Source organism: Anser anser, assembly GCF_964211835.1.
Source record: "Anser anser genome assembly, chromosome: 16".
In the NCBI taxonomy this organism is placed as follows: domain Eukaryota; kingdom Metazoa; phylum Chordata; class Aves; order Anseriformes; family Anatidae; genus Anser; species Anser anser.
Genome location: NC_139737.1, coordinates 5,060,860 through 5,115,429, shown reverse-complemented (window position 1 = coordinate 5,115,429; position 54,570 = coordinate 5,060,860). Strand labels below are relative to the sequence as shown.

At 38.5% G+C, this 54,570-nt stretch overlaps 1 protein-coding gene across 5 annotated transcripts; it reads left to right on the top strand.

Moving 5' to 3' along the window:
* The first annotated feature begins 22,142 nt into the window (after positions 1 to 22,142).
* EDN3 (endothelin 3) lies at positions 22,143 to 54,078 on the top strand. Of its 5 annotated transcripts, none has more exons than XM_083801809.1 (5): positions 22,143 to 22,562; positions 22,894 to 23,134; positions 35,796 to 35,960; positions 36,875 to 36,979; positions 37,851 to 38,044. In XM_083801809.1, exons 1-4 carry the CDS (start codon positions 22,511 to 22,513, stop codon positions 36,945 to 36,947), a joined length of 531 nt encoding a protein of 176 aa, XP_083657935.1. In that variant the 5' UTR covers positions 22,143 to 22,510; the 3' UTR covers positions 36,948 to 36,979; positions 37,851 to 38,044. The 5 variants fall into 5 exon arrangements, with proteins under 5 accessions (XP_083657935.1, XP_083657933.1, XP_083657934.1 ...); XM_083801807.1 differs by lacking the exon at positions 37,851 to 38,044 and adding an exon at positions 43,298 to 54,078 and having other exon boundaries at positions 22,145 to 22,562; positions 36,875 to 36,990; XM_083801808.1 differs by having other exon boundaries at positions 22,145 to 22,562; positions 36,875 to 36,990.
* Positions 54,079 to 54,570: the final 492 nt, after the last annotated feature.

Sequence of the window (54,570 nt, the reverse complement as noted above, 5' to 3'; positions counted from 1 at the left end):
TTTTGTATGCTGCCTGTTTTATTTACACAAGCAAATTTGTTCCCATTCACGAGTGTTTACATTTTAATCATTATCATCTAGTTAAGTAGCTCTGCTAAACCACTGTAGTTTTTTTTTTTTAATTATTATTATTATTTTAGCAAATCTTTTGATCTTTTGATACTGTCTCTCACAGTATCCTTCCGGACAAAATGTCATACAGCTAGACGAGTACATAATACAATGAGTGAACAATTGGCTGATGGGTTGAGCTCAAAGGGTTATAGTAAATGGGGTTGCATCAGGCTGGAGAGCAGCCCTACAGAAAGCGATCTGGGGATTCAGGTCGACACCAAGTTGAATATGAGTCAGCAGTGTGCCCTGGCAGCCAAAAGAACCAACAGTGCCACAGGATAAAAAGGACATAAAACTATTAGAGAGTATCTACAGGAGAGCTACAAAGATGGTGAAGGCTCTAGTGGGCATGACATATGACAAGTGGCTGAGGTCCCTCGGTTTGTTCAGCCCAGAGCAGAGCAGGCCGAGGGGAGGCCTCATGGCAGCCTGCAGCTCCCTCACGAGGGGAGCGGAGGGGCAGGCGCTGAGCTCTGCTCCCTGGGGACAGCGACAGGACCCGAGGGAACGGCATGGAGCTGGGACAGGGGAGGGTCAGGCTGGGTGTTAGGAAACGGTTCTTCATCAAGAGCATGGTCAGGTGCTGGAACAGGCTCCCCAGGGCAGTGGTCATGGCACCGAGGCTGCCGGAATTCAAGAAGCATTTGGACAAGGCTCTCAGACATATGGTTTGATTTTTAGGTAGTCCTGTGTGGAGCCAGGGGTTGGACTCGATGATCTTTGTGGGTCCCTTCCAACTCAGGATATTCCATGATTCTATGACTAATTTTACCTTAAGGATTCATGTGGAATTAAGGCTGCACATTAAGTCTCCTGGCCTGTATTTTTCATTTACCATCAACATTCCACAAAAGTCATGTGAATGAAAAGGTCAATATTATTTTTTAGACTACAAAATACTGAGAGATTTTAATAGCACATTTAAAGTGTTTTGGTGGAACTGGATAAACATCACGTAGAAGCACATAATGTAAAAGCTGTGTCTTCCGCAGTTTGGTTATAAGCCATTCTCTTAAGTTTAAGCAGTACTCACATAAAAAAAAGTGCTCTTCTTTTTCACAGTAAAAGTCAATGCACCTATTGACTACTCATGAGAACCGCCTAAGTATGTTCTGTATTTATGCAATCCTTGAGTTTAGAACTACAAGAGACAGTTAAACAAGGGATGAACTCGCTTGAACATTTGCAGATGCTTTGTAAACTGATCAAAAAGGATTCTAGTGCCATGGGTCCACATACTATTTTGTCTTTAAAGAGACACTATATAAGTCCATTATCAGTCCCTAAAGAAAAAAAAAAGGTAAAAAAAAAAGAAAAAAAAAGAAACACAAGGTCATTCTAATAGTAAATCCATAATCCAATTTCTTTAAGCTTCACAGGTTTTGTATATATGCATTTGTAGCATATTTTTGTTTCATTGACTGATAAGGCAAGCAATGCTAAATACAATGTGAGATTTATTATTATGAGTATGTACTTAATCCAGCAATGATTGGAAGTGTTTCAGAGTCTGAGCAAGTTCAGATATGTTAAACTGTGATTCTTTTCAAAGATTATTATGCCATTAACAAAATGAACAATTGGATGAGAGCCGTGGGAGCTGTGTTTCATAACCTACTGTGGTCTTGTTTTCCAGATATCTTAAATGCTACTTAGGTTCAGTAGTACTGGTGACGAGTTTAACCACTCTAGACAAATGTAGAAAGCTATGTCTTTATGGAGTCAGGCTTCACTGTATCTTTCTGAATTACACTTAACCCCTGCAAACTAAAACCTCTTACTTATTACAGAGGTATTCGCAGTGCAAAATTAACGTCACAACAATACCCCTCCCCAGTCTTTTCACACGGGTAGACCAATAGCCAGTGTTTATCTCCAGAAACCTTTCTATGATTTATCATTCCTTATTGTACTTATCATATTCAAATTTTTCTTGAAATCATCCCTCTCATTTAATTGTACATTCCAAAACAAAACATGTTGTTTCATATACAGAGCTGGGAGCATGACAGGGTCATTCAGATGAACTGCACACTCTCCTCTGTAAAAAGGAGCCACTACAGAAACTTCCCCCTCTCCATCAAAACGGTTAAAGCAAAAAGAACAAAATCTATTTCTTTAGTGTGCTTTGGCAGCAACCTAGGTTAGCAACCAAATGGGGGAAAGGGAGCCAGGGTTTTTCCTACCTGTGTTAGGAAACTACAGTCTGAGAAGAGGAATACTTTACTGGGAAGCTAAGCAAGAGCTATAATAGCTTGTATCTCAAAACCTGTATGTACAAATGCAATTGCAAGATTGGCACGACTAATAATTTAGGTAGTGATGTGCACATACATGTTCTTGTGTGTTGGCTGGAAGGAAGAGCAGGGAAAATTACAACTCTTAAAAAGTTATTTGACCATTAACTTCACAATGCCTCTTAATGTTACCATTGCTTACAGAGAAAAAATTGCATTTAGATCCTCAAATGGAAGGCAATACAAGCATACAAAACACATTATCATAGCCTCTGCACACCACAAGTGGTTTTTATAACTTATGAAGAATTTTTGCATAACTTTGTTGATTTTAGTTATGGGTTATATGAGCTGTAAATGAAGCAAATATTAAAAACTGAAATGATACAAAGGTCTTAGACCTCAAATCACTAGTTATCCAGAAGCAAGAAAGTAAATACAGCTAAGTAAAGCATAAAAAGCTGCCTCATCCTGTGCAATATTATAGAGCTTAAGAGATTATAAAAAGGATTTGCAAACTTTGATTTAAAAATATGAAAAAAAGTAAAACGCTCATTATTCTTATGTTTGATATGAAAAAGCTTTTTTTTAAATTATTTTTTTATTTTTTTTATTTGTACCAGATGTTGATATGCAGATGTGAACTGTTGGACAATAGTCAGAGAAGAGGAATTAGGGAAATATCTGTAATTAATAACATGCCTGCGGAAACATGTTCCGTACTTCAAAAAGAATTCAGGTGCTATTAGATCTGGGAGAACCTCCTTACCCTGAAGATGTTGACAAATTTGAAGAGATTCCAAGCAAGAAAAAAAAGACCGCAGAAATAGATTACTTATTCAGAAAGATTAAATGAACCAATCTTCTTCTCTCAGTTACACCAGTGCTGTCTAGTTAAATTAAATGACAGTGTACCAACATAATCAGGAGAAAAGCTTGATTAAAATATATTAAATTTTTAAGAAAAGATTAGAGGAAGAACTCCCTCTAGGAAAGAAAGGAATTGATAAAATATTTTAAGGAAACAATAGGTTATGTAATAAGATTTAAATAAATAAATTAATTGAAAAAAAAAAGAAATAAAGCCATAGAATGTTCCACTGCAGTTACATCTACTAAATACCTCCTCTGGGGTGTTTAAAGTGAGGCTAGAACAGAGCCACTCACTGTACAAAACAATTATACACAGGAGGTCGCTAGAGAATGCGACCAAGCAGAAATCTACTACTGATTTCCTGTCATTCATAAGATCAGACACAATGTCTACATCAACTCCTTCTCCACCTTAATTCACATAGCAGTGACTAATGCATTACAAAAACTTATCCAAGATGGGTCATTTTACTAAAATGCAATTGCACTGCATTGCCTTTACGCACTAAGAATTCTGTCAGATTTTCCATTTTGTATTCATCAAGAGCACAATGTGTAAAAAAAAATTCCTCAAAAAAAGAACAAAAATCACCAATTTTGGTTTAACTACAATGCCACAGAAGGGGAAAAAAAATAAAAAGTGGGGCCAGAAGGAGAGCAATCTTACAAGTTAGCCTTGTTTCCCGGATAAAAGAGTCAAGAGTAAGTTAGACTTGAAAATACATACATTTGCTGGCATCTTGCTTTTGGAAGCAGCAACTATTCCTGGCAACATTTTAATTTAGCAGCTACGAGGGAAAGAGATTCAGAGCATGTACATTTATGCCCCTCAAACCATCAAAATTCTGCTACTAGGAATCCAGATGGAAATACAGAATGCAGAATGCTGTTTGGAAACATTCACGTTACTCTTGTGTTCAGGGTTAGCAATGGGAGATTTAGTCCAACTGTAAAAAGTACCCTGGCAGCGATCAGTTAAACCTATTTTCATGAGTAGACAAGTGGATTGAATTGCTTTTATTTGCTTAGACATTATTTCACAGAATCATTCAGGTTGGGAGGGGCATGAGGATGTTAACTAGTTCAACCTTCTGCTCAGATCAGGGCAAACACAATCCAGCTTGAAAATCTCTAAGAATGAAGATTCAAGAGTTAATCTGTGCAATTTGTTCCAATGCATAATTATCCTCAGAATGATTTTTTTTTTCTTTATATATGGCTGGAGTCTCCTGTTTCATCTTATGGCTTGCTTCCCAACACACAGCTCAGTAAACAGCCTGGTTCCATCTAACTGGTAACTCTCTCACAGCTATAGGCAGGCTGCGATTCAATCCCAAAGCTCTAGATCATCTTGGTGGCTCTGCACCGAATTTGCTCAAGTTTATCAACTTTCTTGTACTTGAAGGCCTAAAACTAGACACGGTAATCAGGACGTGGTCTAATAAGATGAGTAAAGGGGAATAATCACTTCCCTCAATCTACTGAATACATTCTTGTTGATACAGCCCATGATACTGCTGGCTGATGCTTTGCTCACCAGAACTCCTGATCCTGTCCAGAGGAGCTGCTACCCAGCCAGCCAACAATGGCATGCAGTTAGTGCATCCCAGGACTTTGCATTTGTCATCGCAGGATTTCATGGAGCTCTAGTCGGTCCATTCCTCCACGGTAAATCACTCTGAACAACAACACTACTTCAAGTGTACTGACTGCTCCCTCCAATTTGGTGTCATGCTAACATAGTGAAGCTGTGTTCTATTTCCTCCTCCAGGTCATCAGTAAAAATAATAAATAGGATATTAAACAGATATGTCCAAGAATAAACTCCTAGGAACTCCTCTGGTAATCGGACTCCAGGTAGAGTAGAGTATCAGCTATTAACCAGTACCCTAAGAGCCCAACAATCCTGCCATTTTTTCCATCCATCTAGTATTTAACTGTCTGCACTGAGACCCTGAGTTGGACACAAGGATGCTGGGGGAGACCATATCATTTAAGTGGAGCAGAGAAAATGGGTGGCAATTTACCTTGATGCTACACATAAGCATCGGTATTGCATAAGGAGGAATTCCAGAAGCACTGTGTTCATTGCACTTTTAATTCATCATTACTGAGCTCAGCTGAAACAATGTTAGACCAATACCAAACATTTAAAAAAATATAGTCTTGGCCTACATGCAAAGCACACATCCTGTGCCAAGCTACTTGAGCCATTCAGATGACTGCTACCCACCCCTATAGTTCTGTATAACGTTTCTGGTTTCAGAAATCAACAGAAATTTTAATCCAAAAAAGTAACAAAACAAGCTTGGTTCTTAGGATAGTAGAGAATCCGTCTAAAATTAAATGGGGTTTAATTTGCCTCAAAAACTCTAAATATCACGAATTTAAGAACAATGAGATACGAAACATGTAGAAGTCAGTACTCAAAATAGCATTTCTGATGGAAAGTTTCCAGATTGGACTGTAGCAACAGTAACTATGTTGCAGTAAAGCCAAGTCTAAAAAAGCCACAAAAAGATATACAAAGAAAGACAGCCATTTCTTCACGCTTCCTCAGATGCATATTTCCACCACCCTTGATCCCATGCTGCGTGACAATAAGAAAAAGAGTGCTTGAGTCGAGAGAAAACTATTTAGTTGACTATCCTCAAGCTCTTTACATAGCTTGTATATCTCCAAATATCTTTGCCCCCTGAAAAGTTAAATTCATTCTACATTCTTCTGGGAAGACTCAGGGCTAGCACTCCAACAGGCAGTTAACTTGGATGTTGAATTCCCTCTTTTTAAGTGTGTTGGATAATGTTGAAAAAAGAATATGTTTAAGCTGCCCATGAATGGATCTCTCCATTATTTCCTATAATCTACAGAAATGATAACACAGTAGCAGGCTACATTACTCCTTTCAAACAGCTTCTGAAGAGAAGGCCAAGAAAGTTAGTTAAGTGCAAGTTAAATAACTAGTGCTTATGTCTTTTGCTTATTTTTTTTTTCAGTTATAAGAAATGAATCTCTTTAATATATGTACACAGGGGGCAGAACATTTTTATAGCTTCCCCTTCTTTTCTCTCACTATATATATTTTAGTACTCTAAATCTGATTAGAGATTTTGTATTTTAATAAAGTAGTTTCATTGGAGACAGCCAACATATCTATTATTGCTAAAAACAGATATTAATTTAGTAAATTTTTCTTAACTAGTCTTTTCCCAGCAACTATTGCATCTTCTGGGAGAAGTTTTCAGGAACATGTTGATTTCTCATTGCCACATCTTTGCACTTTGTTCCACTGTTCCCTTTGCTCCAAAACCTCCATTTACATCTTGGGTGGACACATCTACATACTTCTGGGTTCAGGAAGAACTAAGTTGGGTCTGTCCAAACTCTTTTAACTAGGAACTCCTTTACATGGAGACACGGGAGATCAGAACAGACATACGAAGTTGGCTTTAAGCAAACCAGTTCAGAGTCTAGTCGTGCTTATGTGGAGCTTCACCCACATAAGCTGTGCTGAGAAGTCTTGGAACTTCCACTCAATTTTAAAAAAGGAGCTTCAAAGCATTTAATGGATAGCTGTGTCACCATAATACCTCCAACATATCGTTGAAGACTGATTTCAAAGCAACATCTCAGGTTTGAGTATGTTTCCAGTCTACTCACAAAATACCTCATTCAGCCAGTCCCACTGGCCAAGTCAACATGACTTAGATAACTGAAGAAAATGCAGAAAAGGGACCCAGTCAAAAAACAGTTTTAATGAAATTGTTGGTTCTTTGTTTCCAAATTTCTATGGGCGAGGAGGGAAAAGGCTGGGCCACGGGTCATTGTGGAAAAAATACTAGAGGAAGGATACCGATAGCTATCTGCCGGAGGACAAGACTGTTATTCAAGCAACCAAAAAGAGGAAGCATCATTCTGGAATACAGGAATTCAGGACAGGAAATGAAGCACAAGAATGTGCAACAGCGATGGCATGCTGCAGGGAGGCTGGATGTAACTGCAGAGCAAAGTTCAGATACAAAAACTTCTCGATCAGCTGTGGATATAGTCTGGGGAGGTAATCCTGAAGAGGTACATTTTTAGGGCAGAGAGATCAAGGAGACCTCTAGTGCTTTTCATTGCTATGGAAGCAGAAAGATGGTGGAAGCATAGGGGATTACCTGATGAGCAGGTGCTGAAACCACCAGAGATAACAGCCAGAAAAATGAGCACGGGAGCAGGATCAGCAGCAAGTAAAGGAAAGCCATGAACACGAATTGGGAATAATGTTGCCCAGACACCAGGGAAAGTATTGGTTCATGAATCCTGTATCTTGGTGGCAGCACAGAGGAGTATCAGGAGGAGATTCAGAGTACAATGACACTTTCAGACCAACAAGATAAGACCTTTGTCTCCCAGAGAACGGAGGGACATTTACTAGTAGCCCTTTGCAGGCAGTGCCTATGAGGAGCCAGTCACCTTACCGAAGCAAAACAGATTCACAAATACTTTCCCTTCTTACAGCAACTGAGAAATCAGAATTATGCAATGCAGGGAAAATTAACATCATTTGGAAGAAAAGACTTCATAGAATAGCTCAGCTTTAAACAGACCAGAGTCTGCATTCAACTTTGAGCAAAAATATAGAAATCAGTAAGTAAACTGCTCCAAGAACACCTAAGCCTGCACCTTTTTTTTTTGTGTCTGTGTGTTTGTAAGAACATTTGCTATTCCACAAAAAAGCAGAAATATAAAGAATTCTTAAAAGCAATTAAATCCTGACAGTCCTTTGTTGTGATTTAAATTCTTCCACTAAACTAATCAAGCCATAACATTACTTCAGAAAACTTTTTACTTTATTAATAATAGTCTATAGGATTGTATGTCCCTGGCAAATGTAAATGTTGTAGTAAATGAAAATAAGATTTGCTCAAAGCCACAGATCAGATCGTGTTTCACTTTGTAAAGTTTATACGTTCTGGTATGTTTTCAGTGAAAGTACATCTGAACACAGAGTGCAGAGAAGAGATTGCTTTGAAAACCATGATTTAATGAAAACTGCTGTTTTCAAGTTTTCTAATAAGAAATATTTATATTTTGCCAACATTGTGAATTTAGCATAATATTTTCCTCTAAGCACTGTCTGAAGTGGGTATAGGATGCAAATAAACTTATATGGGAAGATTTTCAGACAAGAATAAGCACTTTCCTGTGTATCCAATAAAATAGATTGCATCTCTTTGGGATTGCACAGAAGTCCATCCTCTCTGAAAAGATTTAAATATGCCAGTAAGGTGTAAGTAGCTTCACTTTACCAATGTTACTTACGCTTCCCCAGCTTACAGTAAACCTAAGCACATTTACAGTTAAGAATTTGATTTAATCTGTGTAATTTCTATTGCATTGTACAAATAGAATGCTTTTCTACTTTTCCTTCCCCTAAACTGGGATGAAACAGAACTCTGGCAACAGCACATTTCAAAAGAAAACAAAAATGTCATTGTTTGTGAATATTACTAGCCAATTTTGTTCAACAGTGGAACAAAAATACTTGGTAGACATTGCAGCTAAATCATTTTATAACCAGCTCAGTGAAATTGATAAGAAATCAATTCCTTGTGCTAGCTGCATAATTTCATTCATCATTGATCGATTCATCTTTCAAGTAATACCAAAAGCCCTCAGGATCTCCCCAGATGTAGAAAAAATGAAGCCCATGCTATTTTGTTTTGAAAATACTCTCAATTGATAGCTCAGTTCAACAACTTATGGATTTCTGTTCATACTAATTTTTAGGCTGCCATAGCAAAACAGGTTCTTCTACTCACTGAACAAAATTATCTGCTAGCAGTAAGGAACACCTAACTTGCACATCAGGTTGCAGACTAGTTTTAAAATATACTATAAATGTTTATTTACTGTATAACCTTTTGTTTTAGATAATGTACAGAATGGTTATAGCCAATAGTGTCTGCAGGCTTTTATCTGTTCAATGAACGTTCCTCCTTCCACCTTACATTAGATGTTCCCTCCATGAATAGTTAACAACAGCTCATAAGTTTCATCTTTAACTCGGACATGCAGGACTTAACATCTTATATGCATTTTATTACATGGGAAGAATAAGATCCCTTATGAAAAGTAGATATAACTTAATCCTTAATTCCAGAGCAATACTTAACATGATAAGGAAGAATGCTCTTTCAACTGGGGGTAAAGGTTTTGGGTTTCTTTAAAACAAACAAACAAACAAACAAAAACAAACAAACAAACAAAAAACACACACACACAAAAAAACCAACACACACACAACAGCGTGACGTGACAATAATACTGTCCCACAATTCTCACAAACCATGTTTCCAGTTTTCCGTTGATGGAGAACAGCCATCCCCAGTGTTAAAAAAGCAGTTTCCCCATTAGGTGCCCTAACAAAGTTTCAAACTATTCAAACACAGAGGCATAAATCAAGAAAACAACACTGGTGCAAGATGTTACATGTAAGTTATACTAAGACTTTAAAGAAAACCATCTGGGCATAAAATGTAAATACAGTCAGCGTACAAAAATGAAGAGCAAAATAAAATCAACCACACATTTTAAATGCCCCAAATACAGAGATTTACTCTGTAAGACCACTGAATTTTAACTTCAAACATCCATCTCAAATAAAAGAACATGCAAAATATCACTGAAACAGAATAGAGAGGTTCAAATAAAATACATTTATTTTCAACTTCTTGTTTTATTTAAGATAGAGTTCTTTAAGACTGGGAACAATCAGTATGTCTTCAATGGTGGATATGAAGCAAAGCTGGAGCTTACTAGAGGGACTTGCCATTACATCTTTTATTTTTCATTTGTACTTACAGACAAAATGCAAACACTGAAGCAATGTTCGTACAAAAGATAAGGAAAATTTGCCTCAAATGGATTATAACCTAAATAGGCCTGAAGAACACCACTTGCCCAGCTTGCAAGATACTGCCAGAGAGATTTCCTAAACCACAATAAAACAGTTAAACCAGAATTAAACTTAACAGGTTTGGTTCAGATTCCTGTATTGCTGTATGTTCAGTTTCCAAATAGTAAAGTAACCTGGACATGCTTTATAGACCCAAGAGATTATGAGTAGTCCTGAGAAGCAGAAATAAGGAGAAAAAAACACGTGGACACATGCACACTTGTGAGAAAGGAGACTGAAGAAAGGTTAGAAAATAACCCTCAAAAGGCACTATATCTGTAAAGCTACTATGTATCAGAGGTGTCTTAAAGGCAAACCAAAAAACAGGGTCTCTTTAAAGCCAAAACCTAGATCTTAAGGGCATAAAATACCAGAACTCTGGACTTTTCTTGCTGACAGTTCAGATCACTTGTATAAGCAACATACTTGAGATTTGATTACATAGCTAGATTTTTTGTTTATTTATTTACTTTTAAACAGGATGCTCACTTGGGTTTAACTTAGTTTGGGGAAAGGGAAGTAAGGGAGATTTTGAAAACAAACAAATTACTTACAAATAGACAAGTCAAAAAAAAAAAAAAGGAAAATCCAAAAAGCATCATGCCAAAGTGCCCTCTGTAGTGGCTGGTACCTTTGGATACCCAGCACCTTCCTCTTCTGAGCTAGTGTAGGAGCGGGTAGCAACCAGCAGGCTGTCATCCTTGACAGAGCCCAGCTCGCAGAAGATGAGACTCAGTTTGTCACTGATTTCTGAGGTATTTATCGGGACAGGGAATCCTGGCTTCAGTTCCCGGTTCAAGAAGGGAGTACGTGATCCCAATTATAAACCATACTGCGAGCAGCAAATGATGGCTTAACAGCATTTAAAGCTGAAGTTTAAAATACTCGTGCAGTTTGTATAAAACAGATGTGAATTTTCAAACTAAACAACAGTTTTATTAAGAGAAAAGAAGCTGAAGTAAGAGAGGAAAGCACTGTGTCCTCCTCTGCATCTGAGGATCTGAAAAGTGAATGATGGTCCTCTGACAGCGAATGTAATGTGTTTCAGTTTTCCCGCTGAGCTATTTTCATGCTCTTTTTCCAAACAACTTTTCCCTATCCTGCTTTTCATATTTCAAGGAAATTTAAGCCACATGTGACTTTTTTTGATAGGTCTAATCTGTTTATTTAAAAATGTGTGTCCCCAAATATGATTTTTTTTAATTACAGTCTTCTGTGTTGAAGTTATTGTGCAAGATACTGTATTTACTTTGACCTTTTGCATAGAATCTGCATCCTTTCTTTATTTCTTTATTTCTTTATTTATTTCTTTCTTTATTTCTACATAGGAGCCCTAATGTATGTATAGCAGGGCCTGAAATCACCAATATATCTTTTTTTTCTTGCCTCCTTGCCTAGGCCATCTAATCTGGCATAACCTGGGCCATATCCTGGAAAGACTGTATTTTCTGGAGAGATCAGTCTCTGGATTTAACTGCTCTTGGCTTCATCATGCTTTGTTTATTACTAGAGCCTGCTCATATTGAATGTGTTCTGTATAAAAAGAGTTCCTATGAATTATTTATTCTACCTGATGTCAGGCAAAAGGGCTTAACAGTATTTTCCTTTTTTAGTCAATCTTTTCTAAATTGTCTGACCTATTGGGTCTTCAGTTTCCCAACTGTGTAAACCTATTGTCTCGACCAGGAATAATTGGAATGTTCCTGGAGGTAGGAATTGATTCTTCTTACACATGTGCAGTACATCTAGCAATCAAAACCTTCCTCTGTTTTGGCCCTTCAAGATGATGCTACAAACCAAACATTAAAATAAATAAATAAATAAATAAAAAGATAGATTCATTTTGTTTTCCAGGAAGGCCTCTGTAGACGAATGCTCTTCCAGTCTGATCTTCAACACTGAGAAATGTATACTGAAAAATGTATGCTGATCATTAAGTGAGAAGTCATGGCAAATTTCAGGAAGGCAAGAACAAGAAAGTAAGTATTGCATAAAAGAAAAGTGTTCACCAAAAACTGGCAACTAAATCTGAGCCTTAATAGAAAGCCACAGACTTAGAGCAGAATTTTCTTTCTGTGTTACAAATAAAATGTAAGTCTTAATTAAAGCTTAACAGGTTTCTGCTAAAGCACTGATGTGAATACATGCAGAAAGTACACTGGAGATTTACGCTGGATGATGTGGCATTGCCCTGAGTTGTGCTGGATTTGAATGAAGTGTTTTTTCAGGAATAATTTGAACTGTGACCCAAGCTTTTCCATGGATGACAGTTTCAATTGGTTGAGATATTCTGAAATTACTGGAACCATTTGTTGACAAAAAAAAAAAAAAAGTAAAAAAAAATATATCCAGAATATCAAGAAAACAACTTTTAATTTCTGGAAAAACACACATGAGAAGTAACAATGGCACAGTGCCATGGTACCAGAACTCTGTAGAGTAAGAGTGGAAAAAATACATTTGATTAACACAAAATGCAACTCCCCCTCCTCCACCCTCCACCAAAACCCATGAAAAATGGCTTCTGATGATTTTAATAAATAATCATGGGGGATTTATGGGAAACATATTGAGTTTAAACAATGCTATGCCCTTTATCCCACTGCAAACTGCAATATCTGGACATTTTGCATAGCTGCTGTGCCTGTATATGCTCATGGTTTGCTAACAGGAACCGCAAACATAATACCTCTGACAACTGTAAATCTGTTACATTATTTGTGCTGCTGCTTCATAACTTCTCCCTGATCTTGCTTTCTCTACTTATTTTGCTGGCCGTAAAACTCAGTAGATTAATCATGTTATTAATACTTCACTTTTTCTGCCAGATCTTCTTGGGTGGCCAGTTTCCAGCAGCACAACTAACTTTACTTGCACAGCTGTCCTTATACTTCATGCCAACCCTTTTTAGCATTTTCATTATATTCTGCAAATTTTAAGGTCCCAGTGATTTTTTAGAACCTCAGATATAAACTATTGGAATCAAACACATTAAAGCAATAATAATGATTTATTAGTAACTCGTGTATATTTTCATCAACTAACTAAAGGCACATAAAGGTATCCGACTGAAACTCTACCTGATCAGATACTTATTAAACTAGTTATTCAGTGAAAAACTGACAGTCATTACTCATTTCATATTTTATGTTACTTAACTGGAGTCTAAAATAACCTTCAACATCCCTTCTGCAGCTAACTCATATTAAGACAGTGACTTTCTGCCCATCACTATCATAAGGGTGGACATATAAAATCCTTGCCCCTAAATTCTGATTCATCACAAAATGAAGACGAGTACTTTGTCCCCCTCAGCTACACAACGTTACAACAGATAGTCAAAACCAGTCCAGATATAACTAGTATAGACATTAGGTAAATCTTTCCTTGCAAAATTGCAAATATCAAAAGCAGAAAGTCTGACTCCTAATCCTGTATTCCAAATCTGAGAAAATATTAATCAGTAAAAGAGAAAAAATGTCAATGCAACAATAGATTATTTGACAGCTAGGGACAATCAATTTCACAATGGCCCTTTGAATGCGTGAAGCATTGTTATTCAAAACTCAAAGACATGGAAACAATTGCACTTCAGAGTGAGAAAGTATTATCACAGCTCTTTTGTTCTTGCAGTTCAAATGTGTGTACACACGTGTAACCCCTGCTAACAGCTGTGACGCATTCTGCCTCATTAGTTCAGCAAGGTACATCCAGACTTCAGAGAACAGCTTGAAGCATCATTGCTTCTTTGGAAGTGAAAGTCAATAAAAATACTGACAAAAGAATGCAGCCAGACTGTTAAAAGAGTTGTACAAATTCCAGTCCTTCTTCATTCCCTCCCTCACCAAGTCCTTCAATCAACAAAATAACTTTTTGAATTTGCCTTTTGTTCTTGTTTACCCCGATGCTATTTTCAATGCTTATCACACTGTGTTGTCTGAGAAATATGAAAAGTACCACTACTCAGAAATAATCTCAGATTGCCTCCCCTCATGTCCTTAACAACAACACAACCACGGCCTGACAAAGTTTGCAGCTGAAGAATTTTTGCTAGGGAAATAGCGTAATACCTAGGAAGCTCAAATGGCAATCTACTAATCTAAACAGCCTGGTGCCTGGTTAGCTATTTGCTTTACAGAAGCACTTAGAGGCAAAAGCAGAAACACAATCATAGCTATGTTGGCTGTTAGAGGAATATACTTGACCCTTAGGAACAGATTACCATCTCATTTTCTTTCTCTATCCTGTTTTTTTACTCCTTTTCTCTACTTCCACCATTAATTCCCCTATTGTATTTTTTTTTACTTTTTTTTTTATTTATTTCTTCTCCTTTTGCTGTTTTATATAGAACAGATACTTCTGTGAAAAATCAGTTAATCGACTTTCTTTTTTTCCCTTCCTTTTCCTGTTGTTTTTCCCCATTCTCTCCCCTATTTTCCCACTAAACACCACTATCTTCACTATCCTATTTCAGTTAATGTCCCAGTATTTTTCCCTAGGAACTAGAGAAGAACATTCTTTTAGCACCCATCCCTTTCTTACCATCTGATTTACTAGCACTTACTTTACCAACCCTGACAAGGTAGGGTGAAATGCAGCTGTGGAAAATGTGAAAAAGGGAAGAGCTGCATCAGTTGCATCCAAAACTTATGTGCAGGTTGTATGGTGCACTTACTCCTCTTCTACTTTTCTTCCTATCTTGATGTTTCACCCACCAAGAAGACAATTTATGTACTTAAATGTACAAAACGTATGGAATTTCTTCTACGTCTGAAGTATTGCCTTGCTATTATTCCTAGGCACATGCTATTAAACCAAATGTGAGGTCAAGACCTTTGAGAATAAGCACAATCATGTCAATGAGAACAGCTAAATAGATTGAGAATTCCCTTGTTACATTAGACTTACATTCATCTTGTAACCCTAGGTGTTTATTCCGCAGACTTCAGGTTCTTCTGGAAAGAGCTGTTCCTTTTGAACCTTCAGGAAGGATGCTGCCATTTGTTCTTCCAACAAATCAAACCAAACACAACACAGCCACAGAGGGAATTGCATAACTATGACTACCTTAGATATCTATGCCACATCTTTTACCAACAGCATCTCAAGCTTACAGAATTCTGACAGAAGCTTACAGCTTCTGAATTGTGTAATGACCTTGCAATTTGGACCTGCATGGCACTCTCTTTGCTGTAAGATATTCTAGGCCTACAAAACACACCTAAATTGACTCTCTATGATGCACAGAAGTACCTGTGCACCATATATACACTGTAGAAAGGGTTAGAGCGTAGCACTTACAGCACTTACATTTTGGCCATTCACGAGCTTCCTTAACCTCATTTAGTTAAAGCTGCACCAGCCCTAGGCCACATAACCTGCACAAATGTTCCACAGTTATGATCCCAGTTTTCACGCCATAGCTCCCTGCTCCACAAACACAGAGTCTTTCTAGGTATTAGAATGATTTAATTGACCAATTAAATGCACCAAACTTGAATATGCCTGGATGACGACATCAGAGCCCTCACAACATCAATGCCGAACTTGGCTTTGTCTTTGTGTTCAGACATTGCGTGATTTCATGCCAGCAAATGGTATGAAGAAAATCCAGAGGATTATAATATGCCAGTATATAATATAATGTATTTGCAAACCTAGCATCAGTCAGTAAAGGTTCATGTTCAGTCAAAGCTTATCAACAAAGAAAGCTGCTCTCAGAGGGCTAGGTGTGAGCAGCACTCGCAGTTTGTCATGTCACACTGTTTAAATAATAAAGGTTCATTTTTCATTTTATTTTCCCTTTACTAGTTCATACAGGCAGACACTTGTTTATTTCTCTCTGGAAGTCTTTTCTTAGTGAGAGATAAGTTACTTAGGGAGAGGAAAGGTTATATATTCAAACATGGTGTCAAGATTGTTGCTAGACTGATGAGTCTCAGCTGTCGATCCTCCAGAAGAAGAAATTGCTGGGCCTAGACTTGTATTTAAAATTAGATTTACCAAGAAGTTGCAATAAGATGACACTAACTTCATTAGTAGCTGGTAACTGCAGCAGAGCTTCTATTTATACTATACTACAAAGCAGCACCAGAAACAGTCTCTTACTGATGTTTAGTACAAATCTGAAGAGGAGATTTCCTACAAAAAAAGTACTTGTGACCAGCCTGTTTGGTTTTCATATGGGTAAATAAACTATTTGCACTCAGTATACTGCCTGCTGTATGTACTTTAGCAGTCTTGTCCACCTGGATACAACACGTAAAAAATCAGGTTTCTGTTATTGATGTGCACATTTTTTGCTAGTGTACATGTTATTAAGTGTTGTTTGCAGACTAACCATAGTATGTAACAACACTGGCTGGTTGAAGGCACCTATCTCATCCACAGATTTGTAAAAAGATGTTCCTGCATATCAGTGGTGCAGCACAGGGTTTTTGTTTGTTTCTTTCTTTCATTCTTTCTTTCTGACTTCTGCAATCACCTGCATGTCACATCACTAAGCCACACTAAAAAAAAACAACAAACAATCCCCCTCAAACACATCCACACACACACACACACAAAAACTTAAAACTGATTAACAAGGCAAACAGGAATTGTCACCACACAAAGGGGACAACCACTTCTGCAAAATCCAGTCTTTTAGTTAAAAATCCAGCAGATGCTATAAAGCACCCTTCACGGACAGAAGGGCCAGGAATCACACAATTGACAACACAAGCATTAGGCTGTTATTCCAACAAAGCTTCTACATCTCTGAACAAAAGCAGCTGTAAAAAGCAGCATCACTGCAGTGCCCCAGTACACCTCGTGCTGTTTCTCCATCCAGCTCCTAGGAGCTCAGCAGTGGCAATGGCAGGTACTCACCGCTCCAGTAGTCCTGTGTGTCCCTGGTAGTGACCTCTCCGTGCAACTCTGCTCCACACAGGACAGTTGACTCAGGGTTTCTGGTCCTCCGGCTTTGCAGGGAATGCAAAAAATGCCCTCTTCAAAGGCAGCCACGCAGGCTTCAGGTCAGTGTACTCCAAAATGGGAGCTCTCCAGGAAGTGCTGTCAGAGAACACATTTCAAAATTTCATTTTTGGATAATAGTCTGAGGGCCAGCCAGAGTCTTCAGGACATACCTAGTCTCTAGCCACCTTCCTCCACACCTCCCTTTCCTTGTTTTTCTCTGTCACTCACACCACAAACAACTGACCACAAATATCCTACGAGGCTGCTAAGGAAGGAAAAGCAGGCCAGAACCCAAACCCTTGTATGTCCACACCACTCCCTCCCTCTTCTCATCTCCCTCTAGGATGGCTCCTGCTCAGCATGATTTGCATTGGTACTCTTGTTTACTTCCTTCTGCCACCGCACGTCCTAGAATACACTGTCCCTCTCAAGTGGTCTGTCTCTCTGCTTTGCTCATTTGTAAGTGTGCCAAGGTCTTTTGGAGGGACAGCCACCTCAGTTTTCAGCCTCTAGCTTCTTAATCGCAAGCAACTCTCAGTCACTATCCTTTACAAACACAAGGAGTGTTCAGATGGATCGTATTTTGATACAGAATTCTCTTTGGGAACATGTCCAAACCTGAATAAACTTCTATGAAAAGAATTATTTCATGCAAAATTTGGTTATGTGAAACAGGTATGAAAATAGTAAATCATCTTCTTATAAAACCCTGTTATTTCCACAAAGACAAAGGTTGTTTGGACCCGGGAAGTGAGGTCAGGTTCAGATCCTGGGGAGAGTGGTGGGTAGTAGTAATAACACTTCAGATTTATGCAGCGTTCCTTATCCAGAGATCTGAGCTCTGTCTCCAGTATATTACAACAGCAGGATATGTTATCTTATGCAAACTCCTTCCTAAATTTCACAACAGCTGAAACAAGCAGGAATCATTAAATGTGTGTGCTAGTACTCTATTGAAGGCTGAAAAACAGCCATACAGGTCCTTCCGTACTTTGCCTTTACTGAAATATTGTAATGTGGTTAGAGCAGAGGCATTTGTCCTCTTCGGTGTTTAGCAAGTATCTATTTTACTTCTGATGGTATGCATATATTAAAAATTACAAAAGCAAGAGGAAAAGAGAAATAGGTGACACATCTCTCCTCCTTTAAGCAAGTTACCCGATTGCAGCCCATACAAAATGCTCAGTTGCCTTGTACTACATCTGGTTCAAAGGCCACTAAAAATGCAATTCTTTCTCTGGACATCAAAAGGCTCTGAATGGGACTGTCTGTAACAGAAGGGGAGTCAAGATTAACTTCAGCTTTCTGGCTATAGAACCCAAGCAAAAAGTAACTTAAATAATTATCAGATGATACTGTTTTCTTGAGAACCCACTGATTTCAGCACATTCTTTCAGTCAGCCACCTTGCTTTGTGTGAGTGATTGCACATTGCTTGCTTTGCGCGAGTGATGCAGAACGTGCTGGTAAACACATGGTGTTTGCACACCAGTAGGATCTTTCCTTCCATTAACAGAAAAGAACGTTGTGATTAAGAAGGAAGCAAGAGAGCGGGAAAAGAGAGATGGATGGCGTATACGCACAATAAATAGGTTGGTTGCATTTACATCACATCTGTATTGACCAGGTTTTTCTCCTGGCCTGCTGTGAAGCTGTAAGAATAGATAACACTGCCAAAAATGTCTCCACTACTGCTGAAACCCTACCATACATGTTAAATACAGGCTTTATTTCTAGTGTAAATATATCCTAGAAGGTTAGCTTTTTAAGTGGTTTCTCTCAGTAACCAACCTTATTTAAACACATCTGGAACTTCTTTATAACTCATAAGTGTTTTGTGTAGTCACCTGTGTGATGAAGGTTAAATGCTGTGGAATTATGGCTAGGGTTTCTGATTGCTTCACAATCACAGGAGTGTATTTATAAAGTGAGGATAACAAGGGGCAGAGAAGTACTAAACAAAACCAAGATTATGTTCCTAATTGAAAAGTCAGCCCAGGGTTTTCAAATATAAAATCTGGAATCTGAGCTTACTTTTCTTAATCTCATCTGTTACAGCTGTTCCGCATTCCAGGACTCCTTCAGCCTTGACCTCATCTCTGAGATACATTCTTCCTTCAGTAATTATAAATTCATCTCAAATATACAACATTTACACCCAGCAAGAGCATAGATCTACTGATTGTCTTCCCTTTAGCTGCTTGGGTGTCCCTAAGAATGGGGAAGTCTCCTAGCACAGGGGAATTCCCATTGTGCGTAGAGAATATAGCGAGCTCCCAGAGCCCCCATGGCTGCGCTGTTCCTGCACAAGAGCAGAGGAAGGAGTATGTTGGACATGGAAAGACTAGAAGGCATGAGGAGGATTAACTTCCAGGGCTCTCAACATTTTTGAAAGTACTGATCCATCCTAAAGATTTGGAAACTGAAACAGAAAAAAATAATATGGATTGGATTTTTGGCTTCCAGTCTATTGGGAATCTACCTCCATAGCTATGACCTTGCTTCAGTAGAAGGGTCCTCTTCTTTTTTTTTTTTGGTAATAAATGAAAATATAATTCTTAAATAGACCACAGAACGATTTGGATTGGAAGAGACCTTAAAGATCATCTGGTTTACAAAACTGTTACTATTCCATAGATAATATGTGACCCAAACAAATAACTTGATAATCACTGTAAATGAGAATCAGGCCCACAATGTCCAGAAGTATTAATACCTTTGATGAGAGTCTCTTTCTTCCTGTAGAGTCTGTCTTTTCTTCTTTTAAAGCTTGACCAAAACCTTGCCCTTCTCAATTTCTGAACCTTGATAGCTAATTTCAGAGTATATTTTATTACTTCTTCTGTTTACACAGCACTCAGTATCAGTGCTGATATGGCCTCCCCTGGCTTTTCAGTGTTTAAACAGCACATGGAAGAAAAAGTAGGGCAATGTAGAAGAGGCCTTCAACATAACATTTAAAAAAATAGAGCAGTCTTTTTTAGGAAAATATGTGCAAATAAATTCACAATACAACATGACCTTTTTAGCCTGTTAACCTATAGATATGATACAGTTTTATATTACTCATTTTATTACTATGATAATTTTACATTACTATTGACAAAATCATGCTGCCACAAAGAAAATTAAACCTAAAAATTAGAATTAGGAATAACGTATTGTTATTTATCACACCAGCAACACATAACCAGTACTTCCTACAGGCTGCAGTGGTGAGTTCTGTTAAACAGTAACTGCACAGTAAATCCCTATTTTTTTCTATTTTCAGATAAGTTAAAATGCAATCATAAGCATTTGTCAAAATCAATCCTGTATCCAACAGTATCAGGGTACAATATCTAGAACTTGTGATTTGAAGCAATTAATTTTTCTACTTATATACATAACAGAACTAACTTCAAGACCATTCTTCTTTTTTTTTTTTCCAAAGATGTTTTGTCACTGTATCTTTCAAAACAGCAGCAGCTATATAACTGTGAAGCCTAACTGTAACTCTGTTCATGCTTTGAGAGCACGACTTTAATATACACAAACCCACAACCCGGCAAAGCAATCATAAACTTTAAAGGTAAATAAGCACTTAGATCAAGCCTGAACTTCAATATCATACTAACTTCAGGAACTTACGTAAGATCTGTTTTTTCCCCACTATATTAGGTATGAGGATATTAGCGACTGCAGCGAAGATATTTAAAATTATCAGAACCAAAATCACCAAAGACTTTTCACAGTTTTACAGTTCAGTAGTTGAATGTTGTCAGTATCTGAGCAAAGTACTTGCAGCCAGTTATGTCTGCATGAACTGCACTCACAGCAGTGGCTGCAAAATTTGTGGAGTTACTGAATTCTTGTCTTTTCTAACCAGGCTTTGAATATAGGGCTTGATTAATGCTCCTGGCATTTTAATTCTGTATTGTGATGTCTTGTCGTTTCAAAATCCACGTGAAACAAAAGCAATTTAATTTTCCACAGAGAACCATGGTCTCGGGAAAACTTGAGAAAAAGTAACTTTCTAGCTGCTAACATCTTTAATGAGCATCATGCTTTTGTTCTTAGCTGTGAATATGGTAGACCAAAGCTCTCCCGCAAAACTTGCAAACTTTAGAAACTGACAAAAGGCAGGGTTTGACAAACCGACAGAATGTGACATCTCGATGGGGTTTTTGTAAGTGTTGTTACTCAACAGTCCACAGCTGAAGCTGGAGCTGGGGGCAGGGCCGGAGAAAGAATGCGACACGGTGGAGAGCAGCCTTACGCCTTCAGATAAATAACCTGAGGGATCCTGCAACTTGTTTTCTACTCGTGAAACAGATTTTAGGGAATAGACTGAATTGGCATGATACATACAAATAATTTTGATTGCAACTCTTTCTGGTAGTACTGAAACACACTTAAACGAAACATCCTGTTTTGATTTAAAATATCCACAATTAAATTTACTAACCTTTCTTTATATGCTATCTGCAACATATGTTCCCTATAACAGCTTATAATACACTAACTACCGTAAGAAAAGATATAGCAGACTACCTTAACCCTTAAACCCTTGCCTATTATCACTTAGTGGCTTATGTTATGATAACAAACGGGGCCACACGCAGTAATGTTCTAAGCACAAGTGCCTGCTTTGCATGCCGTACGAACCCCCTTTTACTTTAAGTTTACTTTAAGCTCTTTACGTTCGGTAGGTTTGTCCGGCAAAGAGGTGCTCTTAATTAAGGGGAAAACGAAAAGTAGCAGCGAACCGATGACTTAATTTTCACCCGGGAAATCAGTGATAAAGTCCCGGAGGAAAAGCCCCAAACACCGCTTCCTAAACCCGTAGCCCAGGTCCGAGCCTCAACCTCTTGTTTCTATCACAGAGGCCACCCTCCGTCCCCAGGGGAGCGCAGAGGACGAGAGGAGCGGGCACCGTCCGAGGGCGATGGAGCGCGGGCGGCAGAACAAAGGGGGGCGGCGGGAGGATGCTGCGCGCTGCCGGCCCCTCACCTGCACCGGGCCGGGGGCGGGGAGCGCCCGCCCCGGGGGAGGCAGGCAGGGAGGGAGGGAAGGAGGGAGGCAGGGAAGGAGGCTGCCCGCTGCGGGGAGGCGGCTGCAGCTGGGAAACAGCAGCTCCGGTTTCTGCTCGCATTTGGGGGTGGGGTGGGAGGTGTGTGTGAGAAACGCCAAGTGATGGATCTTCCCTGCTCCTGACGCCGCTCCCTCCCCGTCGGGACTCAGCGGGCGCTGGAGGAAAGGAGCCGCGAGGGAGCAGCGCCGCTCGCAGCCCCGTGGGGAGCCGGCTGCGGGGAGCGGCGGCTGCCTCCGGCCCCCAGCGACTCCTCCCGGAGCGGCCCCTGCGCTTCACCTTTGCCTGCAGTTAACAAGCGTGCAATTTGGGGTTAATGGAGCTGGGGTTACTGTTCCTCTTTGGACTTACAATTACATCGACTGCAGGTAACCTGACTTTCTTTCTTTCTTGGCCGTTTCCACTCACGCACACAAAGAAGGGCTGCTGCTTTTGCCCTTCTTTTCCCCAAAGGCTGTAAGCAACACCGCGGGTAGGTCCTAGGCATCACTGGCCGTCGGTGGGTTAAACCCCCCAAAACCTCTCCCGGGCCGCCCCCAAGCCCCGGTGCTGGCATCCCGCGCAGACATAACGGTGCCTCTGGCCGCCCGAAACTTCTCGGGCTCCCATCCCCAAGGGGGCTGCAAGCCGGGGGGGGGGGGGGCCGGGGCGCCGCAGGGGGGTCTCAGAGCGCTGCTCTTTCCCCTTCCCTTTTTGCAGGGTCCTCGCTGCCCCGGCCTCGCTCCGTGCCGGCCGGCGGCGAGCCGCGCTCGGCGGCGCTGGGCCGGGAGGAGCGGGAGGGCGGCGAGGCGGCGGCGGCGGCGCCGGGCGGCGGCGGCCGGGCCAGGGCTGACGGCGGGACGCTGCGGCGGCGAGCCCGGCGCTGCACTTGCTACACCTACAAGGACAAGGAGTGCGTCTACTACTGCCACCTCGACATCATCTGGATCAACACCCCCGAGTGAGTGAGGGGCGAGGGATGGAGGGGAGGAGGGACGCGAAATGGCGGGCCGGGCTGCGAGGGGCCGTCCCGCGCGGGTCGCCGGGAGGTGAGGAGAGGGGGCTGCGGGAGGTGAGGTGAGGGGCTGCGGGAGGTGAGGTGAGGGGCTGCGGGGGGCTCCGAGGGGCTTCGGGGAGGCAAGGGGGGGCTGCGGGACCCGCCCGCCCACGGCCACCCTCAGGGCAGCTCCACGGGAAGGCGGGGCCGGGGTCGGGGGGCGAGGGGCGGCCGAACTGCAGCACCCCGCCACCTGCCCGGCCTTGTCGGGGGGGGGGGAAGAGGAGGAGGAGGAGGAGGAGGAAGGCCGGGGAGCGGGCTGCAGGCAGTGTCCCGGTGGAGGCAGCCCGGGGTGGACTGCGTGTGCAGCCCGAGTGCAATTAGTCATGGGGGGGAAATGGAGTTATTTTGTAGGAGAAACCTGTTTCTAATAAACCGCTCTTTAGGAAGGGATGAATAGTGTATGTGTAATTGTACTGGCTTTGATAAAAATTCATGTGGGAGAGTGCTTTGACATTAAAATAATATTTTTTTTAAAACCTCAATATACCAGCGTTAGGATGTTACAGAAGAGTGTCTTTTACAACTACGCTCTATGGGAATGGTAAACACAAGCTTTTCTTTTAACACATAATAAAAACACTTCTTGAAATCATATTTGCCATGAAGTGGAAATTGTGAGTTTCATGCAGGTCAGAGGGGGTGAAGCACATATGCAGAAAAGCAGGATCCATTACAAACAATATCTAATTAAAAGAACTCATCCAGGAAGAGTGACACTTTGCCTACATCCTAAAGGTTACAGTCCTCCTCCTAGCCCATTGTATATATCCTGTCTCTTAGAGTGACTAAACAATTCTTAAGGATTTGTAAAGATTTTCATAGGCTAAAAGGTATCAGTCCTGTAGGAACCACAGCAATCAGTTCATTAAAAAATAATCAGGAGATTGGATGAGTCTAAAACCAGACTCCATTCGATGAACTTGAACAGTTAGAGACCTTGGGACGGTACAACTGTGAGCTTCCACATGGCACCACCAAGTATGCCGGTTTGCGAACGTTTCTCTTAGCCATGAATCAATTTGAATCAATTGCAAACCTTTTCATCAGATTAAAATAACAAAGGGAATAGAAAAAGATAGAGAGTAGCAGTAGAAAAGGTTAAATTAAACAGGGTTTATAGCACTTAATTTGTAAATTCGCATGTGTATCCCAGCTAGAGGCCATGCCTGATGACAAGTTTTTTTGAAATTCTACCAGCCTGAAAGTACAATATATCAACAGAAGTCATTAAAATGTTTTTTCTTCACTTCTTTGTTGTTGTTTTCATTTTCATTCCATTAGGAAAAATATTTTGGATGCAGTCCTGTAACATGTGTGTGGTAATCCACTGATGTGCAGATTTTCTTCTAAAAAGTAGAGAATGGAGAAATATATATAAGATTTCCATTATACATATAGCATTATAAATGAAGTATTCATAATTCAAATAGCTGGGGCTATGATTCTCAACTTTCTTAACTAAAGTCGATTGTACACAAAACAACAGCAAATCTCTGAGGTACACAAAGTCTACTGCCACTGTCCAGTGCACAGGTCTTGCCTGTGATCACTCAACTTGTCTAAAAGTTTGGTATCTATCATAGTTGATTTTTATGCCATTTGACCGGACATTTCTATGCAAGCTACAGAATGTATAGATTTGAGGATTAAGTATTCACATAGAATGATAAATTCTATACAGGGCTGCCTTGCTCCGTTAGCTGGTTCCTCAGCCTTGCCTGCTCTGAGCAATGAAAGGAAAGGCTCTGTTTACACGTTAGGTAGATGTACAAATCTCCCTCTAAGCTGAAAGAGCACAGCCTTGATTTTCAAAGACTCTAGGATTGCAGAAGAATGCTTCTAAATACAAGGGCAGAGGTAGTCACTGAATTAAGTATGTATGGAGATATTCCACATTTTTGACCATGTTCAGTGCAACAGGAATAGGATTAGGATTTCATGTCACATGTATGAATGAAAAGGTGCTAATTCTGGCCTGGTGTTCTACCTGGAACAGTGTCTCAGTAAGACAAAATATTTCTGGATGTGAGTGAGAGGAATCAGTCCTGCCTGCGCACTTTAATATCCCAAGGAAGTTATACAACTTCTTCTAAATGGATGTAACCCTTGGATCTGTACAGACTGCATGGCTGTTTATAAATAGGGCTTTCATGTTGCTGTATACGTGTTGTTGAAAGTTTTTATATTGATTAGCAAAAAGTATTGTTCAAACATAACTTTGAGGACAATACACGCAACAGAAAGCCAGAAAGATTATGTTGAAAAATAGAGAGGTTTTCAGAGAATCGTAGAATCGTTTAATGTTGGAAAAGACCTCCAAGATCATCAAGTCCAACCATCAACCCAAACAAGTTTAATGGTGTTTTGTATCTGTTGCTGGTACCTATACTCACAAAGTTGTACTTGTATCTTCATCTAGATGGGTCTCTCTTGCTTACGATACTATTATTAAATCATGAGCAAGTTAGTAAACTTTTGGAGCGTGTTTCTTAAATAGAACAGAACATCTTGAGTTGGAAGAGACAAGGATCAAGTCCAACCCCTGGCTCCACACAGGACTACCTAAAAATGAAACCATATGTCTGAGAGCATTGTCCAAATGCTTCTTGAACTCCAGCAGGCTCGCTGCTGTGACCACTTTCCTGCGAGCCTGTTCCAGTGCTCGACCCTGACATCTGTTGACTCCGATCTTTTTCCTGCTTATTTGCTTCTCATTTCTTTTTCAGTTTTACTTCCTACACCAAGCACTACAATTGATTTTTTACTATTTTTTCTTTCTATTTTCTCTTGATTTGTATCCTTCACTTTATCCTTTTCTATTCCTGTCACAAATTCCTCGTTATTTTCTGTTACCAGGTTACTCTTTTCTCCATACTTCACAGACAAACTTCACTTCCTCCTCTGGTTTCTTCCCTCTACTCTTTCCAACAGAAGATGCTGTTAAGCATTGTTGTAATATATTCAAAGCAAATATTGGTCATGATCTCCCCTTTTCCTTCCCTGGAGAAGTGGTTAAAGTTTCAATGACAACAGTGTTGGAGGCAGTGGCCTTGTCAATACAGGGCCTATTTCTATCCTTGCTGAGAAACCACTTGGATCAGCAGGGTGACAATTCTGGAAGAGCACACAATTGCAGAGTATCCAACCTCTGACTTTGCAGCTATTTCCAATTAAATGAGATATGATGTGTACACATTTGAGTATTACTTTATACTTATCTATGAACCACTGGGGTTAGTCCAGATCACTGAGCCCACCAGTGTTATTTTCACCTAGTGTGAGTCCCTTATGCTGGGAGCATGGAGAGCCCTAAGTGGGAAAGACATAGTCCTAATGGAAGTCAGGTGAGATAGAACAGAATAATGCAATTACGTGATGCAGACAACAGTTTCATAACAAAGACAATTAAAAGCTGGTAAATTTTTCTCAGTGATAAAACTGGTTACTCAGAATTAGTTTGCAATGCATTTTTTTGTCAAGTTATTAATTATGCATATCTTGATCTGTATCTTGATCTATAGATACAGACGCATTTTGAGGGTGAAAGAATGGCTTGTCTTCTAAACAGTACCGACTGATGTAATACAGCTACAGCTTAATGCTCAATTCTGTATGTTAAAGAAAAAAACGTGGGGAAGACCTTTTAGATCTGTACCTCTTTACAGGAGTCCTATATTTCAATATGAACTGAGCTTGTGCATCCAATGGCAAAATGCGCTTCAGTTAATGACATTACTGTTGCTGCATTAACTACTGCAGATGCTCAGAATGATTAGTAAAAGATTAAAAGATGAAAACTATAGGAAAGTAATACTGTAACTGTGACACAGTATCAGATACCAAAGTGGTCTTTAATTCTGAAATAAAAGAATATGTGGCAATAATACAGAGACTTTCAAAGGGGAATCAGTGTAGATACATAATCGTAAAAGCACTTCCTCACTCAGATTAAGCAACAAAATTAATTTATTGAAGTGTCTAAATCAACGCAAAAGTTTTTTCTCTAGGTGACGTCTTATTTCAGTATTAATTATTAAACTCAAAAGATGGGTAACTGAATGAAATTCTATGACCACGTTATAAAGGGCAGTTTAGGTGATGATCTAACAGTTCTGTCTGCCAATTACATCAATTTCTGAATCAGTACGATTGGATAGACAAAGCGAAAGGGAGAATTTGTTCTATTATCTTTGTGTTTGCAGCTCTGATCCTCTGACATATTCTATTTCCTCTGTGGTTACACATGTTGTATCTGTTTCCTCTGGGGAAGGACAAGGGCATGCACTAACTTGTAGTCTGTTGCTTTGCTCTGTGGGATATAGTGGTAGAGGCTATGGTGAGTGTTTCACGAGTATGTGTTAACATTGGGATGCTATAAGGATGCGATGTTTTGTCATTATTCCTGAATGGACATCAAAATTCAGCATATGAGCAGCACTAGGTCAACAACTCTAGATGGTTCACCTGTAGAAATCTGTTTTTCTGATCTAATATGACCACCTGTAAAGGTGAGAAAGGCCTTTCTTTTCCTTTCTTTTCCAAAAGTACTGACAAATGTGTTTGTTGTGGATTCAGGACTTTTCAGAAGCTAGAAGCAACAGTGGCTGATTCCACTTACGATCAGCTGTCTAACAGCCATAAGCTAATGATCTTTGCTCGCTGCTGGCTTAGGTCACTATCATAAGGCCATCCTGGAATGGAAACAAGAAGACTCCAGGACAATCAATTGGATACTCCTCTAACAGGATGCCCTGCTGACTCACTTTTCCATTTTCTTCATAACATCTTTTTGTTAGCTGCATCTCATCAGTAATTGAATTTCGTTGAAAGGAAGCCTGCATAATATTATTTAAAGTGCTTTTCATCCTTATGGTTATTAAGTGTTATAATAAAGTCTTACATTTTCCCTATTTTTTTGAGAATTATCTCCATCATTAGTTAAATGTAGACACTGTCCTGTACATTACTAGAAATAAAAGAACACAGTTAAAGATTTCTCACTCACCAAAACAATTAAGCACGTGCTTATGATCTTAATAGATGAGACTAAAAACACGTGCTAGCCAAAGGCATGATGATAAAACAGTGGCTGCAAGCTAGGCACATTCAAATAAAGAAGTTGATCTCTCTGTTTAACAGTGCGCATTGTTAACCATCAGAACTAAGTGCCAAAAGAAGTGATGAAATGATGAATCTTACGTTGAATTGATTTTATCTTTCTGGATGAAGCTTGCCCTGCCCTGTTGCAGACTATCAAGATTAGACTATGCATGTACATCTCAGGTCTTAAGGTAGCCTGAATAATGAAAGATAAAAAGAAAAATTTTAACAAGCTAGTAACAATTAAAATAACTAAAACTATGGAATCTATGGTCATACTGGTAAAAAATAAATAAATCAGGCATAAAGAAGATAAAAGGAATTGATGTAAATGAGGAATATTAACAAAACGAGTAATATTATTATTTTTTTTTAAGTTACAAATATTTGTGAAAAATTAAATGAGATTGTAAACTTCTCCTACCCTAAAGGAGGATTTTTGATATTAAAATGCTACACAAGTCTTCACATCAAAAGTGGACTACTTCAAATAGGTTTACTGAACATAGTAATAGGCTTCTACTGTTATGGTTTTATTTTACCATAGACAAACCGATGTGATTATTAAACCTTTTATACAAACATGGTTATTCCTGCATATTTAAATCATGTACTGACTTCACACCTTGGTTTAATACAGTTTAATTGCATGGATTCATGGGTAGACAAGCCTTTTGATGTATTCATTCTTTGCCATTATTACAAATAAAACCCCAAGGGTTTCAGAAAAAAATTCTTGTACAGTTCCAGCTTTGCACACTGACTTCACATCTTGGTTGATTGCCTATATGCATAGTCCTAGCTTTTATGCATATTCCCAGGTAGACAAGACAGTTTGCTTGTCATTTGTCGTTATCAAAATGCATGCGTTTTACTAGTGGGAGCAGTGCAACTAGTTTTCACAATTAGAATCCTGAAATCAGTGAGATAAGTATCAAACTTAAGAAAAAATATCTTCAGAATAGTTCAATAATGGCATATAACTACACAATCTTTTACTTAAAATAAGATTCTTCTAGGCTGAGATACAAAATAGCTTGCTTTTTGTGTGCCTATTCTGTTTTAAAAAACAGGTCAGTATACTCTTGAATGAACAGATCCAGTGTTTCCATTTTACAATACCTTTAACATTCCAGGTTTAAAAAAAAAAAAAAGGTGTGGCTTTGTTTTTTAGTGAATGCCTTCTTTTGACAGTTTCATATTGAAAGGAAATTCCCATTCCAGTAACTGCCTCAAATTCCCCCTCTCTCCTGCTTGGTGTGCTGCTCATTTCTCCCGACTGCTCCTAGACCGTCTCATTCTTTTCAGGTTTCCTCATCCTGCATTGTTCCGCCTGATCCCTGGGTACCTTAAATCTTTGTCTGACACATGCACAGCTTGCATGCCCTCCGCAGTCTAAATGTAGACTATATCCTGTCTTCCTGAAAACCTTATTTACAGTGCTGACAGTATTGATAGCTTAACAGCAGTATCCTCAGAAAGACCTGAAATCTCTCGGCTCTGCAGCCTAGGCTCCTGTGTCACTGCGGGAGCTGGCCCTGAAGAAAACAGGGTCAGGGATGAGACACGCTAACAGCTAATGCCTTGAAATTTCACTACAGCTGCTCATGTTGGCCTAATTCTAAGACTAAACAAAGAGTAAACAGTCTCCATGGCCATCAAACCACAGGCACTTTCATCAGTCTTAAAGTTTAACCTTTGTTCATTTTCCCCCAGGTTTGTTTTATTTGTTTTTAAACCAGCAGTGGGTTTTGAACTGTACACACTGCAGGAACACGCACCGGAGAGTGTGTTCTGTGTGTGCACTGGTATGGTGGCTTCAGAAACTAACAATGGGTACTCTGAATTTTGCTTTAAGAAAGCTACCATTTGCCACCTAATTTTATCTGATTCCTTTCCTTCTTATTTTCCAGCTGTTCTTGCCCTTTGGGATTTCCCTCAGTCTGTTTCCTTTAGAAACAGCCCCCTTGTTAATAAGATTTCCTGCCAGGCAGAGGAAGAAAAAGGAATAATGGGAGCTTGGGCCCCACAGACAGAAAATATTGCACCAGATACATATTTTTAATCATATCACTTGCCACAAAACTGGGAGCAGATTAGAACAGGTATGAGATACTGAAGGATACGGGCAGTGCTGTTTAGAGAGAGGTATTTTTGTGAAGCAATAGCTTGGTTCAGCAGGTTAGCCTCTCCGGGTGTTTGGAGAATGAAATGAAAAAGAAAAAAATACGCCCCCATGGTTCGTTGATTTCACTAGCCTCAAGAAACATACCCCAGGTTTTACTCAACTCAGACTTTTTTTCTGATCGTATTTGATACAGAAAACATGTAGCATCCTTTTGACAGTTATAAGATAAGGGTTTTATTGATAAAATAAACACTAAGAAAAAAAAAAACACATATTTTGATTTTGCTATGCAGAGTTTTGCTCAAGCCTGTGTCACTGCTGTGATCCTCCTGGGATGGTGCGCTATGGAAGATGCCCAGCAATAATCTGCCTTATTGCAGCCTTCAGATTCTCTCACAGTACTTGGGTAGTGTGAAATCTCACTGGGAGGTATATCAAAGAACCCATCTGATGAGTGAGATGGGATGGTGAAGTAGGTATGTGCAATGTCTGGCTTATTGCCTAAGTTAGCTATAACTAATGAACTAATTTGGAGTCCTCACAAATTAACAAGTATTAATTAAAGAATAGGATTGAAAAAACATATAAACAAACAAAAAACAAGAGTGAAGGTAAAACCAAATCCAGCAAGATCTTGGAACTACGTCTTTTGTGGATAACAGTTGCCTGTTTAGATAAAGAGGAGCACTGACTACAACTAAATGGAGGATGTGGGAAATAAAGGTGTGGCTATAGAGCTTAAAAACTCGTTTCTCTCATCTGAAAATAATTTTAACTGCAAAAAGCTACTCAGAAAGAGTACAATTTCTATGAACGGAGCATGTGGTTATAATGACAGAAGACCAAGAAGTCAGGGACTTCTCTGAAGAGCATTCCCATGGTGTTTTACTTCTTAAATGATGATGAAGAGGAGGCAGTGATAATATGGGAGGAACTCCTATTGTGAACTACTCACAGTTTAAAAAACCTGATGATGCCTGTTGCAGACAGTTGGATTGAACTTTCAGAACGGCCAGCGATACCATCATCTGCAGATTCACACAGTATTACTGCAGTAGCTTTACGTGGAATTGTACACAGAAATATCTGTGATTTCCCCCAGTGCCTTTCATTTTGGAGACATTTTGGTGTGCTTGGAGGATATTAATTTTTGCTCCCTTTCCATATTCTTTGTTCTCAGTGGTCCTTGCAGGGAACTCGTACATTTTAAGATTGTCTGAGAACACTGGAGACTGCTGGGAGCCTTTCTGGCCTGGATACCTGCCAGAAAATATATTGCTGAATATTGAAATCGCAGCATCTGAGATGAATGCTGCAACCCCCTCATACCTTTGTTTTGGCTGAAACTCTCAAGTGCCCTGAAGGTATCTGCTGTGTTTAAGTGGCTGGGAAAGTAGAAAATAATAGCAGCTCATAGGTCAATTATAACATAGCATGAGAAACTCAGCCACATGTTATAAGAATTAAAATAGACCAATTGGATTTGGCTGCCTGAATTCTGAACATTCACTCTAGTATAAATGAGGGACAGCTGGACATGGGCAAATTGTACACTTCCCAATTAGACTTAAAGGCAAGAGTTACTCAATGGGCAGTTTTTTCTGTGGGAAATTTGCACTGGTATCACTGATTTAGAATGGCTGTTTCACTATTACTCAGTACTTGTCTTTTTCAACAAACAAATGCTTATCTCTGTTAATTTACTGACAAAAACTTGCTTCAAGAGACAGCTGACTTTTAGGTCAGCTTTTTATGTTGTATTTGGCAGATACAAGTACAGAAATACAGAAATGCTCTGGGTTATTTAAGGATCTGAATATCTGACTTGCATAGCTATACTTTTGCCTTTTAAAATTCTAGGAGAAGCATTGGCCAGCCTAAAGATTGCTGCCTGTTCCTTCCATTGCAGAAATCAAAAACACGTTTCAAGTGACAAGAGCATGCTGTGCTTTGATTAGCTTTGTGCAGCTCTATGTTACACATGGGATTATCTTTGGATAACAGATCTGTTGCACTGACTGCCCATAATTTTATTACATGAAATAATTCCAGGCACTGGAGGGTTAGGTTAGCAGCTTCTTTTCCACATACAGCCTTATAATGAGGGAAATAAAGAACAAAATATCTTATACTGAAGAAGAAGCTATTTCTTTAAACTCACACCTTCTTTAATTTAGAAAGTGGTTAAAAGCTGACTAAAGAAGAGAGATGCCTCACCTGAAATGGGAAGCAAAGCAAATGCTTGGTGACAATTAAATGTTGACAAAAATTCCCACCTAGCAAGTAGAAATTGTAATTCTGTGTCTGTCATTTTGAACCTGAGCACTGCAGCACCATAAAATTTGCTGCACAAGCAGCCATTTATTAATCACATGTAACAATCTCAGCATGCTGCTAGGCAAATGCTTCTGATACTTGTTCAACTGAATCTCTCTGGCATCTCACTTCTGAAGTACTGGGAAAGAGGCATGAACTAACTTGAAATACTAACATTTTCAGCTGCTGGAATGATAACCATGCACACACGAACATTTGCTTAAATGTTGTGATTTATGAGTTGCATCAGAGTAACTGATAGGCACGAAAACAGTGACTATATTTTTTAGCTCTTTCTGAATACTGCTGGAAAGATTCTGAGTTGCTATTGAAGTTTATCTGTTTTGGTTCAGAATTTTTGGCTTAGAAATAAAAAGACAGGCATATTGGAGAACTATTAAATTTCCATCTCTGATTGGCAAATCTGCACATCAGCTTACGTAAAAATGTTTGCTTGGGTATTCTAGTTAAAATTCTTACACTTGAAAATGTCATTGCTTTTGCATTTATTTCTGGACCATTGAGAATGAAGTGCTCTTGAATACATTTTCCAAGCTATGAAGCACACCCTTATAAGCCTCAGGCTTACAAGTTTCATAGAACTTAAGGCACTTCATTAGAAAGATCAGAAGCAGTATCTAAAATATCAGTTTCCTCTTCTGCTTCTGGCTGTGATTCATGCTTCTAATCACTTGGAATTACACTACATTGTCCACTTCTGCCAGTTTGCTGGAATTTACTGGCTCTTAGGAGATACATCAGACTGGGAAAGGGCCCATTCCTAACTCACCATAGTTCTCATACTGATGCATTAACATAAAATTGAAGTTGATTATGATTGCACTTAGCCCATTAATTTGCGAACTGCAGCAACTAAGGAATAAAGCACGTGCCCTTTTGCCTCTCCAGCTGTGAAGGCAAAACCTCTGACACAGGCCAACCTGTAGCTCAGTCCCACAGAGATTCTCATTTAGAGAATCAGAATAAGAAAAAATAGTATCATATGTTGGGAAAGTGAACTTTTTAAGGGGAACCACTTTAAATAATGAAAATAAAATACTACAGTATTTGATGTCTTGTTAATATGATGTGGGATGACATCTGGAAAAGCTGTAAAAACCTTCCTTATCCCTTTACAACACATCCACCATGAAATAGGGGTTTCACAGTTGGTTAGACCAAGCAAAATTCCTGTTTTCATTTCAGCCTAAATCTAAGACAGAAGTTGAATAACAGAATTGTCCCAGACTGTTTCCATAGAGGGTTCACTACCCTTAAAAAGACAGGAACTTCCTTCCTCCCATTCCTATCTCTAAATACCAGCCATTACTTCATAAAAAACATGAATGTATCTAAAAATATGACTGTACAACAACTATTTATGACAGAAGTTACCTATATTAGCCATTTATCATTCATTATTCTCCAGTAGATGACAGTACAGAATTATTAATACTCTTCAATTATAAAATAGGACTTGCCCTTACCCCTAAAGACAACAGATAGCTTCTCAAATGGCTGTTCGAAAAGAGGGGGCAAAATTAAGTCCTAAATTTGAGTATTCTTGGCCTTTCCTAGTGTTGAGGCATAGCCGTAGAACGAAGGAAGTGGTGAAAATATACAACACTTTCTGCACAGATGTCAAGAAGATCAGCACCTGCTGGAGAGTGTCTCATGGCCTGTAACAAACAGAAATACTGCTTGTGATTTTGTCTCTTTCTGTGATTTTATGATAAGTCTACCTATGATAGGTGTGCTCTGGTTCAGGCTGTGAAAGATGAGACGCATGGTTACAAGCTGGTACGTTACTAGCAGTGCAGAGGTTTGAATAACTGATTTGCATGAACTGTACTGATGTTACATCAAAAATTATTGCAGAGATTACAAAAATAATGTTTCTAAACATTTCAGCCCACCATGAGCATGGGAAAATTTGCAGCTTTCCAATTAATAGCCTAATGATGTTTTTATGAAAGCAAATGAAACAAGTCCAAGTACACGAAGTTAGTGGTTCCAGAAAGATTATTCAGGCTTTGTTCTGCAACCCTTCTGTAATCCTTCTATAACCACTCTTACTTCCTCTCCCCCGCATTTCTTTTTTTTCTCCCCCTTTCACCTCCACTCCTCTTTCTCACTTTTGAACCCTTTGGTTTTTTAGCATTTGTGCGTTGCTTAGCCCAGCCCTTGAGTACACTGGAACACTTGTGGGTCTCCAGAAGTTCCACGTGGTGTAAACCTGAGTTGAGATTCTTTGACAACTTGTAGTAGGAGAACAATTTATGATGTACATCAAAACTATCCATGCATTTTTGGGACACTAGCAAGCAGCGATGAAGCATTCCCTTTTCTGATACTATTGCCTATAACCCATAAATAAAGTATGCCAAACTTCAGGGAAATAAAGAGAATTACCTCTATCTATCGCCATGCTGCTGTAAAGAATATGTAGGCACCAATGCTTTTCTGTGAGAGATCACATGAGAAGGATTATCTAGCTGTTCTCACATTTGTGACTCAATGGGTCATGTTCCTAAACGTGATGCAGTAAACCAGTGATGATGATGGTTTTCTCCATTTCTCAATGATAAAAATAATGGCAAATCAGAAGATGATGACAAAAACATGTCACTTATCTGGTGGAAATTGCCACAGCCCCTATTTCAGTTTCTACCAGCTACGGCACTGGACATGACATTTGTGGGGAGTAACCAACACAGCGAAACGCTAAAATAAGCAATTACCTGGGGATGTATTTGTACTGGGTGCTAGGTAATCATTTTTTTTTTTGTACATAGTCAATGTAGCTGCCAACTAATTCTGACATTTGAGCTGGTTTTTTTGTTTGTTTGTTTGTTTTGTTTTTAAGCTACTTTATAACTTCATAGAAGCCTAAGTTGATTGAGTTTGGTATAAGTTGATTGGTTTGGTATAGGTCTGTTTTCTAAAAGAGAAAAAAAAAAACAGAACATCATCTTAATTAGCTCCTAAAATATACAATATTTGTGATTCTCACAACAGGAGGACTGTACCATATGGGCTGTCTAACTACAGAGGCAATTTTAGAGGCAAAAGATCTACAGGCCAGAATCAAAGTAATTTCCAGTCTTCTTTTCGGTGTTCTTGTTTGGATGCTCATGACAAGCAGTGTACGCAGTTTTGCAGGAGAATGCAAGACAGAAGAAGGTGAGCATCTTTTCTTAATAATGCAGGCTGAGTACATGATTTGACTATTTCATGGAAGTAAACTATTCATGGAAGTAAATTGTTCATTGCACGTATCAAATGAAACTGATCAAGAGATGTATTGATTTCAAATCCAATTCTCTTATCTAGTTGTGTAGGTTAACCCTGGCCAGAAGCCAAGCACCCACACATCCACTCACTCATTTCACCCTCAAGTAGGGTAGGGGAATGAATGGTAAGAGCAAAAGTGAGAAAACTCACGCATCATGATACAGACAGCTCAACAGGTGAAGGAAAGAGGGAAAAAAAATAAACAACCACACACACCAAAAAACAATAACCAATGCAATGCGTATCACTCACCATCTCCCGAATACAGACTGATGCCCAGCCAGTCACTAGGAAAAGCCAACGCCGCCCCCCCTCCCTACCTTCTTCCAGCTATACCCAGAGTTTTATCATTAAGGATAATATTAGATGTTATGAAATATTCCTTTGGCCAGTTCAGGTCACCTGTCCGAGTTTTGTCCCATTGATGCCAGGCGAGCACTGGTCAGGAATACCAAAACAGCGGTGCACTATCAACACTGGTTTTTTTTAATCACAAATCCAACACACAGCACCATCTGGGCTGCTATAAAGAATTAACTCCATCCCAGCCAGACTCAGTGCATGAGTGCTTTGGATTTTTGTTGATGTGTATTTCTTTTTATGATGTGGTATTTTTGAAATAGCAACAGTTAGGATAACAAGCAGAACAATTCAGGCCATGCTTAATAGTGCATTATTTTAGAATGGAAACATGCAAAGCTTTTCTATTCTAAACAAAGGTATGACGTTGTCACTTTATGAATAGCTCAGTAAGGATAACTGATAGAACACAGTGAGAAATTGAGCAAATCTCTCTTCCCCAGAAATCACGGATCAATGAAAATAACAGAGGAGACAGCCCAAAGCAGGGAAGAGGAGAATGCTTTCATTCAGTAGCACAGAGAGCTTGGAGGATCCTGAACAGTCAGGTATGGCTCAGGTGTGTATCTTGTTGAGTAGAAATACTATTTTTCCATAAATTTGCTTTGTATTTTCATAAGACTAAATTATTCTAAATGAATATTTTCCCTTCCTGCTAAATAGGGCAGAATTTGGCTTGTGAAGTTTTGTTTTTATTTTTATTTTTAAATAACCTTTATTATATATAGAATTACTATAGCTTTTCTCATGCTGATCTAGCTCTTTCAGAAACTGGATTCTCTGGCTATAAGCCAACATATTTTGAAAACAGCCCTACTTCCCTGCCCCCCCCGTCTTCAAGAGCTGTTCCAAGAGCTGTTCCTGTCTGTTGTCTTTTTACTCAATTACTTCTGCAACAACTTTGGCTACATGTGACAGTGCACTACTGGAGTAAAACTTAAGTTGTCAAGATACAGAAACAAAACAAACTTTGTGGAAAAATATTTGGAGGGGAAAATAAATCTACTATAAGTGTCAGATATAAAGAGGTTACTGTGACCTTGTAGCCAGTTTCAAAAAAGTTCCAGTTCCAAATCAACCTTTAATACTACTGCTACGTAAGAAATGCAAAGTGATGTCAGTATAAGCAAATACTTGTAGTTCTGGGTGAAATGAAGCAGCCATTAGGACTACAAGACTTTTAAAAATAAGTCAAAATCACCTCATTACCTCAAAATTTTAGCTGTGGAGGGAAGGATCCAACTTCTTTTGTTGTTTTGGTTTTTTGTTTTGCTATCATTATGTAATCAGAGCTAATTAGGCATCTGGGTAGCATTTACTCTGTGTGTATACTATATCAAGTAGGTGTGTTTATATAATCGAGGAGATGAACCATAGTTCTACCAGGTCAGAGAGAGCTAGCTCTGACTAATCAAGCAGGTTTTTGTTTGTTTGTTTGTTTAGCTTTAACGTTCATTTGCTGAAGCTGAGAAGCAAGAACTTAAGCTACAGCTCTCCCCTGAGATGGACAACATTGATGCTTCAGTCTAATGCCCGTGGAGAATTCAGCAGCATGCTACACTTCCATTCCCTCAATGCCATTCTGAGGGCACGTGAACCCACATGAAGAAGCTTTCTCCCATGCTCCCCTCGTGAGAGTCTCAGTAAAGGATAATTATCACATAACCTGGCAGGGAATATATATATATCAATATTGAACACAAATTCAAAGACTGATTGAAACTTCAGCAACACAATTTCAGGAAACATTTTTCTACCTGATTTTTAAAAGTAAAATAGAAACATACTGTTTCACTTATGCTTGCTATGTGTCTGAAGAACCCATCCAGTTTTACGTGGGCAATTGTAACTGGACAACGTGATGAGTTAGAGAGATTGCCTATACATGAGTTCTCAATAAGAATAAACAGATTCAAAATGTTTCTCTTGTTAATGTATGCAAGCCTGAATCATCATATTGTAACCTTGTGGCAGATGTTTAAATAATATCTATGCAGAATAAATATGAACCGCTAATATAAACATTACTGTAAACTATAGCAAGTTAAGAGTATACATTGAGTATTCAATAGGTTACTGAATTTATGCACAAATTATTCCTGCACAAAGTTCCATTCAAAAACATTTACAGTGCTTATTTAGAGATGCACTGTAGTTGCAGAACTCCAATTGCAAAAGAACTCCAATTGCAAATTGCAGAACGCCAAATTGCAGAACTCCAATAATTCATCCCAAATAATTTCCTAGAGATGAAAGGATAGGACTATGGAACTTTAAAAGAAACTTCACACAAAGTACTCGATCGTATGCTATTCAAAGCCCCTAACATACGTTATCATCCATAATACATACATTCATCCTTTCTAGTCCTTTAAATCGCATTTTTATCTCTTCAATGAAATGTCATCACTGAACAACTTGGAAACTTGACGATGAGATTATATCCACCTGTGGATATTTTTCAATGGAAAATATATCTTCAGAAATTATGGACTTTTTTTGATAGAAAGATGCAAGAGTAAGCTTGAAAAAGAGTAACTTTTGCACATCCTGTTCAATAATATAATTTAAAAAGAGAGAGAGGAAATCCCTTACTTGTAACATTATAGATCTTTTTTTGGTTTGACTGAACTTCAGGCAGACTTTCCCCAGGGTGCATAGGTTAAACTGTAACTAGATGACGTTAAATTATATTTTATTGGAAGATGGAAACTAAAAGAAAAACTGCAAAATGAAAAGAACAGTAAAAATGGTTATATGGACTTAGAACAGGGGTGACAGACTTCGAAACAAGAAAGGGAGGTCTTTTTGCCAAAATATATATGATATATTATATATATATGGATATATTTCATAAATAAATTATTATAGTTATAAAAGTAAATATATCTTTCAGTTACTGCATTTGTATCAGTGTCTTATTTGCTGTACAAATGATTTTGTACATTCATAGAAAATAGACTATTTATTATATGGAAAAACCTCACATATAATTTTCCCATAATTTTTTAAAGGGACTGTATAGCTCTCCCCTCCCCTCTGCCCCAAATAACCAGGCTTTGCTACGAAGAATGCTTAATGCTCATTTATAACCACTAACAGGATCTTTTTTTTCTTTCCCTGAATGCATACACCTAGGTCATGCAAAAACTTGCCTTCTTTAAAACAGATTGATAGCTCAGTCTGCGAACTGAATATGTACCCCTAGCAGTTCATGTAAAAATCAATCCGTCCTGAACACAGCAAAAGAAAGAACATGAGAAATAACTGTTGCATCAAACCAGGAAGGGACAAAATTCAAAGTTTACTGCAGATATATCCAAATTAATCTATAAAATGCAGCATATAGCCAAGCAATGTATGTGATGGGTTCTGGACTGTAACTGCAGTTATTCTGTCTGAGAATAGTTTACGACCACGATACTATTACCTACTTTTCATATGTTTACGGAAAATTTCACCAATAGCATCCCTCATGTCTCAGGGTGTCAGTCTATTTTTAATGGTATGCATGTTGGACTAATTTGAATTTAAGTTCTCTAAAAATTTCACATAAAAATAATATACAACTGATGAATGTTTTAAGTAAGAAAATTTTTAAAATGTGATAAATCAAAATGATTATTTGCAGAAGCTAGAAATAAATTTTTTCACATGGAACATTAGCATAGCTAGGTGTACTACAGAACTATTCTTCCGGGATATTTTTTTGAGGACACTACTGTATAGTTTTGTAACAACAAATTAGTTCCAGTTCTTACTCTATTCCATGTACAACTGTTTCTATGCAACTTTTCTAATTTTGTCAGCATGGTGTAGCTCTCCTTCTAGTTTCCATTAATAAAAGTGCAATTTTCAGTTGTTAATAGGAATAAGAGCAATAAATGATCAGAGGTCTAGAAAACACTCTAGAAGGGAGGCTTTGAAGAATTTCTTTTGCAAGAAAAACTAAAAAAAAATAAAAAAAGGAGAGGGGGGATGTGAACACAGCATCAAACGCACAGGTCTGTGGCAGAGAGGAAAGCAGCATATTGTTCCTACGTTCCTCTAGCAGAAACAGCAAGTGTGGGGCTTACGTTACAGCAAAGCCCATCCAAGTTAAACACGGCAGTAAGAACAGTTAAGTGCCATGGAGACAACGGTCTCATGGAGACAGTGGTCTCCATCACCACCTCCACGTCTTATTCCTTGGCTTTGCCCTGTGAAAGGCATAGACTTTGGTGTCAGAGTCAGAGAGGGGTCAAAGCTGCGAGTGTGGAAGGAAGTGCTTTCCTGCAGAGTTAGGTGACTACTCCCTGAGCAGAGTTCATGTTTCCTGTTCATCAGAGTAAATGGCTCCTTGCTTGCTGTGCTGGCTTTTGGGGATACTATTCTTTTGCTTCTAATCTTCCCAAAGATTACACAATGATTGTAAAACCTGGAAGCAAAGTTCTTCAGTAGATCCTTCTCATGTTAAGTTAATACAGGGATGACTTTAAAAGGAAACTAATTTTTAGTTGACTTCACCAGGAAAGTTACCCAATTTTTATTCATAAGAATAGATGAATTAAAATAGGCCATTGATTTATTCATTTCCCGTACTAAGGGTTGTTTGTAACCCACTGAAGTTTATCAGATATGTGGGTGGGAGAAGGTGGTACGTTTTAGAGTTATTTTGTCATGCAGGCAGAAGTAATTTTCTCTTGGCTAAACTGTGACAACTTAAATCATTCCTCATCTGCTTTGTGAATGTGCTAAATGGAATTTACTACATCCTCCAACTATTCATTAAATGCAGCAGAATTGAATTGTTTTTTCTCCATAATAAAAACCAAGACTGCTGGCATGATGTACCAGCAAAGACTGAATGAAATGCTTTTGACAGTTTTAAAACCTCAAAGAAGTTTGACATATAAGTCTTTCTCACAAAACACAGCTGAGTAAAAAAGAGTTTGAAAGAATTTATTTTGCTGCAAGAAAATAATGGAAATATGTTACTACAGTGCATGTAATCTCTTCATAATGACCAAAAGAAACAGTGGCCACAGTTCTGGGATATGCCACCCAAACCCACCAGATCCACCCAGACAGATACTTTCTAGATACCCAGCACTTGAGCCTCACAGATATTCCTCTTGGCAGCATCTAGCATTTTTCACATATATGCAACAGAACAGCTAGGCAAAAAAAAACACCAAACAAACAAACAAACAAAAAAAAAACACAGAAAAAATACTAATGTGAAAGACTGCAGAGGGAAATCATGAAAATTTGGTTCAAGGTGACTTGAGATGACAAAACTATTTATCTTATAGGAGTAAAATGCAGGCTAATAAGAGTAAGGCTGAAAAATGCAACTAAAAGTTATTGTAGAACCATAGAACCATTCAGGTTGGAAAAGACCTCTAAGATCACCTAGTCCAACCGTTAACCTAGTACTAAAGTCCACGACTAAACCACACTACTAAGTTCTACATCTACATGTTTCTTGAAGACCTCCTGTTCCAATGTAGCACAACCCTTTCAGTAAAGAAATTTCTCCTAATATCCAACCTAAACCTGCCCTGGCACAAAGGAACAAAAAGCCATATGAACATTAAATCTTTAAATCCACAATTTGATATCTATTGGAACAGAAATCAAGCAAAATTGTGAAAGATGAGATTGTTTCCAATCTCTGGTTTCACTACTAGGGTTTTGCAGAGGAAAAGACATAACCTGGAGAGCTTTATAGTACAAAGAAATATCAGGACTGAGAGACTTAAAAGATGTTAAGCAAGTTAAATGAAGCATATTGAGCTTTCTGTTTCCATTGCATGGTATCTTTCCAAACTTCATTCAAAAGCAAATTTTCAGAAGTATCTCTGCTTCCAAGATTTTCAGAAGTGCTTTCTTTGGAAGACAGATGTGCCTTGATTTGCACTCCAAAATTATAGCTCAGTAACACATGCTGATAGCTAGTAGTGTAACTGCGCTTCAAAAAAACTTCTGGGATGAGGTTCAAGTTCTGCCATGAGAAATACTTCACTGAATTCTTGGGCTCTTACTGAGCTTTTGCCTAAGCTGCAGTATCCACATTGCATAAAGTAGTATCCATATTGAACACATTCTCCCTCACCCCCCATACTTCTAGCTTGGTTCTCTCTTTATTTCAATATGCTCCTTATCAATCTTACAACAGTGACCTGGTTCCCAAGTCATGTCCTATATGCACAATGCTTAGAATTCTTAGTCCTTCTTTTTAAAAGGTATCTACTTTTTTTTTTTTTTTTACCATGTGCTGTCATTCAATCATCAGTGAATAGATACCTTGACCCAAACTCCCTGCAGACGTCTGTGTCAACATAAATGGAATTGTATTGACTTGCAAGAGCTGAAATTCTGTCCCCTTAACAATAAGTTGATTACAAGTCTACAAGTCTTTGACATTCAAACACCATTTTTCCTATGAATATTTGAAAATTCTATGTGGACAAAGCCATTTAGACAGTAAAGGGCCATTATGTTAAAAAAATGAAATGAGAAGAGATGAGGAAATATCTGAGAAAAAGATGTTTCCTTTTTACTTGTAGTAATGGATATTCCACTGGACAAAAAATCATGTTTAACAACTATCGATTTCTATTAAAATTGTTTCTCAGAGTGTGATTCAGCTGTCCATTAAGTTAGTGAGAGTTTACGTGTGATTCATGAGCAGCAATTTTACCATACTTGTCCAGGAATTATTTGTTCTATTGCTATCTGCTAGATTGTTTTCATTTTTATTTGCATGGTTCATTTTGAATTTGCTGGCTACTATTTTGTAATGACAATTTTTTCTCCTAAAGTATTGACTAATCAATTTGGAAATGCTTCATTGTTCACTATATTTCTCTTTGCGGATCCAGGCCTGGCAATTTATATTGCTCAAGTGAGAGGAGAGCGGTCTTCAGTTACCAGTACAGACCCTTGGCTACACAAATACTTTCAATGCATATAATAAAAAGGGTTAGAGCCTTTTTTTTTGTCTTTAAAATAAATGTGCAAACTATTTCAGCAATAAATATATATATATTGATGGACTAGATCGGTTTTACCATGGAGACAAACTAAACAAAGTTTTACTTTGCGTGATAGAAAGTTACAGGAAAACAGGAACACAACAAGTATGTTGTAGACTGGAATTCTCTACAGAGGACATATTTTTCACAGGTATGTTATGCTTAAAAATGCACACAGATGACAAGTAGCACTTAAAAAGGTATGGCAAAGTAAATGATGAATCATCTTTGGAGTCAGCTTGGTGCTTAAATTCCCAAGGTGCAGATTTTTAACAATTACTTAGCAGAAAGCAAGATGACGTGAAGACAAATATATTCCATTGTAGTCTGTAAATCTCATCCTCTAAGCCTGGCCATTAGTAATCTGTACTACTGCATTCCAGAGATCTGTACTTTCAACACTGCAGAAAGCAACTGAGAAAGTAAAACAGTTAGGTACGTGCACAATTTGTATCTTAATGTGTTCGCAGACTCAGATACTGGAAGAGTCAGTTACAAGATTTCATCCAGAACCATGTAAAAATTGCTGATGAAGTCACACGCAATTAAGTGTGAATTTTAAGACGAACCATCTCAAAACCATGGATGCTTTTGGTAAAACAGCCTTGGAAAACACAGCAAAAGAGGAGGAGGATACACGTGCCTACTGCTGGCCTGATCTGGCTATTGAATTTAACAACAGCTACTTGTCATCTGTCAACCCAGCTGAGATGTGTTACTGAGGCTTTCTCTAGATGGACTTGAAATTCATGCTGTGGTAATTCGGCACATTGGAGCAAGCCAACGGAAGCAAACATGAGTTCATGGAGCAGCAACAGCCACATGTATTAACTCGCAACAAAAATCAAGTTTACATGAACGTACAAGCTGAGCCTGAGGCAACTGTGTAGCTGGCCCACTATGCCAGCTCTCCTTTAGATAGGTAGCTCTCAAAAGAGGGATAGGTTTGACATCTGGGAGAAGTACCCTCTTCATCTTCCTAATATGAATTGGCAGATATCACCTCCAGGAATCAAAGACTTTCTGCAGAATCCTTGTGGATGTAGCTATTCTGGCAAAGCTCCCTGAGGAAGACAAAGGATATCCTTACAGCAGGAATTTCTCCTGCAAGTCTAGCTACATAATCTCTTCAAAGAACACTAGCAGAACAAGAAAAAAAATGTGTGGTGTCCCCCCCGCAATTCCTCCCTTTTAAATTCTAGTTGTGTCTGGAGCAGAGGTTTTGCCAATGCAGTCATGTCAGCATGGGAACATGCTAGCTATTGAAAACCTGGGCTAAACAGGATCGGCACTTGAAATACTTACCAAATACAAAATATGTGACAGGAAAATAGCTTCAAGACAGTACTGATAATTTAGGTAGCGTTATCTTGCTCATGCGATGAGGCAGCTTGTTTTGGTACAAGGTGACATCTGTATTTAGCACATCTAAAGGGAAGCTATGCTCTTTTCCATTTGGAATTAGTTTTCCCACTGCAAAAGCACAAATGCATGCAAAGACAAACATCTTAATTCATTAACCTATTCATAATAAAAAGCAGCTTGTGCTGATAAAGGAAACAATTTGTGAAGGTGCCTCTAAAATGGATGCAAGATCCATTTTTGAAGTTAATCCCAAATCCCACAAAAGGACTTTTTCCTGCATTAGATCGTAGTTCGTCATAGCTGCAATAGAGGTCCCCTTCAAAGATAAAATTTTCATTTGTTCTACACTGTAATAAGTAATGTTCCTCCCTCACTTCTGTTCAGTCCTTCACAATATTCTCTTGGCAAATCCCCTTAGAATAAAAGATCAGGATCTGTTTTCAGCACCTTTTATCCTGACAAAAATAAAACAATTTGTGCACGATAGATGGCCAGCATTTATATTGTTCTGCACTGGGTTTTGTGGGTAAAGAATCAGCATTTCTAATTTCAATTAACTAGCAAATGTAGACATATAAGTAGGTACATTAAACTGTTTGAGGTTCCCTCCAGTCAAAATTATCCTATAAACCTGAGTTCAAAAAGATTTGGGCTACTAATAAAGAGAAGGCTAGTAATGACTGAGCCCTGAATATATTGCTCATAGGCAACTGCATAGCCAGTCTCTCCTGAGTACTAAGAATCTCTGAAGAGAACAATAATCCAGTCCTCAGCCAACATTCTGCACGTGGATCAAAGGAAATACATAACCAGTGTAAAGCAGGTGTTAAAACCAAAGCCTAGATACTCTTAGAAGATTCCTGGAACTGTGTACATATTCATTCAATTCTGATACTATTAAGATGCAGTTCCCAAAAGATTTTTATTTATTTATTTATTTTAAATTCTGTTTCCTTATATCTACCACAGAAGAGAATTCCATTAGTTTCACAAGAATGAAGCCAATTTACAGCTCCTTTTGGTGCCAGTTTGGACAGTCATGGGTCAGCTAAGGGTCATACTGTGCAGTGTTAAAGACACTGCAATTAAGTACCAGATTGAGTCTAAGCCTTTGAATTCTTGAATGCAAAACCTTTCTTTATACAAATCTGGTCATGAATTAAAACATTCAAAACACTTGTGCCAGACCCTGAAGTTTGTCCTTGATTAATATTTTTTGAGCAGAGTTCCAAAGAAATTGGATAATTTAGTTCTGTATTCGGTGAAGCACAGAAGAAGAAAGCTTAAGAAGAGGAAATCCTGCATTAGATTTCAATAACTCCAGAACCAACAATTCCGTGAAGGAGTCTTGGGGAAAAACAGGCTCAGAAAGTAAACTAATGTGCATAGGGTTCACTTTGTCACTGTGTTTAGAAACACCTCAATATTGCAACCCCTTGTTACTAGCACCAGTAATAATGAAACATCCTAGCTGCCCACATCCAACCCATGTTACAGCATCATGTATGATCTTCTTGCATACATTCTCAAGTGCAGCATGCAACGTAGCATTAGGCCAACAGCTCCAACACATGGTTACTTGTGAAGGTGACAGTGGGAGCACTGGGCCCTCTGTCTTAAGATACTCATAAAACTATGCCACCCAAACAAAAGATTCCAGAGGAGAGCTTTTTATTGCAACAACTATTTCATCGATGTTGCAAATGTTTTCTCCTACATATCACAGAGCAAACTCAGTAAACATCATTTGCCAGTCACATGTTGTCTTCATAAATATTCTTAAAGCCTTTATTTCCACATATGCAGCATTAAGTAAATTTTCTTTTCTTCAAAAGACACTGCGTGTTTCTAAACTCCTTCTACTATGCCTGCCTCACTGTAAAAAATAAATACCAATTTCAAAACAAACACTGTCTACTGGAAGAAACTTCAGTTCCAATCTCCCCTTTTGTAATTTTCAAGAAATAATGCTAAAGAAAGATCATGCCCTAGCTGGAACAGAAAGGAGTCCAGCATCTGTTGCCTCCACTGCAGGAAGAGTAAATTCAGCACGATCTTTCAACAGCTTTATTGGAAAACAGCTGCCAGCATTATTGATAAGCGTGTTTTTCTCATCGGGGCTGAATAGGCCATAACTTTTTTTTTTTTTAAACGTATTTTTAATGGTGCTTTTATAAACGGGTTATCGTAACAGCGTGAATTGGAACATTAGCAGTCCAGAAAATTCCTGAGTTAGTCAACTTCTCTTTTTCAAGTTTTCTTCTGTTTCTACTGGAGATAGTTCTTACACTAGGTTTTGTGCTTCATGTGTTTCTCCTACTTCAGATTTCATTGTTTGCAGATTTCATTCATGGATAAACAGCCTTAAGATGTTTATCAAGCTTGTTTTTCATTTAAAAACCACAGGAACATCGTACAAAACATCACAACATAACTTTCCTGAAAAATTCCTCTGGAAATTTTTCATTTCTCTGTCAAGCATGCATACTTAGTAATTTGTCTGCATCCACAAGAAGCTCTTCTTAAAATATTATTTATACCTCAAAGATCTTTACCATCCTCGTCATACTGCTTCACATTTTATATAGCATGCATATTAACTCAATTTCCCATGATTAAACAATTATCTTGCCAAGTAGCCTCAATTGATACGGTGTCAGGACTTGAAATATGTTTTTAAATAGTCTACTGTTGTAGACATAGACCCAGCAGAAAGAGATTATGCATGTTGTTTATTCATGTTTTCTGTTACCAACATCATAGGAATAGTATTAGTAACCACTTATTGTTCCAACTTCTCAAATACAAAACATTTTTTCTGAGCTCTACAGAGCAAAACAATTCTGCTAACTCTCCACTGCTCTATCAACCCTATTTCAAAGAGAGACCTTGTTCAAACACAGACTAAACATCACTAAGGCAAGCCTTACATATAATTGAGGTGGGGAGAAAATCCTTAGTGGTATCTCTCAAAGTTTACGTATTACAGCAATATGAACACTAAACCATTAATCGTATGAAAAAAAAAGAACTAAAGAAACCTGACATCTTGTGCTTTTAGATAGACTTTTGAATAGATTTGTACACAGATTTTCTGCTTATACCTCACATATCTATACAATTATATCCCTTTTTCTCCTTAAAGAAACAAACAAAAAAACAAACCAACCAACCAAACAAAAAATCCAACTTGCATCTTCAGAGAATTTTGGTAGAAACACACAGGTTCTCTTGAATGGTTACAAGAATTGGTGGATGGGATCTAGAGTCACTAAGGGCAAACTTGTGAATGATCTTTCCTTTTCCTGACAACCTGCTTATACCAAACATCTAGGCATTTAAGCGTACCTAAGATTATTAGCTTATTCACCCACTTGTCAGACATTATAGAACGGCTTGGGTTGGAAGGGACCTTAAAGATCATCTAGTTCCAACCCTCTGCCATAGGCAGGGATGCCACCCACTTAGGTTGCCCAGGGCCTCATCCAGCCTGGTCTTGAACACCTCTAGGGATGGGGCATCCACAAATGCAGACATGGTTGTATGCAGCAGGAAGTTTGAAAGTTTTAAAGAGTTAGACCATTCACCTAAGAGGCAAAAGTTTGCCTTCTATAAAAAAGTCAGTTAAAATGCTTGGAATTCCAAGATGTGGCAAATTAATATAAGATTATCATGTATTACCTAACTAACTGGATTTTTATGCAGTCCTTTCCTCTTACAAATAGTAAGTGCATCTCAAAATTATAACAAAAACATTTTTTTTTCATTTACAATGTCACAGAACATGGCAGCTTAGTCAGCATAAAGGAGGAAGATTATGGTTGAGTGACCCTTGCAAAAAAAAAATCCAAGATACATGTTTTCTCTGTAGCGCTATTGAAGCAGCAGTTACCCAAACACCTCACCCTTATAATTGCCCATAAATATGACATGACACTTTCACTGTTTGACCATCTATGTCTTGGCAGTCTTGGTCTATACGTTTCTGCAAGGAATGCATCTACATTCTGGAATTTCCTTATTGCAAGGCAGGAAAAGTCCTCCAGGGTTAAATGAAGTTCTTGTGAGAGATGCCTCCCTCTCTGTGACAGCAATAGCAGAAGTGTTGTAAGATATCTGTGCTGTTCCAAAGTGTTTCATTCAAAAGAACAGTTCATGTGAATATAGTTTAATTTCTGCAGTCCATTGTCCCTTTCCTCTGACACCACCACTGCAGGCTAGTGGCAGTCCTGGTTTTGATTATATAGATTTATTTTTTGTACTCACAGAGAAGTCCATATGGAAATGATTTGTGGTCTTGAATGATCTGATCTGGACTTAACTGATTTAGAGGTTAATCCATGAGTATCTGCAGAACTATCCAAATACTCATGTGAGGTACTTTCTTATGTTGTTACACATCACCTCACACATTCTATTACAAAAGTTTGCATAAAACCAAAACAAGCCTATTAAGCCTTCATTTTATATAACAAAGTTTTGGTATGCCAGTTACTAGCTGCATTGCCTGATACATCTTTTTCATCCACGGAAATTAATTAAAAATGCATGACTTTTCTTGAAAATCACACTTTTGCAGTAATTCCTGAAGGCTTAAATGCAAAGCTGAAGAGCAGCAAGACAATGTTAAATACTAAAATTACCCTCTTAAAAATACTAAAAATATTATTAAAAAAATCAATATTTAATTAAAAGTTTTTCATTGACATACAGTTTTGAGACTATTTGAGAGCAGTCTTTAGAACAGGACAACGATGATGACTATATTCTAGTTTTCTACTAGTGGTGATTATCCACAATTACAGTCATATTATCCAACCCTCAAGGCTTTCCTTATTAGTTTTTGTGGCACACTTTACCCTCAAAATACTCTGTGCTAAACATAAAATCCATTGGAAACAATGGCACTACTCCAGGACTTAATGTTAAAAACCTTTCCTAGTAGACCAAAATACACAGAGGAAAGTAGAAATGGCTGTTTACTGTTGAAAAGTTGCCAGAAGAGAACATACTTAGCTTCCTCAAGGATTGCAGGGATTCTACCACACAGCCTAGGAGAACATTATTGCCTCATTCTTGCATGCCATAATCTATCCACAGTTCTTAAACCAATTCACAGAACTCAGTACCATCATTTCTGTTTCACCACCAACAAACTGAGGCTGTGAAATGGGTAATGCCTTTCCCAAACTCACCATCTGGAAATAACGCCCTTCCACCCTAAGACTCTGTTCACCTCTGCACGTGTGAGGCTAACAGCATTTTAGGGATCAGAAATATCTATCTTTTAAATATCTTTTAAATATGTAACGTCTTGCAAAATTCAAGTTCCTTTTGCATACAATTCTGTATTTATAGGGAATTTCATGAACACAATTATAAGAGGGAACACTCCACAAATTCTGCCAAAGCTCGGGAAAAATACTTCTCTTGAGAAGTGCATTTTCAGAAGAATAAATGATAGCATGGAATTACTCATCTACAAAAGCAGTCTACAAAGAGAAAAGGAAACAGCTGTCCTGAACTATTTTGTTAACTTCCATATCTGAACATTATGTCTGCAAACATTTCTCAGACTTGCAAGTAGTGTGGCAGCGTAGCTACAGCACCTCCACATGGACAGGGATTATGGAAAAAATCAGAAGAAAAAAAGCAAACATTAGTAAAACAGTAACCTGTTTTGGACAGAAGGTTTAGAAAGAAAAAATAATCGTAAGTAGAAACAGCTCTATTTTGCATTAATATTTCCAATGGTGCTGACGTAGGATAACCAAGAATTATATTATCCCACTACAACTCTTGCAGAAGCACAAACTCCTGTTGTGCAGTTTGGAGGGGTATGAAGTTGGACATAATTTTACAGGTATAGCTGTGTTAGTGCCATCAATACCTTGTATTGGTGCTGTTTAGGAAATATTTTTTCCTTATTAGTTTTGTACTTTCTATAGCATAGTATTTATTTGTAAATTTTACCAAAATGAAACAAGAATGCAGTTGGATAAACAAAGTGAAAATATAAGTGCTTTGGGTGTGTTTTAAGATGAGAATCAACATCTCACAAATGCAGTCATGTCCCTGCCCCCTCCCAAACCACGTCCAAAAATCACACAGAAATTCTCAACATGCCAAAATAAGAATGACCACTGTTTTGTTGAAGTGACCAGCAAACAACCTTACCCTCACTTTTTTTCAACAGGCCTGTTGCTGCCACAGTATATTTTTTTCTGAAAAACAAAAACAAAAACAAAAAACCCCACCCTCTGGGAGTGACTACTTCACCTGTTCTTCTGAGCCCTGCTCTCATTCTAGCCTTTCTTTAACCATGAAGATTAGGGATGGATGAGAAAAACAGGGAAGTCCTTCCAAGAAAGGGCACAACCAAGGCAAAATGCTGCTTTCCTCCATAAGGCGCAGGCTTTTGTCCAGATACGAACATTTGTTACCACGACAGACAAAAGTATCAGCTCATTGTAGACTGTGTTTATGGGCATACTGGTAAAGACATCTGGAAAATAATAGTTTAGAAGTTACAATTTTGAGCCACAGTGTAGGATTTTTATTGAGTCCTATTATGACTTACAAGAAGACATCACATGCCCTGCATTGAACTCTAGTTTATTAAAGTCTAAGAATGACCTAAAGGCTGAACACTCTTCAATTTATTGCCTTAAAAAAAAAAGTCTAAGATTCACTTTGGGATTTTTTTTCTTAGCTTTTAGTAGTTACAACAGTTTTTTTAGTTATTTCCTTATTTCTGCAAGAATCTCAATAAGCCTCCCCACATACCTACCTACATGTGCATTCCACATGTTTTCTTGCCTTCTCAAATGTGATTACTGCAGTAATTTTTTTCCTCTTTCTTTCAAATACAGAGCTATAGGATTACACATTGCTGCACTTTTAATTAAGATGTAGATACTGATTTGATTGACAGAACCATGACACGGAAACATTTATTAGAAGCCAAGATTAAGATTTTGACTTTTTGCACCAAAGCTGGGAAATGTACATTTAATACCGATCCACCTGGTGCCCATTCTTGGTACTGATCTATCATACCATCCTTGATTTCCCACATATTACCCTCAATCCTTAGATGCTATCCAGATTTAAGCAATTAGTACTGCACAGCGAGATTTCTGCCTGATCTCTTATTCCCATCTGGTGTCCATTAAGCCACAAACCCTGCATGGCATTAGACAATGTGCTTAGCATAAAGCGAAAGCTGAGGACAAACACCAGGAGTACCTGGTGGCACACTCCTACTTTTGATGTGTTCAGCATCTAAACCTATTTAGGAGGCTTCCTTTGATTACTGCTTCTCTCTTTCCATCCTGGCTGTCATTTTTTATGACACGGTTTACTGCCCCTACTGCTATGTTTATGCAACCATTTGTGGGATGACATGGTGAAACAGATCAACAGAAGGAAAATCTTTCTAAAGATGTTTTATCACGTACTGCTCAGTTAGAATTATAAAATAATGTATATTCTGGAGAAAAACTCTAGAGATCACCTGGTACAACTTCATGGCCAGCTTTAAAGTGGAGAACATTTCAAGTTTAGATTAGTTTGTTCAGGATCTTGTTCAGTTCAATTTTGAAAATCTCGTCTTCCACAACTTCTCTAGGTCTCTGTACCAGCACCTGAACACCCTCACTGTGAAGACTTTTCTCCTATCTAATCAAAATTGCCCTTGCTGTTACCTGTTTGTTTCTGCTTATCTGTGTGCCCCCATGAAGAACCAGACGCTATTTTCTGCATATCCAGGCTGCTAGGACAGCTCCCACAGCCTCTGCTCCAGGCTGAACAAATGCAGCTCTCTCACCTCTGTGTGTACTCTAAGTACTTTAGGTCCCCAGCCACACAGCTAGGACTCACTTGAGTTCATCAGCATCCTGTGCTTGGGATTCCACAGCAGGACCCAAGCCTCCAAATATGTTCTGTGGTGATCACAGGTGATGAATACAAGGAAACACCACTTCCTTGGCCCTCTGGCAGTACTTTTCCAAATGCAGCCCTGCATGCACATAACCTTCAGCTGCACTGGCAGAAATGAAGGAGCAATAAACTTCAAATGTGTAGGGATCCTTAGAATATAAATTTTCACTGAGACTTAACTCAAAACTTATTGAAAAAATAACAGAATCTTTCCTGACTTTACCTGGCACTCATTCAGATCCTTACCAGGGCCAAATCCTGCATGCCCAAGGGCTTATCTGTATGAACACATTAACTCAAGATGCATCAAAGCAAAAAAGCACTTTGTAACAGCTCTGATCAAAACACATTCAAATAAACCACCAGATTCTCTTTAGTACAAATCCTACTTCCCCAAACAGGGGTGGATTTTTCCCTAGGGATATTAAAGCACTGTAGAGAGACTGAAGGGCTTTCCATAGTTCTTTTCGTTGCTACATCTCATAAAACAGATAATTACTGAGCATACCAGAAAGTACAGTATACCTAGTCACATACTGACCTTGGGACAGACACTGGCACATTTGCACCAAAAAAACCTATAGCATTGATAGGTTTAGATAACAGTATGGCTTGCAAGAAGCTGGAAGTAATTCCTCCTCTTCTGCACTACTGTGTCTATGAATGATGTTCAACAAGTGAGGAAAGAGCCTGGAACTGTGAAGATCATCAAATATCTTTGCAAATATACCTGTGAGAGCAGAGTGAAAATTTGGAAGCATTCTTCCCATGCTTCTCCACATTTTCCAGCCCAAGAATCAGCTAGTAATTTTGCAAAGTTTCTTGGATTTCTTGTGCTATGGTTCAATGCTTGTTTCTTACAATCAAAAATTAAAATAAACTTTAAATTAAATCAGGTTTAAATGTTCCTCTCTGGTTTGCTTGCTTGTATGTGCGTGAATATGTGCATACCTGGTTTAAAAAATATTGTCTATGGGATTATTTAACAAAATGTCTGCAGGCAGAGAAAAGCTAGTTCAGTGTGAAGAACAGTAGAAAAAAGGGGAGGGACACAGAAACAGTCCTTGGCTATGTTCAAGCTATTGCAAAAAGAAAGGCACTAATTGATTTCCATGTTGGTTACTAAAATGGTCTTAAATTATCTGACTTGAATAACATTTGTTGTATTATTGAGGCTTCTCTCTTCTGATCTGCTTATGACTCTGGATACCAATAAGAAAGATTTTAGACTTCGGATAATCACAGGTTTGTTAAGTGCAAAGCAGCTTAGTCTAAGAACATTTATAATACTATATTTTTTTTTAGAAATCTTTCCATCTTCCTTAAAAAGAAAGATGGCTTAGCAATGAGCCGTAAAGTATTAGTATTACCTGTTGTAAGTGGGGTTGACTGTACACAGAAGAACTGATTGGAACTGCCATGATTAAAAAAGCATTTGTCTGGACTTCTGGTTCACATCAGCTTCAGGATGACTCAACTGTGACTTCAGGGGACTGAAATGGTGAAACAGGGAACACCTGAAATAACTGGGCAGTATCTGCTGTGTATCGTAGTGATGCATTCGCAGAACATCTGCGAGAACAAAGAACAGCACCTCACTAAGGAGCAAGAGAGGCTTTCAGTGTGGTTTAAGTATCCTAAATGTCACACATGGTGGCTAATTTTCACTCATAAGAAAGCTTTACTTGGTAAAGCACATGTAGGTTCCTGGTTGTGTCACGTTAACTCTTCATGCTTACCCATTTAAGCACAGCAGAACCTCAAAAATAACTAAAGTTTTCTGTATGATGGACACACAAAGTTTGCCAGAGTTT

Coding starts and splice junctions, on each gene's coding strand:
- EDN3 (XM_083801807.1), top strand. CDS start 22,511: ATGGAGCTGGGGTTACTGTTCCTCTTTGGACTTACAATTACATCGACT. Junction 22,563..22,893: donor TACAATTACATCGACTGCAG/GTAACCTGACTT, acceptor CCCTTTTTGCAG/GGTCCTCGCTGCCCCGGCCT. Junction 35,961..36,874: donor AGAATGCAAGACAGAAGAAG/GTGAGCATCTTT, acceptor TCTCTTCCCCAG/AAATCACGGATCAATGAAAA.